General features: G+C 44.8%; 2 protein-coding genes across 6 annotated transcripts; both read left to right on the top strand.

The window, feature by feature from the left end:
* Nucleotides 1-10208: 10208 nt before the first annotated feature.
* On the top strand, nucleotides 10209-23202 carry LOC143765006 (uncharacterized). Of its 3 annotated transcripts, none has more exons than XM_077251208.1 (6): nucleotides 10209-10312; nucleotides 10401-10607; nucleotides 14843-14975; nucleotides 15086-15277; nucleotides 15360-15483; nucleotides 19322-23202. In XM_077251208.1, the coding sequence occupies exons 3-6, from the start codon at nucleotides 14856-14858 to the stop codon at nucleotides 20662-20664; spliced, it is 1779 nt and encodes a 592-aa protein (XP_077107323.1). In that variant the 5' UTR covers nucleotides 10209-10312; nucleotides 10401-10607; nucleotides 14843-14855; the 3' UTR covers nucleotides 20665-23202. The 3 variants fall into 3 exon arrangements, with proteins under 3 accessions (XP_077107323.1, XP_077107321.1, XP_077107322.1); XM_077251206.1 differs by having other exon boundaries at nucleotides 19319-23201; XM_077251207.1 differs by having other exon boundaries at nucleotides 10215-10499; nucleotides 19319-23202.
* A 16226-nt stretch (nucleotides 23203-39428) lies between these two features.
* Nucleotides 39429-71077, top strand: LOC143765007 (uncharacterized). Of its 3 annotated transcripts, none has more exons than XM_077251211.1 (7): nucleotides 39429-39581; nucleotides 42111-42258; nucleotides 67118-67291; nucleotides 67372-67495; nucleotides 67582-67679; nucleotides 68270-68375; nucleotides 68651-71077. In XM_077251211.1, the coding sequence occupies exons 2-7, from the start codon at nucleotides 42151-42153 to the stop codon at nucleotides 69643-69645; spliced, it is 1605 nt and encodes a 534-aa protein (XP_077107326.1). In that variant the 5' UTR covers nucleotides 39429-39581; nucleotides 42111-42150; the 3' UTR covers nucleotides 69646-71077. The 3 variants fall into 3 exon arrangements, with proteins under 3 accessions (XP_077107326.1, XP_077107325.1, XP_077107324.1); XM_077251210.1 differs by having other exon boundaries at nucleotides 39442-39693; XM_077251209.1 differs by lacking the exon at nucleotides 39429-39581 and adding an exon at nucleotides 39735-39856.
* The last annotated feature ends 1012 nt before the right edge of the window (nucleotides 71078-72089 follow it).

The following is a 72089-nucleotide window of genomic DNA, read 5'->3' as shown; positions in this document are numbered from 1 at the left end:
CCCACTTCCGGGACGTAGAGAGAGCCCGATTAGGTTTGTGGCTGTTTTTTTTTTCTTATACATGCTGGGTCTCCTCCCGACCGATCCCTCCCCCGCCCCCGCCCCCGCCCCCTGTGTGTGCGGCGCTGCCACGCTGAGGAAGAGAGCCAGCAGCGATCAAGATGAGAGGTCAGCGACTCACTACCTGAGGTGTGTGCACAGAGCTCTGGCGTCTCCTGCTCTTAGCTGCTATCCCGGCAGAGAAGGAGAGACGGGGGAGGTGCCGGGACAGTGCAGAGCTGTGAGCAGCCGGAGAAACTGAAGAGCTGCACATGGACAGATCAGCCGCCCCTGCACCACAGAGGAGATTGTGTGTGTGTGTGATGTGTGTGTGTGTGTGAGATGTGTGATGCTGCATTTGTGTGTGTGTCATGTGTGTATGAGGTATCTGGTGTGTGTGATGGCTGGGTGTGTGTGATGGCTGTGTGTGTGTGTGTGATGGCTGGGTGTGTGTGTGTGATGGCTGAGTGTGTGTGTGTGATGGCTGGGTGTGTGTGTGTGTGTGATGGCTGGGTGTGTGTGATGGCTGCATGTGTGTGATGGCTGCGTGTGTGTGTGTGTGATGGCTGCGTGTGTGTGTGTGTGTGATGGCTGCGTGTGTGTGTGATGGCTGCATGTGTGTGATGGCTGCATGTGTGTGATGGCTGCGTGTGTGTGTGATGGCTGCGTGTGTGTGTGTGTGTGATGGCTGCGTGTGTGTGTGATGGCTGCGTGTGTGTGATGGCTGCATGTGTGTGTGATGGCTGCGTGTGTGTGTGTGATGGCTGCGTGTGTGTGTGTGATGGCTGCGTGTGTGTGATGACTGCGTGTGTGTGATGACTGCGTGTGTGTGATGACTGCGTGTGTGTGTGATGGCTGTGTGTGTGTGTGTGATGGCTGCGTGTGTGTGTGTGATGACTGCGTGTGTGTGTGATGGCTGTGTGTGTGTGTGATGGCTGCATGTGTGATGCATTTGTGTCAAAGCTGCATGTGTTTGTGAGCTGCGTTTGTGATGCTGCGTGTGTATGTGTGATACTGTGTGTGTGATGCTGCATGTGTGTGAGCTGCGTGCCTGTATGTCATTATACAGTATGGAGAACTGTGGCCATAATACAGTATGGAGCATCATGTGGGGTCATTATACAGTATGGAGCATCATGTGCAGTCATTATACAGTATGGAGCATCATGTGCGTTCATTATACAGTATGGAGCATCATGTGCGGCCATTATACAGTATGCATGCGGTCATTATACAGTATGGAGCATCATGTGCGGTCATTATACAGTATGGAGCATCATGTGCGGCCATTATACAGTATGGAGCATCATGTGCGGTCATTATACAGTATGGAGCATCATGTGCGGTCATTATACAGTATGGAGCATCATGTGCGGCCATTATACAGTATGCATGCGGTCATTATACAGTATGGAGCGTCATGTGTGTTCATTATACAGTATGGAGCCTCATGTGTGGCCATTATACAGTATGGAGCACTGTGTGGCCATATTTTTTTGTTTATAACTATTGTATATGAAACAGTGTGATCAGCAGTGCTAAATGGGTGTGCTTGGGACGTGGATATGGGTGTGACTAATTATGAATGGGTGTGGTCAGAGGCGTGGCCTAAAATTTGCACGCCGCAAACTTTGTCCCTCTTTCCCATCTTCAAAAGTTGGGAGGTATGTGTTACCCGATCCCATCAGCAGCAAGCCGGGCACTCCTGCATGCTTTAACCATACTGCACGCAGGATTCCTCTGGATAGAACAGCAGGGGGAGGGGGAGTGGCAGGGGGAGTAACACCAAAACGAACCCCACATCAGGGGGTCACAGAAATACGGACATATCGATCCTGTCATTCATACCGGCCGGACCCATCACGCGCGTGCGCATAATCAACCTGGCCTCCTGCCTCAATAGCAGTTTATGCAGATCACCCCCCCTGTGCGGGTAGTGCCACCCTCTCCACCCCTGCAAATGTAAGAACCTCCGGATCCCCTCCATGCATATCCCTAACATGATTAATGAGTCTAGGTACACCCTTGCCCATCCGGATGGACCTAAAATGCTCCCTAAAACGTACATGTAACTAACGTATAGTCTTCCCCACATAATATCTTTTACATGGACAAAAAACTACGTATACGACATGATCCGATTTGCACGAAATAAATTGCTGGACCGTGTGTCTGACTGGACCTATGTTCAATACCCGCCCGACCAAATGATATTTACAAGATTGACAATTCCCGCAACAAAAATTTCCCCTAGGGACAGATTGTTCCAATCACGTTGTCTTTGAATCCAACGTGCGATTACGGACCAGCACATCCCTGATCCATGTACTCCGTCTATTGGAGAATAACGGCCCTCCAGACACCCTACCCGACAAATCCTTATCCCTCTCTAATACATGCCAGTGCCTCCTGATAGATGACCTTATCTCCTGGTCTAGGTTACCATAACGAAAACAAAAAGTAAAACGTTGCCCTGCTGTAGCACCTGCATGACCGACATTTCCTCGTGGATGTTCTTTCACACGATCCACTGCCGTCTGCAACAACGCATGTGGGTAACCCCTCTCTCGAAATCTAGAGCATAATTCCCTGGATTGGTTGTCGAACCCTATCTGCATGTTGTTGATCCTTCTTGCGCGTAAAAGTTGACTGTACGGTAAAGCCCGCTTGGTGTGTACAGGGTGGAAACTATTAAAATGTAACATCGCATTAGTAGCAGTCGGTTTGCGAAAAATGGTAGTGCAGAATTTCCCCATCCTGAACCGTGACCGATACATCCAGAAATTCGAGATTGAGGCCCCCAAAAACGGACGTAAAGGACATCCCCATGGTGTTTGAGGCATTCAAATAGTTTACAAAAAATCCAAACTCCTCCTCAGTGCCGTCCCAGATGAGGAACACGTCATCGACGTACCTGAGGAAAAGCTTGATATGTTTCAAAAATTGATTTTTATCAGAATAAACATAATCCTCTTCGAAAACTGCCAAAAAAAGATTAGCAAACGTACAAGCAGCCAGGGTCCCCATGGCAGTCCCGATGGTCTGGACATACCAGGTATCCAAAAAAGTAAAAGCGTTGTGGGTAAGTATAAAACTAAGCCCACCGCATACAAAATCAATGAAAGTGGAACCCTTGTCAGTAGTACGGAGAATACGTCTGACAGTGTCCACCCCCATCAATTGTGGGATCCTGGTATAAAGGTTGACCACATCAATGGATGCCAGGGAGAACCCTGGCTGCCAAACAAAATCATGAATATGACCCAAAAAGGAATTAGTATCCCTGATGTACGAGGGGACAGACCGAAGCAGGGGGCGTAGCAACCAATCCAGATACTGGGATAGAGGCTCAATCAGAGAACCCACGCCCGACACAATAGGTCTACCCGGGGGCAAGTGACAGACTTGTGCACCTTCGGGAGGTAGTACCAGTGGGGTTTCGTGGGAAACTTGGGAAACAGTTTTTCCGCTTTACCCTGGGTTATCACCCCTTGCTCTACAGCCAACCTCAAAAAGGAGCGCAATTCTGTCTTAAATTTATTCGTGGGATCCCCCAATAGCTTACGATACGTCTCCCCATCTGACAGCTGCCGAAAAGCCTCTGAAAGGTACGCCTCCCTGGGTATCAAAACTACCTTTCCCCCTTTGTCGGCCGGACGCACAATCACGTCTGCCCAACTAGCCATCTCCTTTAGTGCCGCCCTTTCTAGATCAGTCAAATTGTCAGGTGCCTGTTTATACATCAAAGCTTCTATATCCCTCAAAACCAAAGTCTCGAAAAGGTCCACCACATTACCAGGCGAGGTCACTGGCATGTAAGTAGAGGGAATCCCACCCAAGAAAGGGGGGGGGGGGCAGACGGTTAATTGCATTCTCATCCTTTGAAGTGCTGGGACCACCCAAACTCAACAAAAGGGTGGCATCCTCCTGTATGTCTGCCAACACTTCTCCTGTCGACCCTGCTAAGAAACCCAATGGCCCTATATTGCATGGTCGCTCCCCCTCCAAAGTGGTGGTGTGAGTGGAACTAGACAAAAAGGCTTTATGAAGATGGATCTTCCTTATAGCCTTAAATAAATCAATCTGAAATTCAGAAAAATCAAATTTATCGGGTATGCAAAAGTTAAGGCCTTTAGATAATAAGGTTAGTTGTGCTGGTTCTAAAACACGGTCTGTGAGATTAATCACACAATCCTCAGGTGATTGCTGTAAATCCGCTCCTATCTCCAGGAGACATTCTTCCTCTTGTGTCTCCAACCGGGGACGTAACCCCCGCTTGCCCCTCCTGGTTCTCTTCCTAAAGGGAGTGCGGTAGTGGTGGCCGGAATGTCAGATATTGAACCTTCCGTCTGATCCATACTTGTAGTCGTTCCCTCACTCAAACTTGAGTCTGACTCAGTGGTCAAATAATCCCTGCGGCGATATTGATTCTGTTTCTTAAATTTGCGTTTTTTATTTTTAGATTTGCCCCCAGCTGAATGTGGTGAATGTGAATTATTTTTTTGCCAAGAAAAAATCTGCCCTGAGTCATAATCATTCTTGTTGCGAATGAACTTGTCCCTTTTTCTCTGTTTTATTTCAGCTTGAATAGGGATAAGCTTGTTGTCCAATTTTTTATTCAGGGTAGTCCATTGACTCTCAGTGAGTCTACTCTTCAGTTCAGACTGCGTTGTTAGAATTTCCGCATTCACTAACTCATAATTGTGGATGATAGATTTTAACACCAATGAGAGTAAATCTTGGGAACATTTTAGCATAATCTTTTCCCATTCCGATTTAAAAGCAGCATCATTGCTGAAATGGGATATCTCCTTCCACACTCGTAGTCCTCTCGGGACGCGGCCATTATCAGTATACGACTGGAGAGAGTTGTTTGTCCAGAACAGTCTTATCTCTCTTTCTGACAAATTCATGAGCTTATGCTCCAATGATTTAGTGCTCAGCATGTGAATCTCATCCGCCTGCTCACACTCCTTGAAGTAATTAACCACGTCCTCCCGGCCGGCTTGCAGACCCACACGTATTGGAGTCATGTCAGGATCCATATCACGGCAGAGCCGTAGCACTGAAAATAGCAACGTAAAACACACCACAATGCAGCTCAAATCATAGGCGTGCTGGCTCAAAAAGCATGACAGGCATAAATAGAGACGAAAAGCTGAACCGCACAGCCCTTGTCACTAAGAGCTACCACAGTCCATGAGTGGTGTGACCGGAGAGCCTGACATCCAGATGGAGGTGCTCGCATGAAAAACAACAATGCAGCAGATAAGAACTAGAAAAAATGCGGCAGCACTCACCAGCTTCGGTGTGGTCTGAGTCCTTTATTGAGACATGTGATACATCACCATTATCTTCACGGCACGGGGGAGTGTGAAAGGAAAGGAGGTGAGCAGGGATCAACGACGACCGTTTCGCGCCAACAACAGCGCTTCTACGGGTCTAAGGTGCTGGGAGGAGACGTCAGTACATATAGGTGAGTAGTGAGTTTTGCGGCTATTTTGTTGAATTTCTGTAGTATTTTACTTCTGGAGTAGAGATACAGTGGGGCAAAAAAGTATTTAGTCAGTCAGCAATAGTGCAAGTTCCACCACTTAAAAAGATGAGAGGCGTCTGTAATTTACATCATAGGTAGACCTCAACTATGGGAGACAAACTGAGACAAAAAAATCCAGAAAATCACATTGTCTGTTTTTTTTTTAACATTTTATTTGCATATTATGGTGGAAAATAAGTATTTGGTCAGAAACAAACAATCAAGATTTCTGGCTCTCACAGACCTGTAACTTCTTCTTTAAGAGTCTCCTCTTTCCTCCACTCATTACCTGTAGTAATGGCACCTGTTTAAACTTGTTATCAGTATAAAAAGACACCTGTGCACACCCTCAAACAGTCTGACTCCAAACTCCACTATGGTGAAGACCAAAGAGCTGTCAAAGGACACCAGAAACAAAATTGTAGCCCTGCACCAGGCTGGGAAGACTGAATCAGCAATAGCCAACCAGCTTGGAGTGAAGAAATCAACAGTGGGAGCAATAATTAGAAAATGGAAGACATTCAAGACCACTGATAATCTCCCTCGATCTGGGGCTCCACGCAAAATCCCACCCCGTGGGGTCAGAATGATCACAAGAACGGTGAGCAAAAATCCCAGAACCACGCGGGGGGACCTAGTGAATGAACTGCAGAGAGCTGGAACCAATGTAACAAGGCCTACCATAAGTAACACACTACGCCACCATGGACTCAGATCCTGCAGTGCCAGACGTGTCCCACTGCTTAAGCCAGTACATGTCCGGGCCCGTCTGAAGTTTGCTAGAGAGCATTTGGATGATCCAGAGGAGTTTTGGGAGAATGTCCTATGGTCTGATGAAACCAAACTGGAACTGTTTGGTAGAAACATAACTTGTCGTGTTTGGAGGAAAAAGAATACTGAGTTGCATCCATCAAACACCATACCTACTGTAAAGCATGGTGGTGGAAACATCATGCTTTGGGGCTGTTTCTCTGCAAAGGGGCCAGGACGACTGATCCGGGTACATGAAAGAATGAATGGGGCCATGTATCGTGAGATTTTGAGTGCAAACCTTCTTTCATCAGCAAGGGCATTGAAGATGAAACGTGGCTGGGTCTTTCAACATGACAATGATCCAAAGCACACCGCCAGGGCAACAAAGGAGTGGCTTCGTAAGAAGCATTTCAAGGTCCTGGAGTGGCCTAGCCAGTCTCCAGATCTCAACCCTATAGAAAACCTTTGGAGGGAGTTGAAAGTCCGTGTTGCCAAGCGAAAAGCCAAAAACATCACTGCTCTAGAGGAGATCTGCATGGAGGAATGGGCCAACATACCAACAACAGTGTGTGGCAACCTTGTGAAGACTCACAGAAAACGTTTGACCTCTGTCATTGCCAACAAAGGATATATTACAAAGTATTGAGATGAAATTTTGTTTCTGACCAAATACTTATTTTCCACCATAATATGCAAATAAAATGTTAAAAAAACAGACAATGTGATTTTCTGGATTTTTTTGTCTCAGTTTGTCTCCCATAGTTGAGGTCTACCTATGATGTAAATTACAGACGCCTCTCATCTTTTTAAGTGGTGGAACTTGCACTATTGCTGACTGACTAAATACTTTTTTGCCCCACTGTATGGATGGTCAGACTCTTTCTGATTCATCTTGCCGGCATTGTTTTTAATATTTATATTTGTATGTTATGCACTTGTTGTATCTTGTCTGCAGGTGGTTGGGTGTGGGGGCGTGGGGTGGGAAGGGGTTGTTCCTACTCACCTATATGTACTGACGTCTCCTCCCAGCACCTTAGACCCGTAGAAGCGCTGTTGTTGGCACGAAACGGCCGTCGTTGATCCCTGCTCACCTCCTTTCCTTTCACACTCCCCCGTGCCGTGAAGATAATGGTGATGTATCACATGTCTCAATAAAGGACTCAGACCACACCGAAGCTGGTGAGTGCTGCCGCATTTTTTCTAGTTCTTATCTGCTGCATTGTTGTTTTTCATGCGAGCACCTCCATCTGGACGTCAGGCTCTCCGGTCACACCACTCATGGACTGTGGTAGCTCTTAGTGACAAGGGCTGTGCGGTTCAGCTTTTCGTCTCTATTTATGAGTATTAAACTAAGGCCGGGGTCACACTTGCGTGTTTCTCGCATCAATATCCGGCACAGCCGACGGCACTCGAGACCAGAGCGTTCAGCTGCATAGAAATACATGCAGCCGCACACTCCGGTCCCGAGTGCCGGCGGCAGTGCCGGGTATTGATGCTAGAGACTCGTATGAGTTTCTCGCATTGCACATACAAGTGTGACCCCGGCCTAACAAGTTGCAAAGCTTCCAGGAGCTCTCAACTGAACTGATTAGGCTATTTTCACACATCAGGTTTTTGCTGTCCGGCACAATCCAGCGAATGTTGAAAAAAACGGATCTGTCGCAAATGAAAAACTGATGCGACGGATCCATTTTTTTGCTGGATCTGACTAGCTGTTCCGGCTAATTGGATCCCAAGGTTATGCTTCTGGGAGGAGAGAGACCAGAATCCGGAACTGAACATATCCTTAAAAAAATCGGAGCATGCTCCTTTAAAAAAAACGGAATCCGTTGCCGGATTCCGTCATTTGACGGATCCGGCACCATTGGGTTCCATTCTAGCAAATGACGTACAGCGACGGATCAGTCGCTGTCCGTTTTTCTGGCGGACACAAAAAATGTTACTATGTCCGTTTTCTCCGGCAGCCGGAAAAACAATTTTTGACAGATCCGGCGAAAAACGGATGAAACGTGAGGCCATCCATCACTGATACAAGTCTATGAGAAAAAAACGGATAAGATGGCAAGTTTGGCTGGATCCATTTTTTTTTCAAAATTTGCCGGATTGTGCCAGACGGCAAAAAACTGATGCGTGAAAGCCACCGTAACCCCTGCACTGCTAGCAGAAACCTGCACTGTTTAATATAAAGTGCTTCTAATCAGTGCAGGAGAACATGAAATCAGACACTGCAGTATTCTGGCCACTCTCTGTCATGGTAAACCCGTGACACTTTTTAAGCCTACAGCCTCAGAAACATCGTAACATTTAGGATAGTATAATTACAGGTTATTTTAGTTAGGGTTGGCTGAACCATTCTAGTTTTAAGCTCGCTCTTCAAGTGAGCATCTACTATTTGAACATACTTTAAATTGGTATTCCATTGGCATTATGCTATCAAGGATCAATGATCATGCATACAAGGGGCGTCTTTCCCCTTTTTCATTGCTGTGATCATATTTGAATTATTTATTTCTAAGATCGGAGACTTGTCAGACATTTTGGGCCTGAGAACGAGGCCCAGACATCAGAATGTGTTTAATTTTCTCATACAAAACTTAAAAATCCTCCATTAATATTTTTGTTTTTGTATAGAGCGCCACCTCAGATACCCACTAACATATGGCAGAAACTGATAACAGGTACAGGTGCAGCTAGCAGAAAATCTCCATATCTCTCCGCTGATTTTTTGGCTTTCTGTACATGGTGTTTGTCACTTAATCCAAGATATTTAAATTTCTTAAGGGAGCACTTGATACATTTTGGACTTTCCTAAAATCAGAAAATGCATTTCTACTTTGAGAAAACATAGATTTGCTTTACTGTTTGACTTTAGTATTTAGGTCTGTGTCAAGGTCAGCATGCATGGAGTGGGCTCAGAAGCGTAGCCAGCTCCTTTACAGAGCTGGTGTTGAAGAACCTGCACTTGCCCCTGACATCAGTGCCCAGAGATAGCACCATTCAGGGCAAGGACAAAGCATTTTGGTGTCCTAGGAAGATGAAGCCAATGGTGACACTCCCTCCGCACCCCAAAGCAAAGGAATGGCTCAGAGACTAAGGTAACAGGACTCCTAATGCACATCCTCCCTTCAACGCCGATGGGTTAGGTAGCAAACTATGATGACCACTTCCACTAGAATTGTTATCTTTTTTTTACAAAAAAAGTTCTCAAAATGTAAAAAGTGGTGTACTTTAGGAATGTGACTTAACAAGGAGTGCAATGTCAAAGTTAGGTATAGAATCAATAATTTTTGTCTGACCACTTACACAGTACACGGGAAAAAATAGCGATATTCATCCCTGACGTAATATATTTTAAATGTAGAACTCAAGGATAGTTATGGAAACTAATAAAGTGTAACTATAATCAGGGCTGTTTGTTTTCAATTAAGGTATCCCAGCATTTGCTAAATACCCTAATGGAAAATAAACAGACCCCCATTATAAATAAAGGGATACGTCTCATGGTTTTTGCATCCGTCATGCGACAAATACATTTTGCACAAAGCTGATGGTGGTTTTGGTGATGTAGTCTGGTTCTGTAGACATGTTTATGTAGTGATGGTTAGTCTGGTGCTGTATTCATGTAGTTATGATGATGCTAGTGATAAATACATTACCACAAACATCATCAGTACATGAATACGAAGCCACAATCATCATCAGTACATAATTAGACCACCAGAACCATCATCAGTACGAGTGAGACGTCTAGAGAGGAGCTTCTGGAAGGAGCCTCACAGGAGCCACTCCAATCTAGACGTAATCATCCCAGAACTGCTTCTCACTGCGCCTCCCCAATGTCACATGACTGATCTCATGACTGTGACATCATCACAGGTCCTGCAGTTACTAGCACAGAGCATCCACACCTCTGGTCTGGGCAGGGGTATGTGTGACTTCTTGGAATTATGGTACAAAACAACAATGACATTCAACCTCTGACAGGTGATGAGAAGAACACTGGCCATCTAGTTACAGTGGCTATCAGCTGTGTGTCCATGACCACAAGCTCTTCCTTGCTTTTGATCCATAGCTCCAGCCTAAGGTTGAAGACCCAAAAGAGCATGTGACATCTCTCCCAAGACCTGGGCTGCGACATTAATTTTCCAGTGCTTGGTTATCAGCCTCCGTGGTGAGTTTCCTGGCTGTGAATGTCAGTGCTTCATTATCGCAGATGAAACCCAGACTGGAGCTAAGGGTATCCAGCACCTTAGGGTGCTCTCTGGGAGAAGGCAAGAAGGTGGGTGAAATGGGCAATGTACTGCTGGGAAACCGCAGGCCTAGAATTCATGAGTTTGTTACTTGCATGTTCAGCCTCCCCCGTGGCATAACATGGCTTGTTCATCAGGATACATTGTCACAACTAGTGATGAGCGAACGTGCTCGGATAACATCTTCTCCGAACATGCTCCAGTGTTATCTGAGTATCTTGGGCATGCTTGGCTAATATGTTTGAGTCTCTGTGGCTGCATGATTCATGACTGTTAGGGAATCCCCACATGTGTTGAGGCTAACAAACAGGCAATTTCTGCATGTGTTCAGGCTGTCTAACAGCCGCAAATAATGCAGCCACAGGGACTCGACATAATATATGAGCACACCCAAGTTACTCAGATAACACCGGAAACATTATCCGAGCTTGTTCGCTCATCACTAGTCAAAACGTAAAAACTGTGTAAGATTGATAAGAGGAACAGAACACGTTTGTCAGAATTCAGCGTGGTTGAACATCTGTAGGATGTGCTAGGAAAGCAAATTTGAAACATAGAGACCTCACCGCACATATTATAGGACGTATAAAATCAGCTGCTAATGATTTGGTGCTAGATACCATCAGGGATCTTATGGAGTCCATGCCTCGATAGATTAATGCTGTTTTGGTGGCACAAGAGGGACATACAGTACATACCGTGTAAAAGCCGACCCGAGTATAAGCCGAGACTCCTAATTTTGCCACAAAATAACTGGGAAAACTTAATGACTTGAGTATAAGCCTAGGATGGAAAATGCAGCAGCTACCGGTAAATGTCAAAAATAAAAATAGATACCATTAAAAGTAAAATTAATTGAGACATCAGTAGGTTAAGTGTTTTTGAATATCCATATTGAATCAGGAGCCCCATATAATGCTCCATACTGTTCATGATGGCCCCATAAGATGCTCCATACAAAATACACCCCATATAATGCTGCACAAATGCTGATTATAGCCCCATAAGATGCTCCATACAGTCATTTGCCCCATGTAATGCTCCATAAATGCTGATTATGACCCCTAAGATGCTCCATACAGTCATTTGCCCCATATGCTGTTGCTGTGATAAAAAAAAATGACATACTCACCTCTCGTCGCTCAGGCCCCCGGCACTTGCTATATTCACCTGCTCCGCGTTCCAGCGCCGACCGCCGCTGTGTCTTCCCCGTCCTGTGCACTGACTGTTCAGGCAGAGGGCGGCGCACACTAATCGCGTCACGGCGCCCTCTGACCTGAGCGTCAGTGCAGAGGATGCAGAAGACGCGGCGGCCGGCGACGGTGGAACGGGGAGCAGGTGAATATAGCGCACTGCTTATACTCACCTGCTCCTGGCACGGTCCCTGCTTCCACGGCGCGGCTGCTTTTCTGTATTGAGTGGTCACATGGTACCGCTCATTACAGTAATGAATATCCGGCTCCACCCCTATGGGAGTGGATTGGGGTCCATATTCATTAATGTAATGAGCGGTACCATGTGACCGCTCACTACAGGAAGAAGCTGCCGGCGCCGGGGAACCAGGGACGTCCAGGGACCTCGCCAGGAGCAGGTGAGTATGCTTAGACAGCTGCCACTCCACCTCCCCTGCCAACCCCTCGAGTATAAGCTGAGAGGGGCAATTTCAGCCTACAAAAAATGGGCTGAAATTCTCGGCTTATACTCGAGTATATACGGTATACAATATTGGCAAAGTGGTTTTAATTAGATTTGGTGCAAATCGTGAGAAACGCCTCCTGCCTCATAGCATACTTGGCTTTTTTTTATTAGCTAGCCTGGTACAACATCATCATTGCATAGTTTGTGACGTGCCAGGCCTGCTAATTAAAAGAGGTGCCAAAGATGTCAACAGGTAACATGCAGGTATTGCGGCTCCGGTCCGTTAGCCACAGACCTGTGGACCTGTGCCACAGCCACCATGGCTCAGTGCTTAGCATTGCAGCTTTCCATCTCTATGGTCCTGGGTCCAAAACTCACCAAGGACAACAACTGCATGGAGTTTGTATGTTCTCCTCGTGTTTGTGTGGGTTTGTCCCACACTCTAAAGACATACTGATTGGGAGTTCAGATTGAGAGCCCAATTGGGGACAGTGATGTCTGTAAAGCTCTGTGGAATTAATTGCGCTATATAAGCGAATAAAATAAATATTTATGGAGTCATAAATCTGTAGAAGAGAGGGAATGTCCTATTTCTATATACTAAAAGACAAAAGTGGAAAAAACATTAAGGAGTTAAAGCCTACCAATGTCTGAGAAATTATTGCTGAGTCTTAGGGTAAGTTCACATGACAGTATAAAAAGTTGTTCAGAGTTGCATCCAAAATAGCAGGACGATTTGTTTCTCACTTCTCATCCGTGTACAATCCGTTTTTTTGCATAAGCAGCTGTTAATCATTTACAAGACAATTAAAGTTTCCTACGTTACAGAATTGCAATGTATGGTAAAAAAAAAAAATTCTCACACCCATAGACTTGAATGGGTGACTCTTCTGATTTATGGAAGAATCTAGCGCATGCTGCAATATTTTTTTTTTTTTTTTTCACATGCAGATTCAGTTAGTGAAAAAAATCGCTCATCTGCACTGTCCATTGATTAATATTGTTCTTAGTATGATCTATATTTTAACAGATAACACTTGGAACGAAAATACAGTTGTGTGCATGAGCCCTTAACCATGCAAGACAGCTGATTTGGGCTTCTGATTCTTATGGAAGCTACACACCTGCAGAGGAAATGGGTTCCCTTTTACCAATATCCCATAAATTTATATTAGTAATTTGAGGTTTTCTAATCTACTATATAATTGTCTACGGGTCACTTCCGTCTGTCCTTCTGTCTGTAACGGTTATTCGTTCGCTGATTGGTCTCGCCAGCTACCTGTCATGGCTGCCGCGACCAATCAGCGACGCGCACAGTCCGGAAGAAAATGGCCGCTCCTTACTCCCCGCACTCAGTGCCCGGCGCCCGCATACATCCCTCCGCTCACCGCTCACACAGGGTTAATGCCGGCGGTAACGGACCGCGTTATGCCGAGGGTAACACACTCCGTTACCGCTGCTATTAACCCTGTGTGACCAAGTTTTTTACTATTGACGCAGCCTATGCAGCGTCAATAGTAAAAACATCTAATGTTAAAAATAATTAAAAAAAATAAAAAATGATTATATACTCACCTACGCCGCCTTTCCCGCTCCTCGCGATGCAACCGCCACGTTCCGTTGGCACGGATGGTCTGGCAGAAGGACCTGCCGTGACATCACGGTCATGTGCCTGCGAGAGCAGGACCTGCCGTGACGTCAGGGTCATGTGACCGCGACGTCATCACAGGCCCTGCGCGCCTGCGCTAGCAGGCTGGGACCGGAAGCTGCCGCCTGTACCTCGCACAGGCGACAGAACTACAAGTATGGTGAGTATGTTAGAGCTACAAGGGGCCCTCGGATCGGAAGGTGAGTATGTTTATTTTTTATTTTTTAACCTGTCACATACGTGGCTAGGCAATATACTATGTGGCTGGGCAATATACTACGTGGCTCTGTGCTGTATACTACATCGCTGTGCAATATACTGCGTGGCTCTGTGCTGTATACTACATCGCTGTGCAATATACTGCGTAGCTCTGTGCTGTATGCTACGTCACTGGGCAATATACTACATGGCTGGGCAATATACTACGTCGCTGGGCAATATACTACGTGGCTGGGCAATATACTACATCACTGGGCAATATACTACGTCGCTGGGCAATATACTACATGGCTGGCCAATATACTACGTCGCTGGGCAATATACTATGTGGCTGGGCAATATACTACGTCGCTGGGCAATATACTACGTCACTGGGCAATATACTACGTGGCTGGGCAATATACTACGTGACTGGGCAATATACTACGTGACTGGGCAATATACTACGTGGCTGGGCAATATACTACGTGGCTCTGTGCTGTATACTACGTCACTGGGCAATATACTACGTCACTGGGCAATATACTACGTGTCTGACCAATATACTACGTGGACTGTGCAATATACTACGTGGACATGCATATTCTAGAATACCCGATGAGTTAGAATCGGGCCACCATCTAGTCTAAAATAATCTCTCTCATTACTAGCAGGCTCTAACGACTTATTCTGCCCATAATTCAGTTTACACAAAAATTAAGCTCACACAAACACTGCAATATTCAATATCTCCACTGTTTTCTATTCCTGTGCCTGCAGTCAGGATTGCTTAATGCTGAAGTCTGCACCACACACAATGGTTCTCTCCTTCACTGACCCAACGGGACTGGACAATTACAGAAAGACAATACTAGAGCTCACCTTGGAGATCATCTGCCTGCTGACTGGAGAGGTGAGGGGCTCTGGGAATTATGAAACATGTCATCTCTATTAATAACAAAGTGGCATAGGTGGAGACATGAGAGGTTCTGAATATAAATAATGTGATTTCTCCATGTGCAGGATTGCACAGTAGCAAAAAAGACATCTAGTCAGTGTGTTACCCCCAGCAGCTGTCCTGCTGTATCAGAAGGATGGAGCAGAACCCAAAAACCTGTCATGGAGCTTCCAGCTCACTCACTTATACATATCAGAAACAATGATCAGAAGATCCTGGACCTCACCAACAAGATGATTGAGCTGCTGACTGGAGAGGTGAGCGCTGCTGGGAATACTGGGACATTATACAGTAACACAAGGGATGTGTCTGGATGATGACTGTATCATTGTGTGTCAGGTTCCTGTAAGGTATCAGGATGTCACTGTCCATTTCTCCATGGAGGAGTGGGAGTATATAGAAGGACACAAGGATCTGTACAAGGATGTCATGAAGGAGAACCATGAGATTCTCACATCCCTAGGTAAGAGGAACATTTTTTGTATAATAATCTTGCAAAATATAATAGGAGTTTATATATATATATTGAAATTGTACCAAATTTACAAACCGCTAATAGACAAAAACAATGTCAGAGACACACCCATTCTAATGATATTCCAAACACAAACACCAGCGCTGTCGTACAAGCAGGTATTCAAATGTATTTTCCAATTGAAATTAGACTTTTAGACATTTTCAGATTACAATGAAATGCTTATTATACCTGTTTATATTTCTACTAGCTGTTTCCAGCCAGCTAACGCTCGGCATGCTCATTGCTATCTAATTAACGCTGCTAGTGATTAAACTAAAGTAAATAATGACAACATTCAATAGCGCTTACGCAGGTGGTAAATTAACTTAAAATGAAGTTAATAACAATAATAATAATTAAAAATCAGAATAATACTAATACATTTTATTCACAGTGTAAAATCAAAAGCAAACTGAATTTGTGTGGTAATGTGTGAGGACGGAGCCTTGTGTGGTAATGTGTGGGGGATGGAGCCTCGTGTGGTAATGTGGAGGGACAGAGCCTCGAGTGGTAATGTGTGGGGACGCAGCCTCATGTGGTAATGTGTGAGGACGGAGCCTTGTGTGGTAATGTGTGGCGACGCAGCCTCATATGGTAATGTGTGAGGACAGAGCCTCGTGTGGTAATGTGTGGGGATGGAGCCTCGTGTGGTAATGTGGGGGGGCGGTATTATGTGTGGTAATATGGTGGGGGGGCGGGATTATGTGTGGTAATATGGTGGGGGGGCGGGATTATGTGTGGTAATGTGGTGGGGGGTGGGATTATGTGTGGTGATGGGGTGGGGGCGGAGCTACTGTTCAGGGGGTGGGATTATCTGTGGTAATGTGGTGGGGGGAGGGATTATGTGTGGTAATGTGGTGGGGGCGAGATTATGTGGTAATGTGGGGGGGCGGGATTATGTGTGGCAATGTGGTGGAGGCGGAATTGTGTGGCAATGTGGGGGTGGGATTATGTGTGGTAATGTGGTGGGGGGGATTATGTGTGGTAATGTGGTGGGGGGTGGGATTGTGTGTGGTAATGTGGTGGGGGCGGGATTGTGTGTGGTAATGTGGTGGGGGTGGGATTATGTGTGGTGATGTGGGGGGCGGGATTGTGTGGTAATGTGGTGCAGGGGTGGGATTATGTGTGGTGATGTGGTGGGGGGGCGGGATTGTGTGGTGGGGGGTGGGATTATGTGTGGTAATGTGGTGGGGGGGCGGGATTATGTGTGGCAATGTGGTGGGGGGTGGGATTATGTGTGGTAATGTGGTGGGGGGCGGGATTATGTGTGGTAATGTTGTGGGGGGGTGGGATTTTGTGTGGTAATGTGGTGGGGGCGGGATTATCTGTGGTAATGTGGTGGGGGGCGGGATTATGTGTGGTAATGTGGGGGGCGGGATTATGTGTGGTAATGTGGGGGGCGGGATTATGTGTGGTAATGTGGGGGGGCGGGATTGTGTGTGGTAATGTGGTCGGGGGGCGGGATTATGTGTGGTAATGTGGGTGGCGGGATTATGTGGGGTAATGCGGTGGGGGGGCGGGATTGTGTGTGGTAATGCGGTGGGGGGGCGGGATTGTGTGTGGTAATGCGGTGGGGGGGTGGGATTGTGTGTGGTAATGTGGTGGGGGCGCGATTGTGTGTGGTAATGAGGTGGGGGCGGGATTATGTGTGGTGATGTGGGGGGGCGGAGCTACTGTGCAGGGGGCGGGATTAGCGAGTAATCACGATGCCTCTTATATATATAGATAGCTCTCCACTGAGTGATTGTGCCTACAATTTTTTTTTATGTGTAATATGTAATTAAATACATGATGTTGAACTATGAGACATTTGTTGCACCTTAATTTTGTTTGTGTTTTGGATAAAATTAAACCAAATGTTTCAAAATGTGGCTAGACATCAAAAATATCATTTTCTTATACCACCTCATTGCTTTCATTTTACGTTTTGACACTTTAAAACTAATGTAGATATCAAAATTAAAATACATAAAAATACATAGTAATATAGTTAGCAAGGCCGAAAAAAGACATTTATCCATCCAGTTCAGCCTATATTCCATCAGAATAAATACCCAGATCGACGTCCTTCTAAAGAACCTAATAACTGTAAGATACAATATTGTTACGCTCCAGGAAGACATCCAGGCCTCTCTTGAACCCCTCAACTGAGTTCGCCATCACCACCTCCTCAGGCAAGGAATTCCAGATTCTCACTGCCCTAACAGTTAGGCTATGTGCACACGTCAGGATTTCTTGCAGAAATTTCCTGAACAAAACCGGACATTTTCTGCAAGAAATCCGCATGCGTTTTTTCTCGTGGTTTTTTTCGCATTTTTTGTGCGTTTTTTTTCCGGAGCTTCCCAATGCATTAAATAGCGTCAAAACCCCCCAAAATCCGCAAAATTAATGAACATGCTGCGTTTTTTACCACGATGCGTTTTTTTCACGGAAAAAACTCATCATGTGCACAAAAATTGCAGAATGCATTAAAAATGATGGGATGCTTATGTATGCGTTTTGTAAGCGTTTTTACCACGGAAAACGGCCGAAAAAAAGCGAAACATCCTGAACATGTGCACATAGCCTAAAGAATCCTCCTCTATGTTGGTGGAAAACCTTCTCTCCTCAAGACGCAGAGAATGCCCCCTTGTGATCGTCACCTTCCTTGGTATAAACAGATCCTCGGAGAGATATTTGTATTGTCCCCTTATATACTTATACATGGTTATTAGATCGCCCCTCAGTCGTCTTTTTTCTAGACTAAACAATCTTAATTTTGCTAATCTCTCTGGGTATTGTAGTTCCCCATCCCTTTTATTAATTTTGTTGCCCTCCTTTGTACTCGCTCTAGTTCCATTATATCCTTCCTGAGCACTGATGCCCAAAACTGTACACAGTACTCCATGTGCGGTCTAACCAGAGATTTGTACAGAGGCAGTATAATGCTCTCATCATGTGTATCCAGACTCCTTTTAATGCACCCAATGATCCTGTTTGCCTTGGCAGCCGCTGTCCAACACTGGCTGCTCCAGGTAAGTTTATCATTAACTAGGATCCCCAAGTCCTCCTCCATGTCAGATTTACTCAGTTACTTGATGCAGGTCAATTACATTCATTTTGTTTCTCTAGGCATACTTTTAAAAGAGGATTTGTTTTCAAAACTTATTTCTTTATTGATTTTTTTAATACATAGATAGGACAATGTTAGCAATGTTCTTCTCAAAAGCTATTGTCTGTTCTCTATAGATTACATATAGATTTAAATCACGATGCTCCCTCCTAAGAAAATAATAATAACAGCTATACTTGGCTCCGGTGCGGGTGCCATTCCAGGGGTGTTGGCACTGGCTTTCCTGGGGTTAATGTGACGTTATGTCACGTGAGCCCTGCATCCAATCAGCAGATGCTTCACTCTCCTCTGCTTCCTGACTTAACTGATATCTGAAGGAAGTCACAGCTGCAAGTGCTGTCTCACTTCCTCTGGATGTCTGATATTTCTGAGGAAAGGGAGAATGAAGTCAACGCTGCAGGGCTCACGTGACATACAAATGTCAGACCAGTACTGGAAGTGTCAGTGCTGACACCAGAGATGAGTATAACTGTGATTATTTTATGAAGGGAGATCATAGTGATTGAGAAGGGGTTGTTTGGGTAGTGGACTACCCCTTTAAACCCATGAGGAATAGCTGAATTTTGCCAGATAAAGCAAAAATAAGAAATTAAGATATAATAAATAGATAAAAAAAATGACTGACATTTTATTAAAAATAACAAATCACAACATCGCTTTTCTTCTCAGCAGATGGCTATAAGAAGGAACCAGAAGGACGTATCTTGTTATCTTCAACATTTGGAGGAAAAGAGAGCAATATCACTAAAGATGCTTTTAAAGGAAATCTCATTACCCCTAATATCTGTTCACTTCGTCAAGACGGATCAATACATTCTGATCCCTCTAATGAAAAGCAATTGTTTTCTGAGCAGTCAAAAATTGTAACACAAAGTACAAGTTATAGAGAAGGTCAAATATATCCATCCTCTGAAAGTGACTGTGGTAACTTCATCCAGTCTTCATACATGGGAGAATGGCTGCTTAAGTATTCAGAAAATGGAGAATGCTTTACACAAAACACCAGCATAAATTTGTTTTTGTGCACAGAATGCAGGAAATGTTTTAACCAAAACTCTTTTCAAGAAATCGACTTGGAGGAGAAGCCATATTCATGTTCAGAATGTGGAAAACGGTTCACCCAGAAAACAGGTCTTGTTGACCATCAGAGAAGCCACACAGGAGAAAGGGCGTTTCCATGTTTAGAATGTGGGAAAAGTTTTTCCCGGAAGTCACTTCTTATTCGACATCATAAAAGTCACACGAGAGAGAAAATGTTTCAGTGTTCAGATTGCGGCAAATCTTTTGTCTACAAATCAGATCTTTTTAAACATCAGAAACGTCACACAGGGGACAAACCGTTTTCATGTTCTGAATGTGGAAAATGCTTTTTCCTGAAATCTGACCTTGTTAGACATCAGAAAGTCCACACAGAGGAAAAGCTGTTTTCATATAACAGGATAGTTTTAGCTAAGGAACCAAATCTCCTTGAACCTCAGACAAGTGACACAGTACAGAAACTGTTTTCATGTCCACATTGCAGAAAATGTTTCAACAAAAAATCAGATCTTAATAAACACTGGAAAATTCACATAGGAGCAAAGACATTTCCATGTTCAGAATGTGGGAAATATTTTTTTCATAAATCTGAGCTTTCACGACATCAGAAAAGTCATACAGGAGAGAGGCTGTTTTCATGTCAAGAATGTGGCAAAGGTTATATTCATAAAACTGGTCTTGTGCAACATCTGAGAACTCACACGGGGCAGAATCTGTTTCCTTGTTCCGAATGTCGGAAATGCTTTACCAACAAATCGGCTCTTGCTCGTCATTTAAAGGTTCACACAGGGGAGAAGCCTTTTGCATGTTGTGAATGTGGGAAATGTTTTGCACATAAATCTGGACTCATTGACCATCAGAGAATTCACACTGGTGAGAAGCCGTTTCTCTGTACAGAATGTGGGAAATGCTTTAGCACCAGATCAGATCTTACTAGGCATCAAAAAATCCACACACGGGAGAAACTGCTCACGTGACCCAAGTTTTATAAAGGTTTGATCAAACAGTGTTTGATCCAAGTGTTATCTATTGAAATTCAGTCTGTGGATCCAACCCAACCTGACGCACAAAGATTACATAAATTGCCTAGAGGTTATAGCTGTGCTCACATGATGCATTCCTGAAATATCTTTTTTTTGCTGTGATTTGTCAAAAATGTGGTAAAATTGCTGCATTTTACTAGAAAAATTGCAAAAAAAACCCCCAATGTGATCACATCGTGTGTATACGACCTAATAGTCAGGCCACACCGCGTGGTATTGCAGAAACAAATGTGGGTTTTGATGGTTTTGGGTACATTCCCTGTTGCATGTTTGGTAGTAAAAAAAAAAATAAAATCATCAAAACCATGCTCAGCTTAAAGGGGTTGTCTGGTCCAAATCAATAAGTCTGCACACACTATGTGCTGCGGGGATTCACTGGTTTCTGGACCGGGACAAGAGGGTAACACATCTCTCGGAACTGTCCTACTCGGGGAAAAGAAGCAAAAGGGATGGCCATTAAACTAACGCGCCCCATGGTCAACTAGCCTACCATGGGGCTTTACACCCCTAGGAGAGGGATGAAGATTCTGAAGATATAGTTTCTGAAAGATCTACCTGGGTCAAGTTTAATGGGCAACGAATAAGCTATTTGATGGACACCGGCTGAGGCGGCAGCCAGGGCTATATAACGTGACTGGAGGGTATGAAAATACTCCCAACCAGAGCCCATCCCGTGGAAGCGGCTTCGCTCTATACATTTTATGGAGCGAGGCTGCACCCTCTAGTCAGCCACTCATACCGGACAGCCGTGTCACTTGTCAGGGCACGGCCTTGCTCAATACAAGTCTGTGGAGCATGGCTGCACCCACTGGATTTGCTCTGGCCGTAAGTATGCATAATTCATACATAACACAAAACAAGGCACAGTAAAACAAAAAAATACTCTGTTGCAAAAAATATCAGTAAACAGCAAGTGCTAATAAAAGGATGGAAAAACACAGGGTATTTGGTTAATACGTTTTTTGCAAAAAATGTTTATTAAGCCACTCTACCAAAAGTCAAGGTATACCCGTATTAGAGCAGTCCTAACTAATGTATGTAATCCCTATCTGATGTATTTAAAAACCTGGTCATATGTATAGTACCTATATGAGCAGGATTCAGAAAGGTAATGTCCAATGTGGACACGCAGCATAGAATGGATTTTATGTGCACGGCTCACAAGGAGGGGTGGAAACCTCCCTAGTCTTGTAGAAACAAGAAAACAATTGGTTAAAACAAAAACACATGAGCCGTGTACATGGTGAACAAGCCTGTAGGGACATTGTTCACACCACCAGGAAACTGAAACACAAAAAAGGCATAGTAAAACCAAAAAAATACTCTGTTGCAAAAAATATCAGTAAACAGCAAGTGCTAATAAAAGGATGGAAAAACACAGGGTATTTGGTTAATACGTTTTTTGCAAAAAATGTATATTAAGCGACTCTACCAAACGTCAAGGTATACCTGTATTAGAGCAGTCCTAACTAATGTATGTCATCCCCATCTGATGTATTTAAAAACCTGGTCATGTATAGATATGAGCAGGATTCAGAAAGGTAATGTCCAATGTGGACACTCAGCATAGAACAGTTTTTATGTGCACGGCTCGCAAGGAGGGGTAATTCATACATATCCTCTGGTCATGGCTCAGGATTGGCGGATCCTCGCAGCGCACAATGTGTGTGCTGGTGGATTCATAAGTCATACTGAGTAACTGAAGGCTCATCGATTTGGATAGGACAACCCCTTTAATGCCTCATTTAGATGTCCGTTTTTTTTCCCACAGAACATGCACGCATTATAACCAATGGAGCGGTTCACATGTCTGTGCTTTTTGCAGAAAGTCTGTTCATGAAAAAAAACAACAAAATCCCGGAGACTATGAGACTGTGAAAATTACTGACAGCTCACATTGCCGTCCGTGTGCTGTCAATTTTTAGCACCAAAATGTGTAAGAGACACTTTGCAAATTCTCATTTTTTTCTGATATGAGAAAATCATAGATGAAAGACAATTAAAGGGAACCTGTCACCCCGTTTTTTCAGTATGAGATAAAAATACCGTTAAATAGGGCCTGAGCTGTGCGTTACAATAGTGTATTTTGTGTACCCTGATTCCCCACCTATGCTGCCGAAATACCTTACCAAAGTCGCCGTTTTCGCCTGTCAATCAAGGTGGTCTGGTCAAATGGGCGTGGTGACATCGCTGTTTCTTCCCCCAGATCTTGCTTATCTTTCCGTTGGTGGCGTAGTGGTTTGCGCATGCCCAACTGCCGAATCCACTGCGCAGGTGAAGAAAAAGAGCGCGATCTGCGCTATTCCCCTGGTTATCGGTGGGGGCGGTCATCTTCCTGAGGCCGCGCGTGCGCAGATGGAGTGCTCTGCTGCCTGGGGCTTCAGGAAAATGGCCGCGGGATGCCGCGCGTGCGCAGATGGAGATCGCGGCGGCCATTTTTCTGAAGCCGAGATGCGAATCGTGTTGCGTCGGACCGTCGCCACCAAAAAACGTTGCTTGTAACGTTTTTTGGTGCGTCGTCTGCAGCATTTCCGACCGCGCATGCGCGGCCGGAACTCCGCCCCCGCCTCCCCGCACCTCACAATGGGGCAGCGGATGCGTTGGAAAACTGCATCCGCTGCCCCCGTTGTGCGGCGCATTCACAGCTAGCGTCAGTGCGCCGCAACGTCGCATAGCGACGTGCAGTGCACGACGCTAGTGTGAAAGTAGCCTAACAGTGCCATCTCTTTTTTGTTTTTTTTCAGGGGTAGCAGTAGTACCTATGACAGTCTATGGGGCTGTTCACATTTCAGATTTTTACCTCAGCCCGAGTGGTCCATTCAAAGTTGCAGAGATACAGCTGCTTCTCAAAAAATTAGAATATCATCAAAAAGTTATTTTATTTCAGCTTTTCAATACAAAAAGTGCAACTCATATTATATAATCATGACAAACAGAGTGATCTATTTCAAGTGTTTATTTCTGTTAATGTTGATGATTATGGCTTACATCCAATGAAACCCAAAAGTCATCTCAGTAAATTAGAAGAATTACCAAAATACTCCTGCAAAGGCTTCCAAAGAGTTTAAAAAGGTCCATTAGTCTGTTTCAGTAGGCTCCACAATCATGGGGAAGACTGCTGACTTGACAGATGTCCAGAAGGCAGTCATTGACACACTCCAAAAGGAGGGTAAGCCACAAAAGGTCATTGCTAAAGAAGCTAGCTGGTCACAGAGTGCTGTATCCAAGCATATTAATGGAAAGTTGAGTTGTAGTAAAAAGTGTGGTAGAAAAAGGTGCACAAGCAACCGGGAGAACCTCAGCTTTGAAACTATTGTTATGAAAAGGCCATTCAAAAATATGGGGGAGATTCACAAGGAGTGGACTGCTGCTGGAGTCATTGTTTCAAGAGCCACCACACACAGGCGTATCCAGGACATGGGCTACAAGTGTCACATTCCTTGTGTCAAGCCACTTATGATCAATAGACAATGCCAGAAGCGTCTTATCTGGGCCAAGGAGAAAAAGAACTGGACTGTTGCTCAGAGGTCTAACATGTTGTTTTCAGATGAAAGTAAAGTTTGCATTTCATTTGGAAATCAAGGTCCCAGAGGCTGTAGGAAGAGTGGAGAGGTACACAAGCCAAGCTGCTTGAGGTCTAGTGTGAAGTTTCCACAATCAGTGATGGTTTGGGGAGCCATGTCATCTGTTGATGTAGGTCCATTGTGCTTTATCAAGACCAAAGTCAGTGCAGCCGTCTACCAGGAAATTTTAGAGCACTTCATGCTTACCTCTGCTGACTAGCTTTTTGGAGATGGAAATTCCATTCTCCAGCAGGACTTGGCACCTGCCCACACTGCCAAAAGTACCAATACCTGGCTTAAAAACAACAGTATCACTGTGCTTGATTGGCCAGCAAACTCGCCTGACCTTAAAGTATTGTCAAGAGGAAGATGAGAGACACCAGACCCAACAATGCAGATGAGCTGAAGGCTGCTATCAAAGCAACCTGGGCTTCCATAACACCTCAGCAGTGCCACAGGCTGACCACCTCCATGCCACGCTGCATTGATGCAGTGATTTTTTCAAAAGGAGCCCTGACGAAGTATTGAGTGCCTTTACTGAACATACATTTCAGTAGGCCTACATTTTGGATTTTAATTTCATTTTTCAAGCTGATGTTATAAAGTATTCTAATTTACTGAGATAATGACTTCTGAGTTTTCATTGGTGTAAGCCATAATCATCAACATTAAAAGAACAAAACACTTAACACTTGAAGTAGATCACTCGGTTTGTAATGACTATTTATGAGTTTCACTTTTTGTATTGAAGAACTGAAATAAATTAACTTTTTGATGCTATTCTAATTTTGTGAGAAGCACCTGCATGTCCGATATTGATCAGTGTTGGATCAAAATGGACAATGCAAGTCTATTGGTCAGTGTAAAAAAAAATCTGACCGCATTCGGATACCCTCCAAGTGGTCTCCATTTTTCCCTGACTGAGGAGAAGGTGGAAAACCTTTTTTTTTTCACATGAGTCAATAGAACCCTATTACATTTTTATCAAACCCTGGTGAAAATTACTAATGAAATGGTGAAAAAACAACTGATGTGTGAATGTGGCCTTAGGGCGGCTCATGCAGACATCCGTGCAAATTGGTTCAAGCACGGATTGGCTACAGCTCTCAACACCCGAGTGTGACAACCTCATAGAATTATAGGAAGCTGTCACACTCGAGTCAGCAGACCCGTGGCCAGTCTGTGCATTGCGGTCAGAGATCAGACTGATTTGTTGGGACATCTGCATGAGCCCTTACAATGAAGAAGAAGTGATCAGTATTTATACAGGTACTTAATCAGTAATTATACCATTACTGTCAAACATCACAATCCATCATTATATCGACATTCTAGGTGTCATGTAGCCCTTGCACTTCAGTAAATAGATTACAAAACAATTCATGTCTCATTTTCTACAACAATGAGGATCTTCTAATCCAACAAGTGGTTTATAAGTATAAGTGATTTACCAGTGTTTTCTACCCACTAGTGGCTCCAGTCATAAAAAAAGCACAGGTTCAGTGATGTAATTGTACAAAATTCCTCTACCCGGAGTATTCCTGGTGTCCACAGCGTGCGCGGAATGACGCATGTCCATGAATGCTATCTGCCATACATAGTAGAAAAGGAGGGGGAGAAAGCCAAGTGTCCACTTACTGGGAAACAGTCCTGTCCATCACGTCACAAGTGTACCTAAAAGAGAAACAAATTACTCTTGGAAGAGGCTGTAAGCTGGGTTATACCCCCTAATTAATGTATCTGCCAAAGTATAGCGCACATAATGAGAGCATGGCACAAAGGGCTGTCACTCTACATGACAAATGATGCTATATACTATTTTCTGCAGATATAGAGTTAATCTACAGAAAATAGCGTGCCCGGTCGCTGTACAAAAAGTGTAGCAGCCAGGAGAAAATTAACTTAATTCCTCTTGGGAGTCGCCACCTTTCAGGCATATTTCAAGCATTTTGCAGTGAGAAATTAGTATTTGATCCCTCTGGCAAAAAAGACTTAGGGTATGTGTCCACGTTCAGGATTGCATCAGGATTTGGTCAGGATTTTCCATCAGTATTTGTAAGCCAAAACCAGGAGTGGGTGATAAATGCAGAAGTGGTGCATATGTTTCTATTATACTTTTCCTCTAAGACTATGTCTCCACGTTCAGGATGGCCGGCGGTATCGCCGCAGCGGTGAAGCCGCTCGGCGCTAAGCCCCGCCCCCTTTCTGGGACGCGATCATGCCGGATGTGTTAACTCTTCACATCCGGGATGATCGCTCTGTCCCATAGGGCCCTGTGATATGCCTTGCGGGGACGCTGCGTCCCCGCAAGGTGTACGGACATGCTGCGATCTGAAAAGACGCGCAGCATGTCCGGAGTCGCAGGGCCGCCGCGTGCGGGTTTCCACGCATAGTGGAGACGGGATTTCATAAAATCCCCTCCACTATGCTGGAACATCTGGACGCTGCTTTTTTGATGCTGCAGCTCTGCGCAGCGTCAAAAAAGCAGCGTTTCCTGACCGTGGAAACATACCCTAATTGTTCCACTCCTGGTTTTGGCTTACAAAAACTGATGAAAAATCCTGATGCAATCCTAAACGTGGACACATACCCTTAGGGTATGTGTCCACGTTCAGGATTGCATCAGGATTTGGTCAGGATTTTACGCAGGTAAAATCCTGACCAAATCTACACCTGAGGTCACTGGCAGGTCACCTGTGTTGTTCTTGCGTTGTTTCAGTATTGTAAGGACATGCTGCATTCTTAAAAGATGCGCCGCATGTCCGTTTCCGCGGGTGTGCCGCATGCGTCTTTTAATGCATAGTGGAGACGGGATTTCATGAAATCCCCTCCACTATGCTGTAACATCTGGACACTGCGTGTTTGACGCTGCGGCTCTACGCAGCGTCAAACACGCAGCGTTTCCTGAACGTGGAAACATACCCTGAATATTTGGTGGCAAGCACAGCAGTCAGATGTTTTTTTGTAGTTGATAATGAGGTTTGCGCACATGTCAGGAGGAATTTTGATCCACTCCTCTTTGCAGATCATCTCTAAATCATTAAAGGGAAGCTGTCACCTGAATTTGGCGGGACAGGTTTGCGGTCATATGGGCGGGGTTTTCGGGTGTTTGATTCACCCTTTCCTTACCCGCTGGCTGCATGCTGGCCGCAATATTGGATTGAAGTTCATGCTGTGTCCTCCGTAGTACACGCCTGCGCAAGGCAAGATTGCCTTGCGCAGGCGTGTACTACGGAGGACACAGCATGAACTTCAATCCAATATTGCGGCCAGCATGCAGCCAGCGGGTAAGGAAAGGGTGAATCAAAAACCCGAAAACCCCGCCCATATGACCACAAAAGTGTCCCGCCAAATTCAGGTGACAGGTTCCCTTTAACATTTTGAGGCTGTCGATTGGAAACTCGAAGCTTCAACTCCCTCCATACGTTTTCTATGGGATTAAGGTCTGGAGACTGGCTAGGCCACTCCATGACCATATTGTGCTTCTATTTGAGCCACTCCTTTGTTGCCTTGGCTGCATGTCTTGCTGGAAGACCCAGCCACCATCCATTTTTAATGTCCTGGCAGAGGGAAGGAGGTTGTCACTCAGGATTTTATGGTACATGGCTCCATCCATTCTCCCATTGATGCGGTGAAGTAGTCCTTTGTTCTTAGCAGATAAACACCCCCAAAACATAATGTTTCCACCTCCATGCTTGAGAGTGGGAACAGTATTCTTTGGGTCATAGGCAGCATTTCTCTTCCTCCAAACACGGCGAGTTGAGTTAATGCCAAAGAGCTCAATTTTTGTCTCATCTGACCACAGAACCTTCTCCTAATCACTCACAGAATCATCCAGGAGTTCACTGGGAAACTTCAGACGGGCCTGCACATGTGCCTTCTTGAGCAAGGGGACCTTACGTGCACTGCAGGATTTTAAACCTTTACGGTGTAATGTGTTACCAATGGTTTTCTTGGTGACTGTGCTCCCAGCTGCCTTGAGATCATTAACAAGTTCCCCCGTGTAGTTTTAGGCTGATCTCTCACCTTCCTCATGATCAAGGATACCCCACAAAGTGAGATTTTGCATGGTGCCCCAGATCGATGTCGATTAACAGTCATTTTGTAGCAGAAACAAAGACAAAAGTGAACGGCACTGCCCGAAAACTTGTTGATTAAATTAAAGCCGGTGTATTAAGTCATTTTTGTCCAAAAGACAGCCACATTATATGATTCTGGGTGCAACTCCATGGAAAATCAGATTTGTTCCATAGTGTGAAGAAAATAAAAAATGGAATGCACTCACCGATCTCAAAAGGCAGCTTTTATTGAATCTTCATAAATAAAACTTCAGGGCCGGGGGAAGAGGAGTGGAGCTCGGGCGAGCAGGAGGAGACGACGGCCGTTTCGCGCAGTGCTTGCGCTTCAACGGGTCTGCATGAGTGAGGGCTGGGCGGTGAACAAGATATGTCAGCTAGCAGACACATCCCCCACCCCCGCCCTCCCACTTGCCGAGAAATACACACATTAAAAAGCACTCATTAAAAACAAAAGAGAAAAGCCAAAATTGCACACCATAAATGACATAGGGAGATAATCATAGGAGTTGCTGGCAAAACAAAAAACTTCTTATCTAAACAGCTAACAGAGCCATTACCATTAATAAAATTACCAAAAAGACTTTGCGAATACATCTGAATATATATAAATACAAAACCTCACTATTTGGCAGCAATATTAAAGGAAAAATTGCAAAAACATTTTTTTACAAAAAAAAAAAAAAATTGCAGAGACTTTTTTTTACAGTCATTTTGTATTTCTTCCTTTCTTATTATTGCACCAACAGTTGTCGCCTTCTCACCCAGCGTCTTACTTATGGTTCTGTAGCCCATTCCAGCTTTGTGTAGGTCTATGATTTTGTCCCTGACATCCTTAGAAGGCTCTTTGGTTTTTCCCATGTACTAGAGGTTACAATCTGACTGATTAATTGAGTCTGTGGACAGTAGTCTTTTAGAAAAGTGACTATGTAAGACAGCCATCTTTAATGCAGGTAACGAGTGGATTAGGAGGGTTTAACTGGTCTGTAGGAGCCAGAACTCTTAATAGTTGGTAGGAAATCAAATACTTATTTCCTCCTGCAAAATTCAAATAAATTTCTATAATTTATGCAATGTGATTTTCTGGATTTTATTTTTGATATTCTACCTCTCAATGTTAAAATTGACCTACTCTTAAAATTATAGACTGTTCATGTCTTTGTCAGTGGGCAAACTTACAAAATCAGCAAGGGATCAAATAATTATTTCCTTCACTGTAGACCCTTTCAAGTGAATGGGTCTGTGCACATGTTAGTGTGTTTCCATGGACCGTGTATCCGTGGGCAAAACACACTGATGTCTGTTTTTTACCGTCCTTACGGGCCGTAAAGCGTCCTGCACACTTGCACATGGAGAACAGACATGAATGTCATCCGTGTGACATGCACCGGCACCAGTGAAGAAGCACTACAGAAATCCAGGTGCTGAAGATGCTCTCATCATTCTCCCCTGCTCTGCCGGCGATCAGCGTGAGCAGGGGAGAATGAAGAGTTATATTTAACTGATAACAGTGACAACAAGCGGCAGCTGATGGGACTATTACTGCCATCAGCCTACGCCTGCTGCCGCTAATAACAGTGACAGCAGGAGCGGATGATGGGAGTATTTATCAGCCAGCTCCTGCGCTATAAGGCTATGTGCACACGTTGCGGATTCATGTGCGGATATTTCAGCACCGTTTTTGCAAAATCCGCAGGTAAAATGCACTGCGTTTTACCTGCGGATTTCCTGCGTTTTTTGTGCGATTTCACCTGCGTTTTACCACCTGCGGATTCCTATACAGGAACAGGTGTAAAACGCTGCGGAATCTGCACAAAGAATTGACATGCCGCAGAAAATATAACGCAGCGTTTCTGCGCGGTATTTTCCACACCATGGGCACTGCGGATTTGGTTTTCCATAGGTTTACATGGTACTGTAAACCACATGGAAAACTGCTGTGGATCCCCAGCCAAATCCGCAACATGTGCACATACTCTAAATAAATAATAATAAAAAAAACTGACATGAGTTCCCCTCTATTTTCTATAACCAGCCAGGCAAAACTCAAAGCTGGGGGCTGCAACTCTCAGCTGTCAGCTTCAGCAAGGCTAGTTATCAAGAATACAGGGGTCCCCACGCTGTTTTTTATTTAAATAAATAAGTTTAAAAAAAAAACAACAGCGTGGGGTCCCCCCCATTTTTGAAAACCAGCCTTGCTAAAGCTGACAGCTGGTATTCTCAGGCTGGTAAGGGGCCATTGATATAGGTTCCCCTCTGCCTAAAGATAGCAGCCCGCAGCAGCCCAGAAAAGGCGCATCTATTAGATATGCCAATTCTGGCGCTTTGCCCGACTCTTCCCACTTGCCCTGTAGCAATTGAAGTTCATGTTTGTGGGGTTGATGTCACTTTTGTATTGTCAGGTGACATCAAGCCCACGGCTTAGTAATGGAGAGGCGTCTATAAGACACCTATCCATTACTAATCCTATAGATACATGGTAAATAAAGACACAGCCATAATAGTATTTTATTAGAAATAAAACAGAACACAGTTGTCCATTTTTATTTAAAAATAACAAACAGTTATACTCACCTACCGCCTATTCCACCGAAGCCCTCGTCGTCTGCAATAAAACTAAAATAAAAAACAATATCCCTCACCTGTCCATCGTTCTGTCTGACGCCGTAATCCATGTCAAGGGGATAGTTTTCAACCTGGACGGTGCCAAGATGCGACCGTCCAGGCTGAGAATCACTGGTGAATGAGCTGCGGCGAGCTCAGCATCATTGACCAGCAGTGATATCGTGGTTACCACTGGTAAGAGAGACTGCGTTACCAGGAGGGCTTAAGTGCGGTAACCTCTGCATCGTGGGAAAAAGTCAGTCATGAGGTCACCGCAGTTCAAGCTCAGTGATTTCACAGCAGATCACCGTGAGAATTTTCCTCTGTCAACAAGCTTTTTGGAGATGGAAATTTAATTCTCCAGCTGGTTAATAAACAACAGTATCACTGTGCTTGATTGGCCAGCAAACTCGCCTGACCTTAACCCCATAGAGAATCTATTGGGCATTGTCAAGAGGAAGATGAGAGACATCAGACCCAACAATGCAGACGAGCTGAAGGCTGCTATCAAAGCAACCTGGGCTTCCATAACATCTCAGCAGTGCCACAGTCTGATCGCCTCCATGTCATGCTGCATTGATGCAGTAATTGATGCCAAAGGAGCCCCGAAGTATTGAGTGCATTTAGTGAACATACATTTCAGTAGTCCAACATTTCGGATTTTAAAATCATTTTCCAAGCTGGTGGTATAAAGTATTCCAATTTACTGAGATAATGACTTTTGGGCTTTCATTGGCTGTAAGCCATAATCATCAACATTAACAGAAATAAACACTTGAAATAGATCATTCTGTAACGACTGTATATAATATATGAGTTTCACTTTTTGTATTTTGTGAGAAGCACCTGTATGTATCTTGGGAAAAAAAACCTTCTGCAGGCAGGAACTGGCAGCATGATCACATAGGTAATGAATTATATACACATTTGTCTGAAGTAATCCTGGTTCCTAAAAAAAAAATATTTTTTTTTAAACGGTGCCAGCCGCGCCTGTGCAGTTGCAGCTATCGGTGATCCAATAGCTGCTACTGTGCAGGCAGAGCTATCTTACTAGAGGAAAAAAATGTCATCCTCAAAGATGGTGGCGGTGGCGCCTACACAGTAGCAGCTATCGCTCACCATCATTAAATCAAAACTGAAAATAAAGATTAAACAACAAACACAAGACAGATTTAATCAACCAAGGTATCATTTTAATCAGTATAACGGCGCCGACCTGACACTGTCTGTAGGTTACTGTGCACAATCCTGCTGACAGGTTCCCTTTATGCCATCCGACGTACTATCACGTCCATGTGCCCTGGGCCCGTATGCCCATGGACAGGATAGTACGTCATGTGCATTTAGCCGCGCTCACGTGGGGAGCGCGGCTGATCGTGGTCAGCTGTCAGCTGATTCTCACAGCTGACACCCGGCACTAGGTGCCAGGAATGGTCACGGACCACTCCCGGCACTTTAACCCCCGAAACACTGCGATCAAACATGATTGCAGTGTTCTGGAGCTGACAGAGGGGCGGGGGGGGGGGGGGGTCCCGACTGCTGCCATGGAGACTTGATGTCGTCAAGATGACATCCGGGTCTCCAGACCTGAGAGACTTCCTGCCATGCGCAGTGATGACCAGGAATCTCTCAGGTCAGTGTAATAGAAGCTGCAGCACTGACAGCTTCTATAGCATGCAGATCTGCATGACATAGAAGTGATCAGCCTGCACAAAATGAATGTCCCTTAGTGGGATAAAGTGTAAAACTTCTAATGAAATAAAAAAAATTTTTTTAATTAACTGTAAAAATATTAAAATAATATTAAACAAAATATTTATTTGATCACTAAATAAATATTTAAATGAAAAAAAAATTCAAACAATAAAAGTACACATATTGGGTAACGCTGCATCCGTAACGACCAGACCTATAAAACTGTCCCACTAGTCAACCCCTTTAGTGAACCCCATAAAAAGAACAAGGCAAAAAACAATGCTTTATCATCACACCGCTGAACAAAAAGTGGAGTAACATGTGATCAAAACAGATATAAATAAATATGGTACCGCTGAAAACATCATCTTGTCCCACAAAAAAACGAGCCACCATACAGCATCATCAGCGAAAAAATAAAAAAGTTATAGCTGTCAGAATAAAGCGATGCAAATACAATTATTTTTTCTATTAAAAAAATCGGAATAAAAAGCGATCAAAAATGTCATGTTCCCGAAAATGGTACCAATAAAAACGTCAACTCTACCCACGAAAAACAAGACCACACATGACTCTGTGGGCCAAAATATGGAAAAATTATAGCTCTCAAAATGTGGTGATGCAAAAACTATTTTTTGCTATAAAAAGCGTCTTTAAGGCTTCTTTTACACTTGCCGTGATTTTTGCTGCCTGTTTTTGCCGGCCTTTTTTGCGGTCACGGTCTCCTGCAAAAACGGCCACAAAAATCTTGAGGATCGTTGTTTTTCTGGTTTCGAATACTAGGGAAAAAAATTTGAAAAAAAACACCGGCATTCCGCAAAAACGGGATTCACGGTGCACCGCAAAAACAAATGGGGGCCGTGTCCATAAGCCATGAAAAAAAATCGAGCAGGCTCGATATTTTTTTACGTCCGTAAATATGGCCCTCACGGCCATATGGTGTGCATTGTGTATTGGGGCCGCAAAAACGGGCCGCAAATACACGGCAAGTGTAAAAGAAGCCTAAGTGTGTGACAGCTGCCAAACATAAAATAGTAAATCAAACCCCCCCTTTATCACCCCCTTAGGGAAAAATAATAAAATAAAAAAAAATTATTTATTTCAATTTTCCCATTAGGGTTAGGGTTGGGGCTAAAGTTGGGGTTAGGGTTGGGGATAAGTTAGGGTTGGGAATAAGTTAGGGTTGGGGATAAGTTAGGGTTGGGGTTAGGGTTTGGATTAGGGGTGTGTTAGGATTAGGTTACCGTATTTTTTCGGCCTATAAGACGACTGGGCGTATAAGACGACCCCCAACTTTTCGGGGGTCATCTTATACACCGAGTGTCGTCTTATACAGTGTGTGCAGGGAGCGGTCCTGGACGGTTCCCAGGGTCTGGAGGAGAGGAGACTCTCCTTCAGGCCCTGGGATCCATATTCGTGTAAAAAAAAAAAGAATAAAAATATGGATATACTTACCTTCCAAAGGCCCCCGGAGTTCTCCCGGCTCTCCGCGATGCATGCAGCGGCTTCGGTTCCCAGGGATGCATTGCACGCCGCGAAGGACCTTTGTGACGTTGCGGTCAAATAAGTAAGTTTTATTATACTCACCAGGGAAGTGGGCCAGTCCGATGGGTGTCGCAGTTCCGGGTTCGGCGCCTCCCATCTACTTGCGATGCCGCCCACCAGTTGCTTCATCGCTCCCCGGCATCACGATCCTGCGCAGGCGTACTTATCTGCCCTGTTGAGGGCAGACCAAAGTACTACAGTGCGCAGGCGCTAGGAAAGGTCAGAGATGCCCAGCATCTGCGCACTGCAGTACTTTGCTCTGCCCTCAACAGGGCAGATAAGTACGCCTGCGCCGCAGCGTGATGTGGGACCCAGACCTGCGACACCCATCGGACCGCACCACCTCCCAGGTGAGTATAATAAAACGTATTTTTCCTATCTTTCAGGTCGGACTGGGGCTTATCTACAGCATTACAGAATGCTGCAGATAAGCCCTGAAAGGCGGTGGCCTCATCTTATAGCGGCCAAACCTGGTGACAGGTTCCCTTTAACAATGATGATGAGATACTGAAAGTTGTTACCAGTCATCATCAGACTGTGGCCCGTACAGGAACTCGAATGCTGATCAGATGTAGTCAGTATCACCAATAAACATTACATTCAGATACCTTATAGATGTCATCTCTGATTGGAGTCCTTCTCATCGCTTTCTTCTTCATCTGGTCCAGACACCATGATGACTTTCATATCCACAGCTCAACTAGGTAGACTTCCATCTTCTCTGCACCACATCCCTACATGGTGCCCTTAAAAATATTAAAAAATAACATTATAATGTCCCTGAATAATTTCCCCTCACTGTGCTCCCTACACAAAATACAGGGTGGGCATTGTCACTATGTGTGCTGTCACTCTATGACTTGCGAATCCTCACATTACGCGCACTGTGACAATTCTCTGGTGCCGGTGGTCATATGACCGCAAGAATGCGCCATGCATACTCACAACCACATTCCGACTAGATGGGGGCATCCTCACTCAATGCAATGTCAAGCTCGAAAGTGGCGGGGAGTATGCATACCACATACTTGCAGCCACATGACTGCCACCCCCAGAGAATCCTCACAGAGTGCAGGATTCACAAGTCTGCAGGCACATAGAGTGACTGCAGACTTAGGCCGCCGTCACACATGCGAGTTTTACGGACGTAAGAGCGCAGAAACTACGTGCGTAAAACTTGCATAACATACGGCACAATGCTTCTCAATGGGTCTCGTCCTATCAGCCGTATATTACGGATCCGTAATATACGGCGTTCTACGGCCGTACAAAATCGCAGCATGCTGCGTTTGTCAGCGTATTGCGCAAAAAAATCGCCAATGAAAGTCTATGGGGGCGAGAAAAATACGGATTCCACACGGACTAGCAGTGTGACTTGCGAGAAATACGCAGCGGTGTTAGTGAAAAGTCGGTAATTCAATTGCCGGCTTTTCATTTCTCCTGCCTAAACCCGACAGGATATGAGACATGGTTTACATACAGTAAACCATCTCATATCCCCTTTTTTTTTTGCATATTCCACACTACTAATGTTAGTAGTGTGTATGTGCAAAATTTCAGCGCTGTAGCTGCTAAAATAAAGGGTTAAATGGCGGAAAAAATTAGCGTGGGCTCCCGCGCAATTTTCTCCGCCAGAGTGGTAAAGCCAGTGACTGACGGCAGATATTAATAGCCTAGAGAGGGTCCATGGTTATTGGCCCCCCCTGGCTACAAACATCTGCCCCCAGCCACCCCAGAAAAGGCACATCTGGAAGATGCGCCTATTCTGGCACTTGGCCACTCTCTTCCCACTCCCGTGTAGCGGTGGGATATGGGGTAATGAAGGGTTAATGCCACCTTGCTATTGTAAGGTGACATTAAGCCAGATTAATAATGGAGAGGCGTCAATTATGACACCTATCCATTATTAATCCAATTGTTTGAAAGGGTTAAAAAACACACACACACACACACATGATTTAAAATTATTTTAATGAAATAAACACAGCCGTTGTTTTAATATTTTATTGCTCTCTCAATCCATTTGCAGACCCTCGCTTGGCAAAACAATAAACCCACAATATACATACCTTCTGCTGACCCGTCACGTCCCACGAGGTAATCCATCTGAAGGGGTTAAAATAATTTACAAGCAGGAGCCCTGCAAATGCAGCTGTGCTCGTGCTTGTAATTCCCCGGCGAATGAAGGAAATGTAGGTCATTGACCTACATTTCCTTCAGTCGCGGTGATGCGCCCCTGCTGGATGTTCTCATGAACTGCAGCCTGGGAATTTTTTTCCACGCTCCAGGTCATATGAGGACATCCACCAGGGGGCGCATCACCGCGACTGAAGGAAATGTAGGTCAATGACCTACATTTCCTTCATTCGCCGGGGAATTACAAGCACGAGCACAGCTGCATTTGCAGGGCTCCTGCTTGTAAATTATTTTAACCCCTTCAGATGGATTACCTCGTGGGACGTGACGGGTCAGCAGAAGGTATGTATATTGTGGGTTTATTGTTTTGCCAAGCGAGGGTCTGCAAATGGATTGAGAGAGCAATAAAATATTAAAACAACCGCTGTGTTTATTTCATTAAAATACTTTTAAATCATGTGTGTGTGTGTTTTTTAACCCTTTCAAACAATTGGATTAATAATGGATAGGTGTCATAATTGACGCCTCTCCATTATTAATCTGGCTTAATGTCACCTTACGATAGCAAGGTGGCATTAACCCTTCATTACCCCATATCCCACCGCTACACGGGAGTGGGAAGAGAGTGGCCAAGTGCCAGAATAGGCGCATCTTCCAGATGTGCCTTTTCTGGGGTGGCTGGGGGCAGATGTTTGTAGCCAGGGGGGGCCAATAACCATGGACCCTCTCTAGGCTATTAATATCTGCCGTCAGTCACTGGCTTTACCACTCTGGCGGAGAAAATTGCGCGGGAGCCCACGCTAATTTTTTCCGCCATTTAACCCTTTATTTTAGCAGCTACAGCGCTGAAATTTTGCACATACACACTACTAACATTAGTAGTGTGAAATATGCAAAAACAAAAAGGGGATATGAGATGGTTTACTGTATGTAAACCATGTCTCATATCCTGTCGGGTTTGGGAAGGAGAAATGAAAAGCCGGCAATTGAATTACCGGCTTTTCACAGATATCGCGCTGTAGTAAATATAAATACAGACTATATATATATATGTGTCTCAATGACATATATATATATATATACTGTATATATGTTTTCCCGAACATTTGAGCACATAAATCCATTAGATGTCGGTTTTGCAAGCCTGCGAGAAAATCTCGCAGTACGGATGCCATACGGATTACATACGGAGGATGCCATGTGCAAAATACGCTGACACACCCTGCCTACGGATCACTATTTTGGGAACATTTCTCCGTATTACGGCCGTAAAAAACGGACCGTATTGTCTTACGCCGAGTGTGACGCCGGCCTTATAGTTTGACACCAGACAACCCTTTGGTTATGTGCACACGTAAGAAAAGAGGTGCAGAATTTTCTGCACAAAATCCGCATCTCCTGTCAGAATCTGCAGCCGCTGTTTTTATGCGGATTTTGTGCGTTTTTATGCGGAATTGATGCAGATTTTGTGAGGATTTTCTGCGGTTTTTGCCACTGCGGATTTTTAACATGGAAGGGTGCAGAAATGCTGCAGATCCGCATCAAAGAAGTGACATGCACTTCTTTGAAATCCGCAGCAATTCCGCACTGATTTTTCCACACCATCTGCACAGCTATTTTTTTACCCCATTGATTAACATTGTACTGTGCATCACAGTGCGGATCTGCTGCGTTTCTGCGCGGAAAAATCCGCTGCGGATCCACAGCAAATCCGCATCGTGTGCACACAGCCTTTATGTTACATGGCCTCTACAGCCGCCCTTCTGAACTATAATGACTACACTGAACGCGATTATGAACTATACCTTCCATACTGTCCCCTCTCTTTCCAACTATGTTCTCCACACTGTCCTTCGTTAAGAAGTTTGACTGCCTCGCCACACTTTCCCTTTTTATGAACTATAACCACAACACTTATTAGCTATAACTGTTATCCTTACAAATAATGGCCTCCACACCTTCACGCTGTCCCCTCTGCACTGCTTACCCTCATGGTAAACCTATCTCCACACTGTCCCCATGTTCAGTATCCTCCCATGTTGCTCCTCTTCATACTGTCCCCATATGCAGCCCCCTCTTCATACTGTCCCCCACAAGCTGCCCCTTTCCATACTGTCACCCACATGCTTTGCCCTCCCCATACTGTCCCCCAAATGCTGCCCCTCTACATCCTGTCCACCACTTGCTCCCACATCTCCATACTGTCCACCATAAGAACCATAGTAGGCCGTTGACTTCCATAGTACACCATCAGATTTTGGGGGCTTAATAGGTTGAGACAGCCCTCTCCCTCTACCAAACACCTTTAATACAGTGACCAGTATTGACAGTTTCATCTGAGGGGTTAAACTATCAGAGACTAGCTTTATTGGTGTCTGGTTGTTACCTGATGCCCAAGGCTGCTCATACCAGGTTAGGCTACTTTCACACTAGCGTCACAATCTTGCCTTACGCTGGCGTGTACTCCGGAGGACAGAGAATGAACTTCAATCCATTATTGCGGCCAGCATGCAGCCAGCGGGTAAGGAAAGGGTGAATCAAACACCCGAAAACCCCGCCCATATGACCCCAAACCGGTCCGCCAAATTCAGGTGACAGGTTCCCTTTAAGAAATTATATGAAATATTTATTAATTCACATATATCACAGGTTAAAAAATGCAGGACAGGTAAAGGGGGCACCACAAAGCAGCGAGATGGGAGGTGTGAGCAGTCGTATATGAACAGGTTCATAATAAAAATATATATATACATATATACACACACATATACATTTTTTATAGTGTGTGTATATATATATATATATATATATATATATTCATAATATGTGTGCATGTATATATACACATATATATATATTATAAATGTACATTCTATATATCACCTCACCTACCTAATAATAACACCTTAGCTGTATCTACTAAGTATCACCCCACAGCTGAACTCCCCTAAAAAAAAATATGAAGTGGATGTGCCCCGCTGCCCATGCGCATTGTGCTGTACATCGTCTGTGCACAGCCAGCAAGGTGAAGCAGGTGCGCACACACGTTACTGCCCCGCCTGCTGCGCATCCACTCTGCGTCCTCACTATTCCTGCGCACACGGTAGAGACAATGCATAGATGTTTAAAAAAAGGCCACAACAAAATGGCCGCAGTTATAAGCTACCGGAGTGAAGCCGTCGGCCATCTTTGATTCGGGCATTTTCGGGATTCTCTGATCAGCGGTCACCAGGTAATGATCCCCTCACCGCAAATCACAGGTGCTGACCGGAAATGGTCCTGAGGAGGGACGAGCACTTCCGGGGCGTAGTGAGGGCAGCACATAGTGAAGGAATAAATGTCAGGTCAGTGAGTAGCAGCTGTCACTGTGTGTATAACACTGATTACCACACCTACATGGCATGCTGTCCATACACAGGTGTCACTTGTCAGGATGGTGGGGTCAGCCATACTGGGGGCTATGGCTGCATGTTATGGGTCCTGTGCCGCTCTACGCATTGATGCTAGGTATATATATGGCCACCACTGTTCTCTCCATAGTCACCATTGCTGTCACTATTCTATATGTGCTGTTATACCGCTGCCGTCAGTGTTCGGTTTTACACCCTCAGTATCGCCATATATATGTATACTTCTATGTGTGCGCACTATGGCTGATGTTGCGGCACGTGCACTGTGTTGTCTCATGTAACGGCCCCAATGGAAGTGGCAGCAACTTTCAATCTGATTTTAAAGGTTTTCAGAGTGGCAGGGTTTATGTGGCAGAGACCCTTTGTGGAACAGTAGGGGTGGTCCATCCGCTGGGAATCCCACCAATCCCGAAAGCAAGGTTGGGTCTGAAACACTCCATTCTCCAAATCAGTGATGGTCCCAGCAGTCTGAGCCCCACCCATCTGCATGGTACTTTATATACCTTTAAATGTTGGGAATTAGCCTTTAAAATAACCCCCCACTTTATGTGTTTGTGTTTTTTTAAATTTATTTATTTATTATGGGGAGGTAGTTAATGGAAAACATCAGCTTGATCCAGTCTTATCATTCTCCGTTGAAGTGCTGCTCATGCACATTCTTTGCTAGAAAGTTGCCATAGGATAAGGCGATGGCGTATTTTCACTGAAGGACCCCTTTAATACAACTCGCCATAATTGTACATCCCAGTCATGGTGAGCGCACAGTACCTCTGCAGGGGCTGCCTTTGTTTTACAGTCAACACTCCGCTCTAATGGGGATTTAACAGATATTTGCACATACCTGTAGGATGGGCCCCTGCAGTCACTCCTCCCTGCGGGCCCCACACACCCCAGTGCCACTTTGCAGATGTGGACGAGAATTTGTCTGAATAATAACATTTGGCATGTGATATATGCTTTTAGTACTTCTCCCATAAGAATTCCTCTCTACTGGGACCCACTAAAAATAAAATATGAATAACAATAAATTCCATTAAAAAGACCGTTCCGCGCCCTTTGTCAAATTAATAATTGTAGGTTGTGGGGTAGGTCTCCGGGCAGGGGGAGATACAAAGGCTTGGTTGTGCTGGGCACATGGGGCAATAATACTGGGAATCGCTCCTTCTCCTGTGTTTCCTACAATTTCTGCTTCCTGCTGTTTGCCAGCTTGGTGCATTAGTGCCAGGTCTAGGAAACAGCTAGGAAGAGCAGGTCATCAGATGGTGACCTTTGTGAGTAGCTCTGCTGGATGTAACCTTGGTAAGAAAGGTTGGGGACCACTGTGTAAGGCCGGGATCACACATACGCGAGATACGGCCGAGTCTCGCAGGTGAAAACCCAGCTCTGGCGCCAGCACTCCGGAGCGGAGCGTGCAGCCGCACAGCAATACATGGAGCCGCACGCTCCGCTCCGGAGTGCCGGCGCTAGAGCTGTTTTTACCTGCGAGACTCGGCTGTATCTCGCGTATGTGTGGTCCCGGCCTTAGGGTGAAAATCTGCTCTCTGCTGCAGGGGCATACTCACTATAGAATAAGACCTTGTCACTGCTATGGGGCCCGACTCTGTGCTACTTTGCAGCTGCCAATATGGGGCAATCGGTGCATAAAGATTTTTGCAACTTCCAATGAGGTCAGTGGTGTCTGTGCAAATTCCTATGGGCTGAGCTCCCTCTAGTGGTGGCTGCATGCAGCTAAGTTTATACACAGCGTGAAGGAAGCAGGGGATTAAAGAACCTGTCACCATGATTTTGTAATGTAAAGACATGGCTGTAATAATACCGATTACATTGATACATTTGGTGAAGAAATCCGGTCTGTTTTTCTTCAGTAATCAGCATTTGAAGTTTTCTACTAATTAGGTCTGCTCCTCCCTGTCTGTGATTCCACGGCCCCTCCGCCTACCTCCGGTCTGTGAATGACAGGTCACTGAGATCTCAAACAGAGGAGGCAGGCAGAAGTCTTCAAATGGTGATTAATTAAGGACAACAAGACGGATTTATTTACCCAAGGTATCAATGCAATCTATATTCCTGCGTCATTGCAGCCATGTCTTTACATTACAAAATCGTGGTGACAGGTTCTCTTTAGGAGCTGTATGGAGGAAAACCATCGGTGCCTCTCTGCCAGATGTAGCAGGCAGTGCTTACTCTTAGTACAAGATAAGTATTTAAGATGATACCTCAAGACAAAATAATTACAACTAAAGTTTTTAGAAACCTCGGCGCTCTGATTTTATGTTCTGTAAATATTTCAATTATTTTAATTTACCATCCAAATTTAGTCAAAACCTTTTAAAAAAAATTTTTCCCCACAGTCCAGATTCCTCATTGCTAACATCTCCCTCCCACAAAATTATGATCCCCTCATTGGCTGATCTTCCGGAGATACCGAAGAATCGCAGTGAGATTATTGACGGAGTATTAAACCTTACACTGGAGATTATCTTCCTGCTAACTGGAGAGGTGAGGAATTTTGGGAAATCTATAACTTGATGTAACTTTTCTATTATAATGGGGAAGTGACTACATGGGGTGAGCGATTCCGGGAGATGACATAAGTGTTGAACACTAGTGATGATCGAGTGTACTCGTTGCTCGGGTTTTCCTGAGCACGCTCGGGTGGTCTCCGAGTATTTGTGACTGCTCGGAGATTTAGTTTTTGTCCACGCAGCTGCATGATTTACAGCTGCTAGACAGCCTGAATACATGTGAGGATTCCCTAGCAACCTGGCAACTCCCACAAGTATTCAGGTTGTCCAGCAGCCGTAAATCATGCAGCTGAAGCAAGGAAAACTAAATCTCCGAGCACTTAAAAAAAACCAAAAAACACCTGAGCAACGAGTATACTCGCTCATCACTATTGAACACGTCAACAATTTTATAAGTAAATATATTTCTATAAGTACTCTTGACATGAAATTGTCACCAGATGTCAGTAACAACCCATCCAATCCACACAGGCAAAAAAATCAATCCATAGATGTCCATAAATTAAGTTATATGTAATAATGAGAAATGACAAAGGGAAAAATGATTGAACATACTTACTGAAATTTATTTAATACTTCATACACAAGTCTTTGTTGGTGTTGACAGCTTCAAGACGCCTCCTTTATGGAGAAACTAGTTGCATACATTGCTCAGGTGTGATTTTGGCCCATTCTTTCACACAAACACTCTTCAAATCCTTAACCCCTTCATGACCCAGCCTATTTTGGCCTTAATGACCTTGCCGTTTTTTGCAATTCTGACCAGTGTCCCTTTATGAGGTAATAACTCAGGAACGCTTCAACGGATCCTTGCGGTTCTGAGATTGTTTTTTCGTGACATATTGGGCTTCATGTTAGTGGTAAATTTAGGTCGATAATTTCTGAGTTTATTTGTGAAAAAAACGGAAATTTGGCGAAAATTTTGAAAATTTCGCAATTTTCACATTTTGAATTTTTATTCTGTTAAACCAGAGAGTTATGTGACACAAAATAGTTAATAAATAACATTTCCCACATGTCTACTTTACATCAGCACAATTTTGGAAATAAATTTTTTTTTTGCTAGGAAGTTATAAGGGTTAAAATTTGACCAGTGATTTCTCATTTTTACAACAAAATTTACAAAACCATTTTTTTTAGGGACCACCTCACATTTGAAGTCAGTTTGAGGGTTCTATATGGCTGAAAATACCCAAAAGTGACACCATTCTAAAAACTGCACCCCTCAAGGTGCTCAAAACCACATTCAAGAAGTTTATTAACCCTTCAGGTGTTTCACAACAGCAGAAGCAACATGGAAGGAAAAAGTGAACATTTAACTTTTTAGTCACAAAAATGATCTTTTAGCAACAATTTTTTTATTTTCCCAAGGGTAAAAGGAGAAACTGGACCAAAAAAGTTGTTGTCCAATTTGTCCTGAGTACGTTGATACCTCATATGTAGGGGTAAACCACTGTTTGGGCGCACGGCAGGGCTCGGAAGCGAAGGAGCGCCATTTGACTTTTTCAATGAAAAATTGGCTCCAATCTTTAGCGGACACCATGTCGCGTTTGGAGAGCCCCCGTGTGCCTAAACATTGGAGCTCCCCCACAAGTGACCCCATTTTGGAAACTAGACGCCCCAAGGAACTTATCTAGATGCATAGTGAGCACTTTAATCCCCCAGGTGCTTCACAAATTGATCCGTAAAAATGAAAAAGTACTTTTTTTTCACAAAAAAATTTTTTAGCCTCAATTTTTTCATTTTCACATGGGCAACAGGATAAAATGGATCCTAAAATTTGTTGGGCAATTTCTCCTGAGTACGCCGATACCTCATATGTGGGGGTAAACCACTGTTTGGGTGCACGGCAAGGCTCGGAAGGGAAGGCGCGCCATTTGACTTTTTGAATGAAAAATTATCTCCATCGTTAGCGGACACCATGTCGCGTTTGGAGATACCCTGTGTGCCTAAACATTGAAGCTCCCCGACATGTGACCCCATTTTGGAAACTAGACCCCCCAAGGAACTTATCTAGATGCATAGTGAGCACTTTAAACTCTCAGGTGCTTCACAAATTGATCCGTAAAAAATGAAAAAGTACTTTTTTTTCACAAAAAAAATTTTTTAGCCTCAATTTTTTCATTTTCACATGGGCAACAGGATAAAATGGATCCTAAAATTTGTTGGGCAATTTCTCCTGAGTACGCCGATACCTCATATGTGGGGGTAAACCACTGTTTGGGTGCACGGCAAGGCTTGGAAGGGAAGTAGCGCCATTTGACTTTTTCAATGGAAAATTAGCTCCAATCGTTAGTGGACACCATGTTGCGTTCGGAGAGCCCCTGTGTGCCTAAACATTGGAGCTCCCCTACAAGTGACCCCATTTTGGAAACTAGACCCCCCAAGGAACTAATCTAGATGTATAGTGAGCACTTAAAACCCCCAGGTGCTTCACAGAAGTTTATAACGCAGAGCCATGAAAATAAAAAAAATATTTTTCTTTCCTCAAAAATGATTTTTTAACCCACAATTTTTTATTTTCCCAAGGGTAACAGGAGAAATTGGACCCCAAAAGTTGTTGTGCAGTTTCTCCTGAGTACGCTGATACCCCATATGTGGGGGTAAACCACTGTTTTGGCACACGTCGGGGAGCGGAAGGGAAGTAGTGACGTTTTTAAATGCAGACTTTAATTTAATGCTCTGCGGGCGTCACGTTGCGTTTGCAGAGCCCCTGATGTGCCTAAACAGTAGGAACTCCCCACAATTGACCCCACTTTGGAAACTAGACCCCCAAGGGAACTTATCTAGATGTGTGGTGAGCACTTTGAACCCCCAAGTGCTTCACAGAAGTTTATAACGCAGAGACGTGAAAATAAAAAATGTGTTTTCTTTCCTCAAAATATTTTTTTAGCCCAGAATTTTTTAATTTTCCCAAGGGTAACAGGAAAAATTTGACCCCAAAAGTTGTTGTCCAGTTTCTCCTGAGTACGCTGATACCCCATATATGGGGGTAAACCACTGTTTGGGCACATGGCGGGGCTCGGAAGGGAAGTAGTGACGATTTGGAATGCAGACTTTGATGGAATGGTCTGCGGGAATCATGTTATGTTTGCAGAGCCCCTGATGTGCCTAAACAGTAGAAACCCCCCACAAGTGACCCCATTTTGGAAACTAGACCCCCCAAGGAACTTATCTAGATGTGTGGTGAGCACGTTCAACCCCCAAGTGCTTCACAGAAGTTTACAACGCAGAGCCGTGAAAATAAAAAATAATTTTTCTTTCCTCAAAAAAGATGTTTTAGCAAGCAATTGTTTATTTTCACAAGGGTAACAGGAGAAATTGGACCCCAATATTTGTTGCCCAGTTTGTTGTGAGTACGATGGTACCCCATATGTGGGGGTAAACCACTGTTTGGGCGCACGTCAGGGCTCGGAAGGGAAGTAGTGACATTTGAAATGCAGACTTTGATGGAATGGTCTTCGGGCGTCACGTTGCATTTGCAGAGCCCCTGATGTGCCTAAACAGTAGAAACACCCCACAAGTGACCCCATTTTGGAAACTAGACCCCAAAAGGATCTTATCTAGATGTGTGGTGAGCACTTTCAACCCCCAAGTGTTTCACATAAGTTTATAACGTAGAGCCGTGAAAATAAAAAATAATTGTTCTTTCCTCAAAATTATGTTTTAGCAAGTAATTTTTTATTTTTGCAAGGGTAACAGGAGAAATTAGACCCCAATAGTTGTTGCCCAGTTTGTCCTGAGTACGCTGGTATCCCATATGTGGGGGTAAACCACTGTTTGGGCGCACGTCGGGGCTTGGAAGGGAGGGCGCACCATTTGACTTTTTGAACGCAAGATTGGCTGGAATCAATGGTGGCGCCATGTTGCGTTTGGAGACCCCTGATGTGCCTAAACAGTGGAAACCCCTCAATTCTAACTTCAACACTAACCCCAACACACCCCTAACCCTAATCCCAACTGTAGCCATAACCCTAATCACAACCCTAACCCCAACACACCCCTATCCACAACCCTAACCCCAACACACCCGTAACCCTAAATCCAACCCTAATCCTAACCCTAATCCCAACCCTACCCACAACTGTAACCCCAACACAACCCTAACCCTATCCGTAACCCTAACCACAAGCCTAATCTTAACCCTATTTCCAACCCTAGCCCTAATTCCAACCCTAAGGGTACCGTCTCACATAACGATTTACCAACGATCACGACCAGCGATACGACCTGGCCGTGATCGTTGGAAAGTCATTGTGTGGTCACTGGGGAGCTGTCACACAGACCGCTCTCCAGCGACCAACGATGCCAAAGTCCCGGGTAACCAGGGTAAACATCGGGTTACTAAGCGCAGGGCCGCGCTTAGTAACCCGATGTTTACCGTGGTTACCAGCGTAAAAAAAAAAAAACGTACATACTCACATTTTGGTGTCCTTCAGGTCCCTTGCCGTCTGCTTCCCGCTCTGACTGAGTGCCGCCGTACAGTGAGAGCAGAGCGCAGCGGTGACGTCACTGCTGTGCTGTGCTCTCACTTTCCGGCCGGCAGACAGTCAGAGCGGGAGACGGTACCCTAACTCTAATTCCTACCCTAACCCTAAGGCTATGTGCCCACTTTGCGGATTCGTGTGAGATTTTTCCGCACCATTTTTGAAAAAACCGCAGGTAAAAGGCACTGCGTTTTACCTACGGATTTACAGCGGATTTCCAGTGTTTTTTTGTGCGGATTTCACCTGCGGATTCCTATTGAGGAACAGGTGTAAAACGCTGCGGAATCCGCACAAAATTGACATGCTGCGGAAAATACACAGCGTTTCCGCACGGTATTTTCATGGGCACAGCAGATTTGGTTTTCCATAGGTGTACATGGTACTGTAAACCTGATGGAAAACTGCTACGAATTCGCAGCGGCCAATCCGCTGCGGATCCGCTGCGGATCCGCGGCCAATCCGCTGCGGATCCGCGGCAATCCGCTGCGGATTCGCAGCCAAATCCGCACTGTGTGCACATGCCCTAACCCTAACCCTAATTCTAACCCTAATTCTAACCCTAATTCTAACCCTAGTTCTAACCCTAACCCTAGCAGAAAAAAAAAAAAAAAAAAATATTTATTTTTATTATTGTCCCTATGGGGGTGATAAAGGGGGGTCATTTACTTTTTTTTCATTTTGATCACTGTGATAGGCTATATCGCAGTGATCAAAATACATCTGGAACGAATCTGCCAGCAGGCAGACTCTGCGGGCGCAGTGCGCATGCGCCCGCCATATTGGAAGATGGCGGCGCCCATGGAGAAGCCGGACGGACACTGGGAGGCCCGGTAAGTATGTAGGGGGGGTGATCGGATCACGGGGGGGGCACCGGAGCACAGGGAGGGGGCACCGGAGCACGGGGGGAGCGGACAGGAGGACGGAGGAGCGGACAAGACGATTTAGGGGGGGCGGCCACGTAACGGAGCACTGGGGGGGCGATCGGTGGGGTGGGGTGGGGGCAGATTAGGTTTTCCAGCCATGGCCGATGATATTGCAGCATCGGCCATGGCTGGATTGTAATATTTCACCGTTTTTTTGGGTGAAATATTACAAATCGCTCTGATTGGCAGTTTCACTTTCAACAGCCAATCAGAGCGATCGTAGCCACGGGGGGGTGAAGCCACCCCCCCTGGGCTGAAGCACCACTCCCCCTGTTCCTGCAGATCGGGTGAAATCGGAGTTAACCCCTTCACCCGATCTGCAGGGACGCGATCATTCCATGACGCCACATAGGCGTCATGGGTCGGGAAGGCACGGGTTTTCATGACGCCTACGTGGCGTCATGGGTCGGGAAGGGGTTAAAGTTCCATGGCCTCCTTTTATGAACTCTGAGCTTTAGGGTACCGTTACACTAAACGATTTACCAACGATCACGACCAGCGATACGACCTGGCCGTGATCGTTGGTAAGTCGTTGTGTGGTCGCTGGGGAGCTGTCACACAGACAGCTCTCCAGCGACCAACGATGCCGAAGTCCCCGGGTAACCAGGGTAAACATCTGGTTACTAAGCGCAGGGCCGCGCTTAGTAACCCGATGTTTACCCTGGTTACCATTGTAAATGTAAAAGAAAAAACCACTACATACTCACCTTCTGATGTCCGTCACGTCCCTCGCCGTCTGCTTCCCGCACTGACTGTGTCAGTGCCGGCCGTAAAGCACAGCACAGCGGTGACGTCACCGCTGTGCTCTGCTTTTACTTTACGGCCGGCGCTCACAGTCAGTGCGGGAAGCCGCCGGTGAGGGACGTGACAGGCACCGGAATGTAAGTATGTAGTGTTTTTTTTTTTTTTACGTTTACAATGGTAACCAGGGTAAACATCGGGTTACTAAGCGCGGCCCTGTGCTTAGTAACCCGATGTTTACCCTGGTTACAAGCGAACGCATCGCTGGATCGGTGTCACACACACCGATCCAGCGATGACAGCGGGTGATCCAGCGACGAAAGAAAGTTTCAAACGATCTGCTACGACGTACGATTCTCAGCGGGGTCCCTGATCACAGTAGCGTGTCAGACACAGCGAGATCGTATGTATATCGCTGGAACGTCACGGATCGTGCCGTCGTAGCGACCAAAGTGCCACTGTGAGATGGTACCCTTAGTTCCTTCCGTAAATGTTGTATTGGATTCAGGTCAGGTGATTGGCTAGGCCATTCTAGCAGCTTAATTTTCTTTCTCTGAAACCAATTGAGAGTTTCCTTGGCTGTGTTTGGGATCATTGTCTTGCTGAAATGTCCACCCTCTTTTCATCTTCATCATCCTGGTAGATGGCAGCAGATTTTTTTTCAAGAATGTCTTGATACATTTGTTTATTCATTCTTCCTTGAATTATATGAAATTTGCCAGTGCCTTATGCTGAAAAACAGCCATAATAATAATAATAATAATCTTTATATAGCGCCAACATATTCCGCAGCGCTTTACAGTTTAACAGTTTCAAACACAACAGCCATAGGTAACAACGTTAACAATACAATAATAGAGCAAAATAAGACGACCCTGCTTGTGAGAGCTTACAATCTACAATGAGGTGGGGGAGATACAAAGTACAGGTGTGTATTTACAATGATGTATTTACAATGATGGTCCAGCCATCTTCAGGGGGTGGGGGGTGGATGGACATAGTGAATGGGCTACACACACATAAACTAATCAAAGTCATTTTATGTTTATGTGGTAGGCCGCTCTGAACAAATGTGTTTTGAGCGAGCGCCTAAAACTATACAAGTTGTGGATGGTCCTAATATCTTAGGGTAGAGCATTCCAGAGGATTGGCGCAGCACGGGAGAAGTCTTGGAGTCGGGAGTGGGAGGTACGGATTAGTGCAGAGGTTAGTCGAAAGTGATTTGCAGAGCGCAGCGGTCGGCTAGGCCGATAGACAGAAATGAGGGAGGAGATGTAAGGGGGTGCCGCACTGTGGAGAGCTTTGTGGGTGAGAACAAGTGCTTTGAATTGTATCCTGTAAATGAATGGGCAGCCAGTGTAATGACTGGCGAAGAGCGGATGCATCTGAGTATCGATTAGCTAGATAGACAACCCTGGCTGCTGCGTTAAGGATAGACTGGAGAGGGGAAAGTCGAGTAAGGGGGAGGCCAATTAATAGAGCATTGCAGTAGTCCAGGCGGGAGTGGATTAGGGCGACAGTGAGGGTTTTTGTTGTCTCCATGGTGAGAAAAGGACGGATTCTAGAGATGTTCTTTAGGTGTAAGCGGCACGAGCGGGCAAGAGATTGTATGTGGGAGGTGAAGGAGAGATCGGAGTCAAACATATCACCCAGACAGCGTGCCTGCTGCCGGGGTGTTATTATGGTGCCACCCACGGAGAGGGAAATGTCAGATTTAGGGAGGTTAATAGAAGGCGGGAGCAGAAGAAGTTCAGTTTTGGAGAGGTTGAGTTTCAGATAGAGAGCGGACATGATATTGGAGACTGCAGACAGACACTCAGTGGCGTTCTGTAGTACAGCGGGGGTAAGGTCAGGGAATGACGTGTATAGTTGTGTGTCATCAGCATAAAGATGGTACTGAAAGCCAAATCTGCCGATGGTCTGTCCAATTGGGGCTGTGTAGAGGGAGAAGAGAAGGGGGCCAAGGACTGAGCCCTGAGGTACCAGAACAATGAGAGGAAGAGGAGATGAAGTGGAGCCAGAGAACAGAACACTGAAGGAGCGGTCAGAAAGGTAGGAGGAGAACCAGGAGAGAGCAGTGTCCTTAATGCCTAGAGACTGGAGCCTAGAGAGTAGGAGAGGGTGGTCAACAGTGTCGAAAGCTGCAGAAAGGTCGAGGAGAATGAGCAGAGAGTGGTCACCGTTACATTTTGCTGTCAGAAGGTCATTGGTCACCTTGATGAGTGCAGTTTCTGTCGAATGTAGGGGGCGGAAGCCGGACTGTGAAGGGTCTAGGAGGGAATGAGTGGAGAGGTAACGGGTAAGGCGGAAGTAGATCAGGCGCTCCAAGAGTTTTGAGATGAAGGGGAGATTGGAGACCGGTCTGTAATTTTTGTGCAGGATGGGTCGAGGGTGGAGTTTTTTAGTAATGGAGTAATGATAGAGTGTTTGAAGGAGGAGGGGAAAATGCCAGAGGAGAGGGAGAGATTAAAGATTGTAGTTAGGTGAGTTGTGACGACTGGAGAGAGAGATTGGAGGAGATGAGAGGGAATGGGGTCGGTAGTGCATGTAGTCGGACGAGAAGAAGAGAGGAGCTTGGAGACTTCTTCTGTGATGGGATCGAATGTGGAGAGTGAGCCAGGGCTGTTTTACTCTGTGTTTGGAGGTTCTGAGGGTGAGGGGAGCTACTTGGTCAAGGGTGCTTCTAAGAGTGTTGTTGTAGTGATGTACAGCCAGATGAGGACAGGAAAAAAAAGAGATTGGGGACAATTATGAGTGTAGGGAGTCTGAAAGTGTATGAGGGTTAATGGCATGTAGATTTCTGAATGTGTGGTAGGTAGGAGAGTGCTGGTGTGGGCGAGGAATTGTGAGTGTGAAGGATAGAATGTTGTGGTCAGAGAGGGGAAGCGGTGAGTTATCTAGGTAGGAGATTGAACAGAGCCGGACAAAGACCAGGTCCAGGGTGTTACCGTCTTTGTGTGTTTCAGAGGTTGAGAGCTGCGAGAGGCCTAGAGAAGTGGTTAGTGATAGAAGCTGGGATGCAGATGTGGAAGTGGGGCTGTTAATGGGGATGTTGAAGTCTCCCAGGATAAGGGTTGGGAGTTCTGAGGACATGAAGTGCGGCAGCCAGGCAGAGAAATGGTCCAGGAAGTGGGTGGGTGAGCCTGGGGGCCGGTATATGACCACTACTCTAAGGGAGAGGGGACGAAAGAGCCTGATGGTGTGGACCTCAAAAGAAGGGAATGAGAGTAATGAACTGGGGGTATAACCTGGAATGTGCATTGTGGGGACAAGAGTATGCCGACTCCACCACCAGGTCTGTTTGTGGGTCTTGGGGAATGGGAGAATTGTAAGCCACCATGGGAAATGGCAGCAGGGGAAACAGTGTCAGAGTCCTGGATCCAGGTTTCAGTGAGGGCCAACAGATTCAGAGAGTTGTTCAGAAAGTAGTTGTGCAGGAAAGGAATCTTGTTACATACAGACCGTGGATTCCAAAGGGCACAATTTAAAGAGAGAGATGAGGGAGTGCAAGTAATATTAATAAGGTTAGTACGGTTTTGATATGAGGTAGGGTAGCGGTTGGTGGATGGGGGACCGGGGTTGGGGGAGATGTCCCCCGAAATCAGTAGGAGTAGGAAGATAAAAAGCAAGTAGTTTTTGGAAGTGTATGAAGTTTTTTTGTGCAGTGTGTTTGGGCAAGATGGGCTGAGGTTTTTCTGGAAGGTGAGAAGTGCATGAGAGCTGTTGTAAATTCTGCTCTTGGGCTCCCTCCGGTGGTTATAAGTGGTAGTGCTGCTGTCTCTGAATCGCAGCATTCATCAGGTGTGTCGAGTTTTTGCAATCCTGACTGGGCTATTCAGCCTTGCTTGACCCTTTAGTCAGTGCCAGTTGTCCATTGTTCCTGGAGGATTCACATCCCTGCCTGCTCTCTCCTGCTTTGCTGTTCATTTCAACAAAGATAAGTTCTGGCCTTGATTTTTGCTGTCCACATGCTGTGGCCTTATTGTTCAGTTCTTTTCCATGTTTTAGTCTTGTCCAGCTTGGTCTGTATAAGGATTTGTTTAGCCAATCTGGTATCTCTGGAGATGCAGATATACCCTCCATATCTTTAGTTAGCTGTGGAGATTTTGTATTTTCTGTGGTGGATATTTTCTTGTGTTTTAATACTGACCGCATAGTACTCTGTCCTATCCTTTCTATTTAGCTAGAAGTGGCCTCCTTTGCTAAATTCTGATTTCAGTCTGTGTATGTTTTTTCCCTCTCCTCTCACAGTCAATATTTGTGGGGGGCTGTCTATCCTTTGGGAATTTTCTCTGAGGCAAGATAGTTTTCCCTTTTCTATCTCTAGGGGTAATTAGTCCTCCGGCTGTGTCGAGATGTCTAGGGAGTGATAGGTACATTCCACGGCTACTTCTAGTTGTGGTGTTAAGTTCAGGGTCTGCGGTCAGTACAGGTACCACCTTCTCCAGAGTACGTTTCATGCTGCTCTTAGGCCACCAGATCATAACAGTACAACTGGCCCAACAATGAGTTAACCGCATCTCAGAAGAAGAGAAGGAAAGTGCTGAGCCATTTTTTTTCTCTGTAGTCTGTTGTGTTTTTTTTTTTTTTTCCTCTTTACCTCTGGGTGGCTCAGGAGTTCGGCGCTGGTATGGATGTTCAGGGATTGGCTTCTCGTGTGGATCAACTTGCTGCTAGAGTACAGGGTATTTCCGATTATATCGTTCAGACTCCGGTTTTAGAGCCTAGAATTCCAACTCCTGATTTGTTTCTTGGGGACAGGTCCAAATTTTTGAGCTTTAAAAATAACTGTGAACTGTTTTTTGCTCTGAAACCCCGTTCCTCTGGTGATCCCATCCAGCAGGTTAAAATTGTTATATCTCTGCTGCGTGGTGACCCCCAGGATTGGACATTTGCCCTGGAACCTGGGAATCCGGCGTTGCTTAATGTAGACACCTTTTTTCAGGCGCTTGGGTTATTGTATGATGAACCTAATTCAGTGGATCATGCTGAGAAGACCTTGTTAGCCCTGTGTCAGGGTCAAGAAGCGGCAGAATCATATTGCCAGAAATTTAGAAAATGGTCTGTACTGACTAAATGGAATGAGGATGCCTTGGCGGCAATTTTCAGAAAGGGTCTTTCTGAATCCGTTAAAGATGTTATGGTTGGGTTCCCCACGCCTGCTGGTCTGAGTGATTCTATGTCTTTGGCCATTCAGATTGATCGGCGCTTGCGCGAGCGCAGAGTTGTGCACACTATGGCATTGTCTTCCGAGCGGAGTCCTGAGCCTATGCAGTGTGATAGGATTGTGTCTAGAGCTGAACGACAAGGATTCAGACGTCAGAATAGGTTGTGTTTTTACTGCGGCGATTCTGCTCATGTTATTTCTGATTGCCCTAAGCGTACCAAGAGAATCGCTAGTTCTGTTACCATCAGTACTGTACAACCTAAATTTCTGTTATCTGTGACCCTGATCTGCTCATTATCGTCATTTTCTGTCATGGCATTTGTGGATTCAGGCTCCGCTCTAAACTTAATGGACTTAGAATTTGCCAGACGTTGTGGTTTCCCCTTGCAGCCTTTGCAGAGTCCTATTCCTTTGAGGGGCATTGATGCTACACCGTTGGCTAAAAATAAACCTCAGTTTTGGACACAGCTGACCATGTGCATGGCGCCAGCCCATCAGGAAGATTGTCGTTTTCTGGTGTTGCATAATTTGCATGATGCTATTGTGCTGGGTTTCCCATGGTTACAGGTGCATAATCCGGTATTAGATTGGAAATCTATGTCTGTGACTAGTTGGGGTTGTCAGGGGGTTCAAGGTGACGTTCCTTTGATGTCAATTGCCTCCTCCCCCTCTTCTGAAATTCCTGAGTTTTTGTCAGATTTCCAGGATGTATTCAATGAGCCCAAGTCCAGTTCCCTTCCACCGCATAGGGACTGTGATTGTGCTATTGACTTGATTCCAGGCTGTAAGTTCCCTAAGGGCCGACTTTTCAACCTGTCTGTGCCAGAACATACCGCCATGCGGAGCTATGTTAAGGAGTCCTTGGAGAAGGGGCATATTCGGCCATCTTCTTCACCATTGGGAGCAGGTTTTTTTTTTGTTGCCAAAAAAGATTGCTCCTTGAGACCCTGTATTGATTATCGCCTCTTGAATAAGATCACGGTCAAATTCCAATACCCTTTGCCTTTGCTTTCTGATCTGTTTGCTAGGATTAAGGGGGCTAGTTGGTTTACTAAGATTGACCTTCGAGGGGCATACTGTATAATCTTGTTCGTATTAAGCAGGGTGACGAATGGAAAACTGCGTTTAATACGCCCGAAGGTCATTTTGAATACCTTGTGATGCCATTCGGACTCTCTAATGCTCCATCTGTGTTTCAGTCCTTCATGCATGATATATTTCGGAATTATCTTGATAAATTCATGATTGTATATTTGGATGATATTTTGATTTTTTCAGATGATTGGGAGTCTCATGTGAAACAAGTCAGGATGGTATTTCAGATCCTTCGTGATAATGCCTTGTTTGTGAAGGGGTCTAAGTGCCTCTTTGGAGTACAGAAGATTTCTTTTTTGGGCTTCATTTTTTCTCCCTCATCTATAGAAATGGATCCGGTTAAGGTTCAGGCTATTCATGATTGGATACAGCCCACATCCGTGAAGAGCCTTCAGAAATTTTTGGGCTTTGCTAATTTTTATCGCCGTTTCATTGCCAACTTCTCCAGTGTGGTTAAACCCCTGACCGATTTGACGAAGAAAGGCGCTGATGTGACGAATTGGCCCTCTGCGGCTGTTTCTGCGTTTCAGGAGCTTAAACGCCGATTTACTTCTGCCCCTGTGTTGCGTCAGCGGGATGCTTCTCTTCCTTTTTCAGGTTGAGGTTGACGCTTCTGAGATTGGGGCAGGGGCCGTTTTGTTTCAGAGGAATTCTGATGGTTCCTTGATGAAACCGTGTGCCTTCTTTTCTCGAAAGTTTTCGCCTGCGGAACGCAATTATGATGTCGGCAATCGTGAGTTGTTGGCTATGAAGTGGGCATTTGAGGAGTGGTGACATTGGCTTGAGGGGGCCAAGCACCGTATTGTGGTCTTGACCGATCATAAGAATCTGATTTACCTCGAGTCTGCTAAACGGCTGAATCCTAGACAGGCCCGATGGTCCCTGTTTTTCTCCCGTTTTGATTTTGTGGTCTTGTATCTTCCGGGTTCTAAGAATGTTAAGGCTGATGCCCTCTCTAGGAGCTTTTTGCCTGATTCTCCTGGGGTCCTTGAGCCGGTCGGCATTCTGAAGGAAGGGGTGATTCTTTCTGCCATCTCCCCTGATTTACGACGGCTTCTTCAGGAATTTCAGGCTGATAAACCTGACCGCTGTCCAGTGGGGAAACTGTTTGTTCCTGACAGATGGACTAGTAAAGTGATTTCGGCGGTTCATTGTTCTGTGTTGGCTGGTCATCCTGGGATTTTTGGTACCAGAGATTTGGTTGGTAGGTCCTTTTGGTGGCCTTCTTTGTCAGGGGATGTGCGTTCTTTTGTGCAGTCCTGTGGGACTTGTGCGCGGGCCAAGCCTTGCTGTTCCCGCGCTAGTGGGTTGCTTTTGCCTTTGCCGGTCCCTGAGAGGCCTTGGACGCATATTTCTATGGATTTTATTTCGGATCTTCCGGTTTCCCAGAGGATGTCGGTTATCTGGGTAGTTTGTGACCGGTTTTCTAAGATGGTTCATGTGGTACCTTTGCCTAAGTTGCCTTCCTCTTCTGATTTGGTTCCGTTGTTTTTTCAGCATGTGGTTCGTTTGCATGGCATTCCGGAGAATATTGTGTCCGATAGAGGTTCCCAGTTTGTTTCTAGGTTTTGGCGGGCCTTTTGTGCTAGGCTGGGCATTGATTTGTCTTTTTCTTCCGCGTTTCATCCTCAGACAAATGGCCAAACCGAGCGAACTAATCAGACTTTGGAAACTTATTTGAGATGCTTTTTGTCTGCTGATCAGGATGATTGGGTGGCTTTCGAGTTTGCCCTTAATAATCGGGCTAGTTCTGCTACCTTGGTTTCACCCTTCTTTTGTAACTCTGGTTTTCATCCTCGTTTTTCTTCAGGGCAGGTTGAGCCTTCTGATTGTCCTGGGGTGGACTCTGTGGTTGACAGGTTGCAGCAAATTTGGGCTCATGTTGTTGACAATTTGGTGTTGTCTCAGGAGGGGGCTCAGCGTTTTGCTAACCGTCGTTGGTGTGTTGGTTCCTGGCTTCGGGTTGGGGATTTGGTCTGGTTGTCTTCCCGTCATGTTCCTATGAAGGTTTCTTCCCCTAAGTTTAAGCCTCGGTTTATTGGCCCTTATAGGATTTCTGAGATTATCAATCCAGTGTCTTTTCGTTTGGCCCTTCCAGTCTCTTTTTCCATCCATAATGTTTTTCATAGATCTTTGTTGCGGAAATACGTGGTGCCCGTTGTTCCCTCTGTTGATCCTCCTGCCCCGGTGTTGATTGATGGGGAGTTGGAGTATGTGGTTGATAAGATTTTGGATTCTCATTTTTCGAGGCGGAAGCTTCAGTATCTTGTCAAATGGAAGAGTTATGGCCAGGAGGATAATTCTTGGGTTGTTGCCTCCGATGTTCATGCTGAGGATTTGGTTCGTGCCTTTCATTTGGCTCGTCCGGATCGGCCTGGGGGCTCTGGTAAGGGTTCGGTGACCCCTCCTCAAGGGGGGGGTACTGTTGTGAATTCTGCTCTTGGGCTCCCTCCGGTGGTTATAAGTGGTAGTGCTGCTGTCTCTGGATCGCAGCATTCATCAGGTGTGTCAAGTTTTTGCAATCCTGACTGGGCTATTTAGCCTTGCTTGACCCTTTAGTCAGTGCCAGTTGTCCATTGTTCCTGGAGGATTCACATCCCTGCCTGCTCTCTCCTGCTTTGCTGTTCATTTCAACAAAGATAAGTTCTGGCCTTGATTTTTGCTGTCCACATGCTGTGTGTTATGATCCCAATGGCAAGGATCTCAGAGATTACAGCAAAGTCTGCAAACATAAATACCAGCTCATAGGGACGTGGTAACTAGGCTGACCATATACCTGATCCTAGCACAAACACTAACAGTAGCCGGGGAACGTGCCTACGTTGATCCTAGACGTCTCGCGCCAGCCGGAGAACTAACTAACCCTATCAGGGAAAATAAGACCTCTCTTGCCTCAAGAAGAAAGACCCCAAAGTTATAGTACAAGCCCCCAACAAATAATAACGGTGAGGTAAGAAGAAAAGACAAACGTAAGAATGAACTAGATTTTAGCAAAGAGAGGCCCACTGACTAATAGCAGAAGATAGTAAGATGACTTGTATGGTCAGCAAAAAACCCTGCAAAATATCCACGCTGAATATCCAATAACCCCCGAACCGACTAACGGTGAGGGGGGAGAATATCAGCCCCCTAGAGCTTCCAGCGATATCAGGAATCACATTTTGTACAAGCTGGACAAAAATATGAACAATACAAATAAACAAAAATAAGAAAGCAGGACTTAGCTTATCTTGCAAAGAACCAGGACCTGAAGACAGGAGCAAACAGAAATGAACTGATTACAACGATGCCAGGCACTGGACTGAGAATCCAGGAAGTTTAAATAGCAACACCCCAGGCCTAACGAAGCAGGTGAGTACCAACCTGGTAAAAGACAATCCAAGTGCCAAATCACTAGTGACCACAAGAGGGAGCCAAGAAGTATAGTTCACAACAGTACCCCCCCTTTAAGGAGGGGTCACCGAACCCTCACCAAGACCACCAGGGCGACCAGGATGAGCAGCGTGGAAGGCACGAACCAAATCGGCCGCATGAACATCAGAGGCGGCCACCCAGGAATTATCCTCCTGACCATAGCCCTTCCATTTGACCAAATACTGAAGCCTCCGTCTAGAGAGACGAGAATCCAAGATCTTCTCTACCACGTACTCCAACTCGCCCTCAACCAACACCGGAGCAGGAGGCTCAACAGCAGGAACCACAGGCACAACGTACCGCCGCAACAAAGACCTATGGAACACGTTGTGAATGGCAAACGACACCGGAAGATCCAAACGAAAAGAAACCGGGTTAAGAACTTCCAAAATTTTATAAGGACCAATAAAGCGAGGCTTAAACTTAGGAGAGGAAACCTTCAGAGGGACATACCGAGAAGACAACCAAACCAAATCCCCAACACGAAGTCGGGGGCCCACACCGCGGCGGCGGTTGGCAAAACGCTGAGCCTTCTCCTGTGACAACTTCAAGTTGTCCACCACATGATTCCAAATCCGCTGCAACCTATCCACCACGGAATCCACCCCAGGACAGTCAGAAGACTCAACATGACCCGAGGAGAAACGAGGATGAAAACCAGAGTTGCAGAAGAATGGCGAAACCAAAGTAGCGGAACTAGCCCGATTATTAAGGGCAAACTCCGCCAATGGCAAGAAGGTCACCCAATCATCCTGGTCCGCAGAAACAAAACATCTCAAATAAGCCTCCAGTGTCTGATTAGTTCGCTCCGTTTGACCATTAGTCTGAGGATGGAAGGCAGATGAAAACGACAAATCAATGCCCATTTTAGCACAAAAAGATCGCCAGAATCTGGACACAAACTGGGATCCTCTGTCGGACACGATATTCTCCGGAATGCCGTGTAAATGAACCACATTCTGAAAAAACAAAGGAACCAGATCGGAAGAGGAAGGCAACTTAGGCAAGGGTACCAAATGGACCATCTTGGAAAAACGATCACACACCACCCAGATGACAGACATTCCTTGAGACACCGGAAGATCAGAAATGAAATCCATGGAAATGTGTGTCCAAGGCCTCTTCGGGACGGGCAAGGGCAGAAGCAACCCGCTAGCACGAGAACAACAAGGCTTAGCCCGAGCACAAGTCCCACAGGACTGCACAAATGACCGCACATCCCGTGACAAGGAAGGCCACCAAAAGGACCTAGCCACCAAATCTCGGGTACCAAAAATTCCCGGATGCCCTGCCAACACCGAGGAATGAACCTCGGAAATGACTTTGCTAGTCCATTTATCAGGAACAAACAGTCTGTCGGGTGGACAAGAGTCAGGTCTACCAGCCTGAAATCTCAGGAGATATGGCCGACACGATTACTCCCTCTTTAAGAATACCAGCTGGCTCCGAGACTCCAGGAGAGTCAGGCACAAAGCTCCTAGAAAGAGCATCAGCCTTAACATTCTTCGAACCAGGCAGGTACGAGACCACAAAGTCAAAACGAGAGAAAAACAATGACCAACGAGCCTGTCTAGGATTCAGGCGCTTAGGCTACGTTCACACTAGCGTTGTGCGCCGCTGCGTCGGCGACGCAACGCACAACGCACGCAAAAACGCGGCAAAACGCACGCAAAAACGCTGCGTTTTGCGACGCATGCGTCGGTTTTTGCCGAAAATCGGACGCAAGAAAAATGCAACTTGTTGCGTTTTCTTGGTCCGACGCTTGCGGCAAAAAAGACGCATGTGTGGCACAACGCAACAAAAAAAACCGCATGCGTCCCCCATGTTAAGTATAGGGGGCGCATGACGCATGCGTCGCCGCTGCGTCGCCGACGCAAACCCGACGCACATTAGCTTAACGCTAATGTGAACGTAGCCTTAGCAGACTCGAGATACATCAGATTTTTGTGATCAGTCAAGACCACCACACGATGCTTAGCACCTTCGAGCCAATGACGCCACTCCTCAAATGCCCACTTCATGGCCAACAACTCCCGATTACCAACATCATAGTTCCACTCAGCAGGCGAAAACTTCCTAGAGAAAAAAGCACATGGTCTCATCACAGAGCAACCAGAGCCTCTCTGCGACAAAACAGCCCCAGCACCGATCTCGGAAGCATCCACTTCAACCTGAAAGGGAAGTGAGACATCAGGCTGGCACAAAACAGGCGCCGAAGTAAACCGGCGCTTCAGCTCCTGGAAGGCCTCCACGGCTGCAGGGGCCCAATTAGCCACATCAGAACCTTTCTTGGTCATATCCGTCAAAGGTTTAACAACGCTAGAAAAATTAGCGATAAAGCGACGGTAGAAATTAGCAAACCCCAAGAACTTCTGAAGACTCTTAACAGACGTGGGCTGAGTCCAATCATGAATAGCTCGGACCTTGACTGGGTCCATCTCCACAGCAGAAGGGGAGAAAATAAAACCCAAAAAGGAAACCTTCTGCACTCCAAAGAGACACTTTGAGCCCTTCACAAACAAAGCATTATCACGCAAAACCTGAAACACCATCCTGACCTGCTTTACATGAGAATCCTAATCATCCGAGAAAACCAGAATATCATCCAGATAAACAGTCATAAATTTATCCAGATACTTCCGGAAGATATCATGCATAAAGGACTGAAACACTGAAGGAGCATTAGAGAGCCCAAAGGGCATCACCAAGTATTCAAAATGACCTTCGGGCGTATTGAATGCAGTTTTCCATTCATCTCCCTGCCTAATGCGCACAAGGTTGTACGCACCACGAAGATCTATCTTGGTGAACCACTTGGCACCCTTAATCCGAGCAAACAAGTCTGACAATAGTGGCAAAGGATACTGAAACTTAACAGTGATTTTATTCAGAAGCCGATAGTCTATACAAGGTCTCAAAGACCCGTCCTTCTTGGCCACAAAAAAGAATCCCGCACCAAGAGGGGAAGAGGATGGACGAATATGCCCCTTCTCCAAAGACTCCTTGACATAAGAACGCATCGCGGCACGCTCGGGTACAGACAAATTAAATAATCGTCCCTTAGGAAATTTACTGCCAGGAATCAAATCTATAGCGCAGTCACAGTCCCTATGAGGAGGAAGATCACTGGACCTGGACTCACTGAATACATCCTGATAGTCACACAAATACTCAGGAACCTCTGAAGGAGTAGAAGTAGCAATAGACACCGGCGGAGAATCGCAATGAATTCCCTGACAACCCCAACTCGACACAGACATAGCCTTCCAATCCAAAACAGGATTATGGGTCTGTAACCATGGCAGACCTAACACGACCAAATCATTCATTTTATGCAGAACAAGAAAACGAATCACCTCCCGATGTTCAGGAGTCATGCACATGGTCACTTGTGTCCAAAACTGCGGTTTATTTTCCGCCAGTGGCGTAGCATCAATTCCTCTGAGAGGAATAGGAATTTTTAAAGGCTCCAGGACAAAACCGCAGCGCTTGGCAAACGACAAGTCCATAAGACTCAGGGCAGCACCTGAATCCACAAACGCCATAACAGGGTAGGAAGACAATGAACAAATTAAAGTCACAGACAAAATAAATTTAGGCTGCAAATTACCAATGGAGACAGGACTGACAACCTTGGTTAGGCGTTTAGAGCATGCTGATATAACATGTGTAGAATCACCACAGTAAAAACACAGCCCATTCTGTCGTCTATGATTTTGTCGTTCGGTTCTAGTCAGGATTCTATCACATTGCATTGCTGGATCGGGGTTTCTATCACATTGCATTGAAACAGGTGTCTGTTCAGACAACACCGCCAGAGGATTAGCGGATTTGCGCTCCCGCAAACGCCGATCAATCTGAATAGCCAGCGCCATAGAATCATTCAGACTTGTAGGAATTGTGAAACCCACCATCACATTCTTAATGGCTTCAGAAAGGCCATTTCTGAAATTTGCGGCCAGAGCACATTCATTCCATTGAGTAAGCACGGACCATTTCCGAAATTTTTGGCAATACACTTCGGCTTCATCCTGGCCCTGAGAGATAGCCAGAAGAGCTTTTTCTGCCTGAATTTCAAGATTAGGCTCCTCATAAAGCAATCCGAGCGCCAGAAAAAACGCATCAACATCCGCCAATGCCGGATCTCCTGGCGCTAACGAGAAAGCTCAATCCTGAGGGTCGCCACGCAAAAAGGAGATAACAATTTTAACTTGCTGAGCTGAATCTCCAGACGAACGAGGTTTCAAAGATAGAAACAATTTACAATTATTCCTAAAATTCCTAAATTTAAATCGATCTAGAGAGAACAGCTCAGGAATAGGTATCTTAGGCTCAGACCTAGGACTGCTAACAACAAAATCCTGAATGCTCTGCACTCGTGCAGCAAGCTGATCCACACTAGTAATCAAGGTCTGAACATTCATGTCTGCAGCAAAGCTTACAGCCACTCTGAGAAAAAGGGGAAGGAAGAAAGAGGAGAAAAAAAAACCTCAGAACTCCTTTTCTTTTAATCCCACTTCTGCAATGCATTAACTATTCATGGGCCTGGCATACTGTTATGATCCCAATGGCAAGGATCTCAGAGATTACAGCAAAGTCTGCAAACATAAATACCAGCTCATAGGGACGTGGTAACTAGGCTGACCATATACCTGATCCTAGCACAAACACTAACAGTAGCCGGGGAACGTGCCTACGTTGCTCCTAGACGTCTCGCGCCAGCCGGAGAACTAACTAACCCTATCAGGGAAAATAAGACCTCTCTTGCCTCCAGAGAAAAGACCCCAAAGTAATACAAGCCCCCAACAAATAATAACGGTGAGGTAAGAAGAAAAGACAAACGTAAGAATGAACTAGATTTTAGCAAAGAGAGGCCCACTGACTAATAGCAGAAAATAGTAAGATGACTTATATGGTCAGCAAAAAACCCTGCAAAATATCCACGCAGAATATCCAAGAACCCCCAAACCGACTAACGGTGAGGGGGGAGAATATCAGCCCCCTAGAGCTTCCAGCAATATCAGGAATCACATTTTGTACAAGCTGGACAAAAATATGAACAAAGCAAAATAACAAAAAATAAGAAAGCAGGACTTAGCTTATCTTGCAAAGAACCAGGACCTGAAGACAGGAGCAAACAGAAATGAACTGATTACAACGATGCCAGGCACTGGACTGAGAATCCAGGAAGTTTAAATAGCAACACCCCAGGCCTAACGAAGCAGGTGAGTACCAACCTGGTAAAAGACAATCCAAGTGCCAAATCACTAGTGACCACAAGAGGGAGCCAAGAAGTATAGTTCACAACAGCTGTGGCCTTATTGTTCAGTTCTTTTCCATGTTTTTGTCTTGTCCAGCTTGGTCTGTATAAGGATTTGTTTAGCCAAGCTGGTATCTCTGGAGATGCAGATATACCCTCCATATCTTTAGTTAGCTGTGGAGATTTTGTATTTTCTGTGGTGGATATTTTCTTGTGTTTTAATACTGACCGCATAGTACTCTGTCCTATCCTTTCTATTTAGCTAGAAGTGGCCTCCTTTGCTAAATTCTGATTTCAGTCTGTGTATGTTTTTTCCCTCTCCTCTCACAGTCAATATTTGTGGGGGGCTGTCTATCCTTTGGGAATTTTCTCTGAGGCAAGATAGTTTTCCCTTTTCTATCTCTAGGGGTAATTAGTCCTCCGGCTGTGTCGAGATGTCTAGGGAGTGATAGGTACATTCCACGGCTACTTCTAGTTGCGGTGTTAAATTCAGGGTCTGCGGTCAGTACAGGTACCACCTTCTCCAGAGTACGTTTCATGCTGCTCTTAGGCCACCAGATCATAACAGAGAGCTGAACATGGGAGAGGGAAGGAGAGAGGAGCTGATGTATATGAGTCGTGATGGAGGGGGGATTGGCGGTGAATGTGGATTGCAAGGGAGCATAGGAGGATAGGAATAAAGCACATGGATAAAAGGGAGAACAGAGTGGGTTACCTGACTCCTGCCCTGACTAACTGCCATGGAATAACTGCTGTATCACGACGCTTATCTTCGTGATGCTTTGCTTCTGGGACGCTTGCGTGCACCCCCACTTGCGTGCACCCCAAGGATGTTTCTAAATTCATAGTCCAGACTGCTGGGTCAGAAGAGATGGATTGTGGGACCAGGGTGGGGATAATTTGGCAGCTGGGGCCAACACACCAGGGGGTGATTAAATGATCAAACACATTGTGGCTGGCAACATCTATATGCTATAACACCTTAACCAAGATAATATCTAGAGTGACCACAGTCATGGGTATACATCAAACAGTGAGTAAAACGTACAATGTTACAGATGAATTATACCAATCATTATGCAGGCACATTAAAATATGTTGCTAGATGCTAGAGTGGCAGATGACAGACAGGAGACAGCAAGCAGAGGGAGTGTATACCATTAGAGTCTATTGCAGCAGATGAGACAGCTATCAGAGGTAGGAAGTTGCACCATGTGAATGTATTGCAGGAGACAGCAAGCAGAGGGAGTGTATACCATTAGAGTCTATTGCAGGAGATGAGACAGCTATCAGAGGTAGGAAGTTGCACCATTTGAATGTATTGCAGGAGACAGCAAGCAGAGGGAGTGTATACCATTAGAGTCTATTGTAGTGCAGACAGATGCCAGCACCTATGGGCTAGGTGTAGTTCTCAGCCAGGTGAACCAACAAGGAGAGGAACACCCAATTCTGTACCTAAGCAGGAAACTCCTGCCCAGAGAAGTGGCTTATGCCACCATTGAAAAGGAATGTTTGGCAATTGTGTGGGCTCTGCAGAAGCTGCAACCATACCTCTATGGGCGCAACTTCACCGTGATCACAGATCATAACCCATTGAGTTGGCTCAACAGAGTAGTTGGGGACAATGGGAAATTGCTTAGATGGAGTTTGATACTTCAGCAATATGATTTCACAATTCAGCACAAGAAGGGAGCTGATCATGGCAATGCTGATGGCCTGTCTCGACAAGACGGGGCAGAACCAGATACATGCTCAGGAGCTGACCTGTAAGTCAACCCCCATGCACGTTCATAAGGAGGGAGGTGTGGTGAAATATGTGTATATATATATCTATATGTGTGTAGTGACATATGTCTAGGGTTATATGTGTGACTAGTGATAATGTAACATCTGTCCTGAAGGCAAGTCGCACCTAGGTGTTAACAGGTACTTCCTTGGGAATAGTAGATATTGTGTCTCCCTATCTCACCAGGAGGTCTAGCTAGGGCAAAGAAGAAAGGGAACATTTGGCACCTTCTAGGTCTTGGAGGGGAGATGCTAATTGTGGCTTGAGGGGATCTATTCCTGAGAATCGTTTCACACGTATCGCAAGAGAAAATAATATATTCATTGGGGGCGCGGCCGTGGCCCAATTAAACAGGCAGCAGTTATGATATTGACCTGAGGGGCCGGTCTAGAAACCTAACCTCCAGACCGAAGTTATAAATTTAGGCTGCAGACAGAGAATTGTGTTCACATGATGGGGGCAGCCTGAGAAGCTAGTGTGATCCAATCTAGTATCTACATTCGTCCTACCCTCAGGGAGCAGAAGCAACTACCAGTTAGTATCCAAATAAACAGGAGAAAACTTACAGAAATTATCTGTTTTGCATAAGTTGTATGTCTTTTTATTATCATATTTTTATACCTTTTCTTATTGTAAGCACTGACCCTTTTGTTATTAAAGTATAAAACTTTAACAAGTTGAACCTTGAATGTTCTAAAAGAATCCATAGCCTAAAGTGGGTGAGCCTTATGAGTGATAGACATATTTTTATTATTATTATTATTATTATTTCTGGGACTCATCGCCCATGTATTCGATGAGTGGTGGCAGCGCGTATGAGCGGGTGTGTGGCCTGGGTCGGTGTGTGATTTATGCTCCTATTACAGCATAGGACAGAGGTTGAATGCTGGACTGAGAGTGGGGAGATAGATTAACCCTTGTAGGCACAACCCCAAGTCACGTGTGAGAGCAGGCACGTGACGAATAAGTGACACCACGGAGTAGGGATCCGCCATGATGTTTCCAACTAAAAATTCACTGTTGGTATAGTATTTTGGAGCGTGATATCCAGTGCTTTTTGGCCTCCAAGCATGTTGTGTATTATGGCATCTAAAGAGTTCAATTTTGGTCTCATCTGTTCTGACTGTATTCTCCCAATATTTCACAGGCTTATCTAAATGTTGTTGATCAAACTGTAAACGCGCTTGGACATTATTTTTTTTTCAGCCATAGAGTCCTGTGTGATGAGCGTGCATACAGGCCATGGAGGTTGAGTGCTTTACTTATTGTTATCTTTTAAACAATTGTACCTGCTAATTCCAGTTCTTTCTATAGCTTGCCACAGGTTGCCCTTGGCTCTTGGACAACTCTTCTGATAATTGTTTTTCACTTCTCTATCTGACATCTGGTCTTGGCCTTTTTATGGTGAAATTATGTTCTTTCCTATTCCGAATTATGGCCTCAACTGTGCTCACTGGAACCTTCAGTAGTTTAGAAATTCTTTTGTAACCAATGGCATCAGTATGTTTTGTAACAATAAGGTTGCAAAGGTCTTGAGACTGCTTACTGGTTTTACCCATCATGAGATGTTTCTTTGTGGCACCTTGGTAATGAGACACCTTTTTATAGGCCGTTAGTTGAACCAGCTGATATTATTTTTAACTTAGTGGCAGGATTGCTTTCTAATTACTGATCGATTTCAGATGGTGTCATGACTTTCCATGGCTTTTTACACCTCTTTCTTTATGTGTTCAATATTTTTTTGCTGTATCATTTCCTATTATTACTCCTAACTTAATTTATGGATATCTGTGGTTTGATATCTTTGCCTGTGTGGATTGGATGGGTTGTTACCGACATCTGGCGGGAATTTCATGTTAATATCACCTAGAAATATATTTATTTAGAAAATTGGTGACACGTTCAATACTTATTTCACCCCTGTATATGGTGATCTTTATCCTTACTTTTCCTTGCATAGGATTGCATAGTAGTTAAAAAGACAGATGGTCAGTGTATGAGCCCCGCCAGCTGCCCTTTACAGTCAGAATGGAGCAGGACCCAAAATTCACTACACTCACTAATATGTAAGAATAAAAATGATCAGAAGATCCTGGACCTCACCAACAAGATGATTGAGTTGCTGACTGGAGAGGTGAGCGCTGCTGGGAATACCATTATACAGTAACACAAGGGATGATGTATCTGGATGATGACTGTATCATTGTGTCTCAGGTTCCTATAAGGAGTGAGGAAGTCACCGTCCATTTCTCCATGGAGGAGTGGGAGTATGTAGAAGAACATAAGGATCTATACAAGGATGTCTTGATGGAGGACCACCAACCCCTTATATCACTTGGTAACAGGAAGTTTGATTTTAAAAGAGAGCAGTTTTCAGGGTCACCTGTATACATCCGTAATTTGATCTGTGTATGTTTCCTGCAGAAGGATTTACAAAGAGAAATCCATCAGAGCGATGTCCTAGTCCTCTGTATTGTCAGGATTGTCCAGAAGAAGATCACAGTGTCATAGAGGATCATCAGGTGAATGGAACGTGCAATTCTACTCTCTCTGGTCTGTAGGAAACCTATGTGGACCTCTTCGGTTTGATTCAATACATTTAAATGAAGGAGGTGGGCAGAATTGTGTGTAGAAGACATTAGGAATGCACAATTTGTTGTCTTAATTGGGTCTTAGGGTGTTTTTCTGAGTTACTAAAATATTCAAAACTACTTGTATGTGTATGATTACTTACCCGGTAAGGCCACTATAGAGCAGACGTATTTATTTTCATTATTTTGCGAAGCTCTGCACTGCACCTTTGTTTTGAGGCTGCCAGGGAATTGCTTTGGACAAGATTACCATGTAAAGAACAGATTTTATGATCTCTCACTTGTCTCACACGCATTGGCTCTATTTAAAGTAGTATGTCTGCCCCTATACTGTAAAGTAGTGTTTTAATTTCTCCATTATCTACTATGCAGTGACGTTTCAGAAGGTCACTGCAGAATAGAACGCAGACCTCCCGGACTTATAAAGTATATGGGCGGTCCGCAAGTAGTTGAAAAAGTTCTACTAGACTTCTATAACTGTCTGCTGATTTGTCTGGTATTTATTCCTCATGTTGAATAAGGATGAAGATCTCATTGATCTTAAAGTTGAAGTTGTTGCAGAGGAAGATGAAATGTATGATAATCACCTGTGTAAGGAGGAAGAAATTCCTACAGATATCAATCCAGGTAAATAATAATTGCTAAATGCAGAAGATTCCTATGCTGACTTTGTTAAGTCACCTTAGCAGGGCACTTACCGATAAAGCTGTGACGTTAAGTTTAGATGAATGAATTTAACCACTTGTCTTATACACGCATACTATACAGGGAGATGTGCCAATGAAAGGACAGTTTTAGCAACTTCCTTCTGAACATGTGCTTTATTATGGTAATTTGGTTGTTGGCATTTTTATTGTTTTGTTCAAAATTCTGTCCATAAAATCTCTTTTTATTTCTTGAAGATGACCGGACCAAGAGTTCAGAGGAATATGTCTTCTTACATCCAGTTTCTGAAGAAGATAATGATGCCACGCTAGATTCTTCAGCAGAAAACTCAGAGACACCTAATACACATACACTCAATTACAGTAAAGATATATCATCTGATCCCTCTGATCATGACTACCCTTCCCCTGATCAGTCACAGATGGACACACAAAGGTCAAGTCATAGCAGGGATAACCTTTTTATATTTCCTGAATGTGAGAAAGAGTTTTTGCAGAAAGCAGACCTTTTTCCATGTGTCCGCTGTGGCCAATCGTTGACTTGGAAATCTTACAGAGGAGAAAAACCATGTCCTTGTTCAGAACTTGGGAAAGGTTCTACACAGAATAAATATCTTAAGAATCCGAGAACACACCTAACTGTGCATCAGCATCAATGTTCTGAGTGTGGGAAGTGGTTTGCACATAAAGCAAATCTTGAAAGACACGAAAAAATTCACAGAGATGAGAGGCCATATCCATGTTCAGAATGCGGGAAATGCTTTACTCAAAAATCAGATCTTATTAAGCACCAAAGAATTCACACTGGGGAGAAGCCATTTTCTTGTTCAGAATGTGGAAAATGTTTTACTAAGAAATCAGTTCTCGTTAAACATCAGAGAATTCACACAGGAGAGAGACCATTTCCGTGTTTGGAATGTGGAAAGTCCTTCACACAGAAATCGGGCCTTGTCGAACATGGGAGAATTCACACAGGGGAGAAACCATATTCATGCTTGGAGTGTGGGAAATCTTTTACTAAGAAATCAAATCTTGCAAAACACTGGAAAATTCATACAGGGGAGAGGCCATTTCCTTGTTTGGTGTGTGGAAAAAGTTTTGCTCACAAATCCGGCCTCATTGAGCACGGGAGACTTCACACAGGGGAGAAGCCATTTTCCTGTTCAGAATGTGGGAAATGTTTTAAGTACAGATCAAATTTTATAAGACATCAGGTCCTTCATACACATTAATCCCTCATTCATGTACCCGAATATTTGAATTGAAGTACTGTACTTACAATGCATAATTTTCTGATTAAGATTCAAGTTTAAAATAATAAAGAATAAAGCCTTGTTTATTTGGCTTCAAGTACTGTACTACCAATAAAAAAAAAAAAAATCACAGAGAAAAAAGCAGAGATGGTTACCTGCTGAAGCCTCTTTTTGCGTCTGTGAGCTTTTACTGTACTACCAATGCATCGTTAATGGTTAGGAGTTACGTTTTTCTTTTTTTTTTAAAGAATAAAGCTTTGCTGGGTTGGCGCACTGGATACCTTACTTAAAGAGAACCTATCACCAGGTTTTCCCCATATAAAGTACAGCCAGCCTCTTTCAGCCCTCTATTACAGCATACTAAAATGCTGTATATGTGTCTCCAATCCACTCTGCAAGGCACAAAAAGATGTTTTATTATACTCACATAAACTGTGGTCTGGGCGTCTCTGGTCTTGATCTGGCGCCTCCTCTCTTCTTACGATCGCCTTCCTCCTGCCCTACTTCGGGTGGATAACGCATCCTACGTCATCCACACAGTCCCATTCTGCGCAGGCACACTTCTCTCTGCACTGTATTGTAGTGCACATGCGCCTGCTTTACCTACAGGTCATCGGCGCTCTCTAGCCTTTACCGGCGCAGGTACATTGCTGTGCTTTGGTCTGCACTCAGCAGGCCAGAGAGAAGTTTGCCTGCGCAGGAGCGAGATTGGAGGACACTGTGTGGATGACGTAGGACATGATATCCACACGAAGCAAGGCAGGTCGACGGTAATCTTAAGAAGAGAGGAGGTGTCGGATCAAGACCAGAGACTCCCATCGGACCGGAGCTTGTTTGTGAGTAGAACAAAAGCTATTTTTTGTGCCTTGGAGATCGGATTGGGGCCGTACATACAGCATTCTAGTATACTGTAATACAGAGCTTACAGATGCTGGCAATACTTTATATGGGGAAAACCTGGTGACAGGTTCCCTTTAAACAATTGTATTCCCTGGTTTCCCTTCTGGGTCTTAAATACTTTCTATTCTCTGAAAGTATCATTTTTAGGGGTAAGTGATTCAGAACAATTATATCTAAAATTAAGTTATAGATTAAATAGGTATATTTTTACAAAGTAAAAACGTTTAGCATGTTTGTATTTGAAATTCATCCACAGAACAAAATATTCCTGTGCCACATTGGTTCCTGTTCCTATTTTCCAGAGAGAACCCTTATGTAATATTGTTCTGGCTGCTGTAGTGTGACTTCCTCTAGGATAATATTCCCTTTTTCTTATTATGTGTATTCTTATCCGAAATGTTTGGTGACAGTTGTTTTATTTATGTTTATTTATGATTTTCTATTTATTATATGATGTTTTTCCTTGTTCATGTCTTCCAAACCAAAATAAAACCGTGTCTTTTCAATATGGTCATGACAAAATTGGAATCTAATTGTTCGCCGACTCTGCTGAATATTGTAGTTCTGAAGTACGGGACACTGTATGAGACTATTAAAGGGAATCTGTCAGCAAGTGTTTGATATGTAATATGAAAGCAGCATGATGTCTGGGCAGAAAGTCTGATGCCAGCGATGTATCACTTACTGGCCTGATTGGTGTAGTTTTGATAGAATCCTTGTAGATGCATCACTGGTCAGAATACTGAGCTGTGTAAATCCCACCCACACACCAGATGTATAGTGTACAATGAAAACTGTCAATTGTTAGCAGGCTACCAATCAGTGATGAGGATGGGCTTAGACAGATAAGCTGGACTAGCCTGCACTTGAGACCTAGGCCTGCAGTGATAATCTATTGATAAAATTCTGATTGTATTGAAACTACTGCACACAGCCTAATAAGTGACACATCACTATAATCAGGCTCTCCACTCCTACATTATGCTGCTCTCAAATTAAAAATCACAGCCCTGCTGAGATTCCCTTTAAAGAGAACCATTTACCAAATTTTTCATGTTGAATTGGACACAATGCAATAGTCTGCTGAGCGGAATAAAACATTTAGGTTTTGTTTTTTTACCTCTTTGTTGCAAAGATGTTACCATTTTAAGTATTTGGTACCTAATTATTTAACTTTTTTAAGTCCAAGTGGGTATTATCAGATAGTTTTCAGTGGATGCGTGTACTTCTCCCTATGTGATGCTGACCAATCATAAGCAGGCATCTACACTCAAAGGAAAAAAGAACAGCCCCCACAATAGATTAGAGCAGGTGTCTCAGTATATGAGACTAATGACAGACATCCTTGATCACCTGGTCTAACCTCCTGCATGAGTCTGTGTGGGGGGAGGGTCAGTGCACCTGAGACACATTACACTGGGCTGGGTATGGCTGTGTCACATTACAAATCCTGCTGTCACGATAATGTAAAAAATGCCATGTTCGGAGTAATTTTTCAGAATGTGCCATGGTTCCAGACACAC

Source organism: Ranitomeya variabilis, chromosome 4 (genome assembly GCF_051348905.1).
Source record: "Ranitomeya variabilis isolate aRanVar5 chromosome 4, aRanVar5.hap1, whole genome shotgun sequence".
Taxonomy (NCBI): Eukaryota; Metazoa; Chordata; class Amphibia; order Anura; family Dendrobatidae; genus Ranitomeya; species Ranitomeya variabilis.
This window is presented reverse-complemented; position numbering and strand designations above follow the sequence as displayed.

Bases quoted from the DNA above. Each gene is read 5' to 3' on its own strand.
- LOC143765006 (XM_077251207.1), top strand. From the start codon at position 14,856: ATGCTGAAGTCTGCACCACACACAATGGTTCTCTCCTTCACTGACCCA. The intron at 15,278-15,359 runs GTGAGCGCTGCT...ATTGTGTGTCAG, and splicing joins TTGAGCTGCTGACTGGAGAG to GTTCCTGTAAGGTATCAGGA. The intron at 15,484-19,318 runs GTAAGAGGAACA...TTTTCTTCTCAG, and splicing joins TGAGATTCTCACATCCCTAG to CAGATGGCTATAAGAAGGAA.
- LOC143765007 (XM_077251209.1), top strand. From the start codon at position 39,783: ATGGTGGGGTCAGCCATACTGGGGGCTATGGCTGCATGTTATGGGTCC. The intron at 39,857-42,110 runs GTATATATATGG...TTTTCCCCACAG, and splicing joins GCTCTACGCATTGATGCTAG to TCCAGATTCCTCATTGCTAA. The intron at 67,496-67,581 runs GTAACAGGAAGT...TGTTTCCTGCAG, and splicing joins CCAACCCCTTATATCACTTG to AAGGATTTACAAAGAGAAAT.